The 62,140-nt window shown below is 43.4% G+C and overlaps 2 protein-coding genes across 6 annotated transcripts in view; one reads left to right on the top strand and one right to left on the bottom strand.

Annotated features, from left to right (window-relative positions):
* The first annotated feature begins 4,989 nt into the window (after positions 1-4,989).
* On the top strand, positions 4,990-44,656 carry igf2bp3 (insulin-like growth factor 2 mRNA binding protein 3). Of its 5 annotated transcripts, none has more exons than XM_020505116.2 (17): positions 4,990-5,094; positions 8,857-8,917; positions 15,105-15,153; positions 19,591-19,642; positions 19,856-19,919; positions 20,524-20,805; positions 21,588-21,722; positions 34,222-34,344; positions 36,974-37,109; positions 37,471-37,602; positions 37,846-37,914; positions 39,387-39,512; positions 39,613-39,651; positions 39,873-39,947; positions 40,232-40,363; positions 40,558-40,671; positions 41,414-44,656. In XM_020505116.2, exons 3-17 carry the CDS (start codon positions 15,142-15,144, stop codon positions 41,522-41,524), a joined length of 1,602 nt encoding a protein of 533 aa, XP_020360705.1. In that variant the 5' UTR covers positions 4,990-5,094; positions 8,857-8,917; positions 15,105-15,141; the 3' UTR covers positions 41,525-44,656. The 5 variants fall into 5 exon arrangements, with proteins under 5 accessions (XP_020360705.1, XP_031651077.1, XP_020360702.1 ...); XM_020505113.2 differs by lacking the exon at positions 4,990-5,094 and adding an exon at positions 7,146-7,900; XM_031795217.1 differs by lacking the exon at positions 37,846-37,914.
* A 5,459-nt stretch (positions 44,657-50,115) lies between these two features.
* The window catches only part of LOC109908517 (protein QNR-71-like), a 25,855-nt gene continuing 13,830 nt past the window's right edge, over positions 50,116-62,140 (bottom strand). Inside the window, exons 9-10 of the mRNA XM_031794972.1 lie at positions 51,779-52,011; positions 50,116-51,650 (exon numbers count right to left, since the gene is read on the bottom strand). Coding sequence (XP_031650832.1) covers positions 51,497-51,650; positions 51,779-52,011 — 387 coding nt within the window. The 3' untranslated portion in view covers positions 50,116-51,496. The remainder of the gene's footprint in view (positions 51,651-51,778; positions 52,012-62,140) is intronic.

The following is a 62,140-nucleotide window of genomic DNA, read 5'->3' as shown; positions in this document are numbered from 1 at the left end:
TATCTTTTTAAGTGGGAGAACTTGCACAATTGGTGGCTGACTAAATACTTTTTTGCCCCACTGTACCTGCTGGAGTGCGTGCTACGAGTGGGTTCTGCTATGGTGACCAGTGAGCTGAGATAAGGTGGGGCTTTACCTAGCAGAGACTTGTAGATAACCTGTAGCCAGTGGGTTTGGCGACGAGTATGAAGCGAGGGCCAACCAACGAGAGTGTACAGGTCGCAATGGTGGGTAGTGTATGGGGCTTTGGTGACAAAACAGATGGCACTGTGATAGACTGCATCCAGTTTGTTGAGTAGAGTGTTGGAGGCATTTTTATTGATGACATCACCAAAGTCGAGGATCGGTAGGATGGTCAGTTTTACGAGGGTATGTTTGGCAGCATGAGTGAAGGAGGCTTTGTTGCGGTATAGGAAACCAATTCTAGATTTGATTTTGGATTGGAGATGCTTAATGTGAGTCTGGAAGGAGATTTTACAGTCTAACCAGACAACAGAAATAATCTGTTGTCCACATAACTGAAAATAGAGCAGTAATTTCCATTTTTTTCTGTCTTCAACCCTCAAGAGGGCACAACTACAGGAAGTTCAGATTGAAATTGCCTGGTGTGAAACAGATAATTTCTCTGTCATGTAGAATAGACCACAGGGATTGTGTTTCAGCTCAGCTCTATGAATTGCATTTCTATCTGCCACGCTGAATAATCCAATCAGACAGAGAGTGACACACCTTGTCTGAGAAAATGCTCAACAGAATGGGTGTGATCCACACAGTCAATTGTGTGATCAGTTGGGGGGACCATCAATCTAATTAACACACATATTGGTTGGAGAGGAGGAAGGGTAAAGAAGATGTGCAAATGAAGGGCATTTGTGATTCAGGCAGGCTAGTTGACTGATCAGAACAGTGATAGAGGGGTGGGGTGGAAACCACAACGTTTATCTGGAGTATCGGGAGACCTTGAAACTAATGATACAGGAGCCCACTGAAGTGGGTAATGGCTACCATCACACCACTGACGACACTGTGGTTACTATAGGGTCAGGAACATAAACATTAGAAAATAATGCTATAGTTTGTTTTAAGAGCAAATTATTTTTAATCCAAGATACAGTTACAAGGGAAAATATTAATAAACTGACCAGCCCTACTAGTTTATGTTGACCAATAGAGTTTCATCTTCCCCTTGCAAGGGGAATGGCTACAGGGAATTAGGTAATATTTTGAGGCTATCTTTGAAAATAAATAGTTGAATTACAGTAGAGTTGCACATGCTTGAAAGAGGGTAAACACATGTCATAAGACCACTTTCACCTTTCTTTGACCGCCTTTATCAGCACCACCATCTGCTGGTGAATAGTAATGCAAACATGGTTGAAAATTCAATATAGGGGACAAATGCAGACAGAAGAGTAAGTTTTACCTGCAGGATGGTAAGGCTTTCACTGGATGAGATTGGGGAAACATCATAGCCAATAAAATCATATCCAAACACTGGTGAATCAAACATGCTGAGCTTAAACCAATAAAACAAAGTTGTTTCAGGAAATATAAAAGTTACTTTAACATGAGTGGAAACCAAATGAGTGGCCCTTGAGGTTGAACCCCAATAACTGCACGGCTATCTCTGCTATATGTCTGCAATGAGAAACAGTGGAGCAAGGATAACCTCTGCCAGAGACGGAAGATGAAAGTCAATGAAGTAGACCAGACCCAGCTGCTATTGCATTGGTGTCTATAGGAGACACCCAGTTAAGTAGGCTGGAACTGACCATTTTTTTCCAATGGCAAACAGCCTGAGTGAACTATCTATATTTATCCTCTGCCTCACAGTCAAGATGAGTTGATAGGCTATTCCCTGACCTCATGGTCAGAGGCATAAATTAGGTCTCAAAGAGCAGCGATAATCCCTATATAGTGCATTCCTAATGAGTAGTTCTGTCCGGTTCCAAAACTACCCAAGCTCCTACCGCTTCTGTGTTTTCAAATTTGAAAGGTGTAAGCAACATGGTGAAAGCAATCTAATACATTCTCTGCCATATTGCTTAAACCCATCTGTCTCTTTCAGATCTTTAAACACCAAAGAACTAGGTACTTTTACTCAGCGTTATTATTCAGTATGATTATGTAGTACCTAAATTAATCAGACAATATCCATTTTCCAATTACCAAAGGCCAATTCAAGATTTTCCTCTTGTAGGACAATAAACGTGATTCTGATTCTGGGTGCAAATTTCACACCATGTCAGTTTAAAACATGATGTACATTCTAGAATATAGAACAGACATGATCCACTATCATGCAATACGTAAGTTTTTACACTCTATTCATCACACTACTATCTTCAACATTCTGAATGTTGCACTCTGCTAAATTTCCACTTATTGTTAATAAAAAAGAATTACCAGCGTGCAGGCCAGGATTGGTTATATTGGCGAGATGTGTTTCAATATGTTTGCTTTTCAAACTTAGCATGCAGAGGCTTGGTCTGAACTTCAGAAAACTATCTCTCTGAAGTGTTTTGTGTTATCTTCTTATAAATGAATGTGTGTGTTATATTAGTACATTTTACAAGAGGCACTAGGTACAGTTGTTTAATACAACACCAATAAATAACTGTTTCAAAATACACCAAAATCAAACATTGATCACAAATGAATTATATGTCAATTCCAAAATTAACTGGAAATGAGTGAATAAATTAACATAGCCTATTGTAATATATAAGTAATGTATGCTTGGAAGTGTTCAGATTAAGTGACTTGAAGTGTAGTTTGCATCAGAGCTTAGGTCAGTTCCATGTCACCTTAAGTCCACTCAAGAACTCATTTGATATCATTTAATTAATAAACAATATTTAGATTCATTTTCAACTCATGAGGTTACTTGAATAGAAATTAAATGAATATGCATAATATTCTCTGAGGGTTTCGTTCATAAATGTGTTTTCTGTATTGAACTGTAGTAAAGAAAATCTACCATGAAATGACGATATACTGCAACTTGATACTAGAAATCATTTCTATCAAGAAAATTAGCTGACATATAAATCAAATCAGTTGATTTGTTGTTTCATGTAATATTGTACAGTGTCTGAAATACTATTTTCTGGACAGGTTTCTAACAACAAGTTAACTGCTGTTATCAAACAAATATTGAATTCTTATAACATTCCTAAAAGTCCCATTTCCTAAGCTATTTGTAAGTTTATGACAATAAACATTGGTGAACATCTTCACCAGCTATACTATGCTTCACTAATTGAAAAGATCACACTTACATTCACATAAAATAGGCCTAGATCCAGAGACTGGCAAAAAGGGTCTTGAACAACAATTTGAATGGATAGAATCCAAAGCAAAAATGTCTTCAACATTAAACGTTTGATAAAGAACTATATAAAGGGCACAAACAGTGTTCTGAACTTAAATGTTCATTTATTTCATTTTGTCATTCACTTAGAACCTTTCGTTATCAATAATATATATTGTTTTTAGAATGATCATTGAAGTAGACCTAGACAGAACACCGCCATTTTCTGTGCAGAAGACATTAGTGAAAGTCTATAGGGTGACCTCACAGGGGAAAAGACCAAATCTATTTCGAAAAAACGTTAAAATGTAAGGCACATTTAATGCAATTGAAGTGTAATCTATGAATGCTGGTCGAAATAAGTTATTTATCCGTACCATATCGATTACATAAATCTTTGGAGAAAAGTTCTCACACACGTTTTTTCAATATTCAGTACAACATGGCGTTCACGACAAGAATGCACCATACATTCTAGCTTAAGCAGTCAGCCAATGGAATGCATTGAGACTTACAAGAGATGATTCGAGATATTCGACTGAAGTATAAATAAATAGAAACGGTTCCCCTTTTTCACTAAAAGACGGGAACGAATGAGACATTTGTCCTCCACATCACGACACAGAAATACATAGCCTATTGTTTAAACTTAAACATTGCGTCATTATGGAATTAAATATAATCGTATTTGGTCTTAAAATCTCACCGATGGTCCCCGTGTGCTTTCCATTCTTAAAAATCTCAAATCATTCCATGCAAGACGCAGTCTTTGGTATATGAATCTTTCTTTATTTATGCCTGTTTATAGCCCTAAGGAATAAAGTTTTCCTCAAAGAATGTGGGCGGGGTCTTTTTCTGTACATTCTTCACGGATATATTCACCACTTGCAGTTTCTGAGTTCATTGTACAAGCCTGGAATGGTAGCGAAGAGAAGGACTGCGTACATTGGTTGGATGTAAACAAAGTATAGAATCTAAGTCACACTGATAGTCCAATATTTTATCTATATGAACACATAGTATATTTCACATTTCCAGAAAAGTGTCTTATATAAACATTGTGTTATTTCACAACAAACAGAATTAGAGTTGGGCTCATTGAATAAATCGACTAAATTGTGCGGGTTTACTGAACGAATAGGCTAGACTATTGAACTAAACGAATTAATTACACGGTTGTTTATTGTTTATTGAAAGGCAAGTAGACTTTTATGGTGAGGAAAAGATGACATCCTTATTTTTACCATTTAATACATTACAGGTGAATGTGCGAAGCAGACGAACATGTAGGCCTAATAGAGGTGTTTGAAACCATCTAATTTACCTCTTTTACCTTTTTCTTTTATATAAGATTTCTCATTGACCAACACAAATAATGGGACTGTTCTTGTGGAGTAGCCTAAAATGTATCTAGTCGCATCTTAATTATTTCGTTAGATTAGGAACGTGCTATTACCTTTTTCCATTAACGGTGAAAAATAAAATAATTCGCGCGCTGATTCATATAGAACAGCCGTACAGAAGAGCCAATGAATGAACACGCTGAGCTCGATCCAGCGAGAGTAGTAGAGAGCGAGAATGAGCTCTCTGATTGGTCAGTCTTTCCAACCAATAGGAGCGCACTCTATGTTTGGCCAGCATAGAGTATGTCAATTTAAGGTGCTGCCAGTGCCAAAGCGGAGGGCCTACCGTTTTAGGCTTTGGCAATTCCAGTTCGCTTCTTTTTGCCTAACATGAACATGTCCATGAAACTCAATTGTTCTTATGTTGTCTAGAAACGAGTAAGTAACTTTTCCTGCAGTTATACATTTGAAGAAGGTATTTTAGCAGTATGCCATGACGTGTTGGCAATGCCTACACACGATTTAAAAGTTGAATAAACTATATGCATGCACAAATGGTATAGATATGGGTTAAATGATGGGCTATCCTGCTCTGGTATGTGTGTGTAAGACACTATTCAACAGTGGCCATCCATGTGTTTCAAATTAAATTTAATGGATTACACTTTCATTCTATTATTATTCCATTCAAATTTCTTCATACCTTTTATTTTCACCATAAAATGAAAGTCCATGCTTTTGATGAATGTTAACACTAATTGAATCTAGAACACAAATGGAGAATAAACTTGTTTCAGAACGTTTTTAGGAAGGAATAGAAGTCTATCCATTGTAGCACCATTCAGAGCAACGAGGCGCATAGGCAGTGGTGGCACATTGTAGGCTTGTGTGTAACATGGATCACTTCGATTCAATTAACTTAACTAAATAACGTTGTATTGCTACTTTTGTTGGCGCCTTTGAACTCTCCGGGGACCAATGAAGTAACGAATTAACGAAGTATGGCTATCAGAATAGATAAGGGGCTGAGATCATCCCTAGGCTATGCTAAACGTAGCATACTAATTTAGTAAAACTGCTTGGGAATGAGTCCATGTTTGAACTGTGTTGTGAATTTAATCTACCCGAAACTACAATAAATTTACACAATACATATTGACAAGTTTAATTGTCTAAAGATATGTGCTAGGCCTAGCCAGGCTGCACTTGAATGAAACTTGCTTGCTTGTTACATTTGTCGCCAGTTCGGTAGGGTCACTTCTCTATGAAGATACCCCTCCCTCGCTGTACGTTGCCTATATCAGAGAGGAAGAGGCGAAGCGAGAGGATTTACTCCTCCTAAAATCTGTCCACATGAGAAGTCCCTTTTTGTTTGGAGGTCTATGAGAGTGAGTGTCGAATTACGTAAAGCTTATTTGATCAAATTGAAGTTTCGTAATGTTTAGGCTGTTACAAATGTACTGATATAAGTGGACGCAAATGTACTGATATAAGTGGACGCACATGGCATTGTCAACTTTAAGAAAAATAACTTAGTTGTGCCTTTTGTTCACACCTGTGTTTGCCCTCTTATTGGCTAGAATGGTCCCACCTGATCTCGCCTGCTTTCAATCATTGAGCACATGTGTTTCCATTGTTAGAGCGGTCACTCTACTATCTTGTCAATATATAATGGCCATCGTTGCCTATATACCCACGCCAAAAATGTAATAACAGGTTCACCATATGCAGTAATAGCAGAGACTGAAGAGGAAGCGAGACACCCACTCGCTGTTTTTTTTCTGGTTCAATGAATGTCAATTAATTAACTAAGTAGACCAGACCCAATTGCCATTGAATTGGTGTCTATGGGAGACACACCCGGTCAAGTAGACTGGAACGGACGGTTTCTTTTCTATGGTAAAAAGCTTGAGTGAACTATCTTCATTTATTCACCATCTTGGTAGTAGCAAGCTGAATATTTCTAGTTCTTCTATAGGTTTCTTCTCCAGAGAAGTGTTTTCGAAAACAAGCTATCTTGCCCCAGACACCTTTATTCCCCTCTCTGCCATTTCGTGTGGACATGGACAGATCAGGCATGTCACTGTATCGTAGAGCAGTGAACCACTTCAATCTTCGTAGAGAAGATGGATGCCGTCATGTGGATGGTAGGAAACGTGTCATTCCCATGTTGACCGGGCCATGGGCCTAGTAGTTGTGGACGCATTCTAGACTTTCATTGATTCAATCCAATGTGTTTCACATGCATACATTGTAACAACATCGTACGATATAATTTATGAATGGCACCTCCCCCAAGATACTTGTTCCATACAGTAGGCCGACACCCACCACAGGCTCCCATGCGTGCGCGCAAGCCCCCGCAACACTGCTGTTCCCCTGCTATGGGCGTGCGTGAGCCCACTGCCGTTTTACTATTTCGACCAGCGACCAATGGGAAGCGAGCGTTTACAGAGAAAGGCACACAAATGTGATTCTAGTAAAAGATACACTGGGTTCTCACGGAATCCCTTAACGCACGTAGCTCGCCAGGTTTTCCCCCAACACCAATCCACTCTTACCCTCTCCATGGTCCCCACCCCGGATTCCCGTGACATTTTTCCAATACAACACTTAATTGAGCAACTGAGATTCTTCACGTGCGTGGTTGATTTGTAGTTTGAACACGTGGCTCATTCAAATTAGCCGGAATATCCGTTTTTTTCTTACCTCTTCTCTTTCTTGGTTTTATTCAGAGGCGGGTGCGAACCTTAACGTGTGACATTCTCTAGGCCAAGGGGTTTTGATGAAGACAAAAAAGTAGTTTCTTCCTTTTCACCCAGCCATCGTTTTGGAGAGAAGGGATAAATAATTAAGATTTTTTTTTTGTACGCAATAGAGGGGCGAGGAAGCGCGAACACCGACGAGGTAGCCCGTCAAATATATCTGTGGCTAGAACGACCGGGGGAAGCACGCCACCGCCACTCCGTTTAGTAGTAAGGCGATTTTGGCGACTCCAAACACTGCACACCCGATATATTAAATAACGGTTAACCTTCTGCGTAAAGGTTGTCAATTTCAGCGCAGAACATGAACAAGCTGTACATTGGAAACGTGAGTGAAGAGGCGAGTGCGGAGGACTTGGAAACTATATTTGAGCAGTGGAAGATTCCGCACAGTGGTCCGTTTCTCGTCAAAACTGGTTATGCGTTCGTGGATTGCCCCGATGAAAAGATTGCAATGAAGGCCATTGACATTCTTTCAGGTGAGACATTTTAAAAAGCCGTTCGAGCGGTGCGTAAAAGGGTGCTTTAATTGTGGAAATTGCTACGGGTTTGCTTTAACCTCTTTAGATGGATACACCTCCGTCCAATTGGGCTCCATGCATCCAGGCTGGTCTTGCCTCTCACTTGGCACCTGACACCGTATAAGGAAAGTCCATGTCTTGGATTAATTCAGAGTGTTACCATTAATTTAATCTAGTACAAAAACGGTGAAGAAACTTGTTTCTGAACGAACGAAGGAAGAGAACGCCTATCCATTGTAGCGCCATTCAGAGCAATGGGGCGCACAGGCATTGGCCGCTCAATGTAGGCTTGTGTGTAACATGGATCACTTAGGTTAAATTAACTAAATATAACTGTTGTATTGCTACTTTTGTCGCCGCCTTTGAACTTGCACGTTCTCCGAAAACGAACCAAGTAACAAAGTTGCAATGGAAGTATGGCCTAACTTGTTAAATTGTAGCACACAACAGTGCATTTGCGTATACTGACACACCAGGTGGTTTCATTGTGTATTGGTAAAATGTAGGCCAACGAAATGTAAGACCATTGCCAAACTACGTTATATGTAACATTTAGAAACTACAACTGTACGAAATGTGAGAGGAAACATTGGTATTCTGCAGGCCACATTCTAGAAATAAATTAACATTTTACGAAATGTAATCGTATTTAGCTCAGGTGTCGTGGACTTGTCACAGTTACCATATTTAACATGTTTTAAATTGACATTCACGTTGATATTAAGTTAGTGAACATTTGTTATTTTTATGGTCATACAATTGTGCCACCGATTTCATTTGAAAGAAATTACGTGCAAGGACTTTTTGGACATTTAACTAGGCTAGTTGAGGCCTACTTTTGGCTGCCTGTGAGAACAGTTGAAGAGCAATAAAATAATTGTGAACTAAAATTGCTCTTATTCTCCTCACTATAGGTAAAGTTGACCTACATGGAAAACTCCTAGAGGTGGAACACTCTGTCCCTAAACGTCAAAGGTAAATTCTGATTATAATCTCCTAATGTCCAAATTGTTAATTTATGCTGCTGCTGTCCTCAATTGTACTTATTTCCATTACCCTTTTATGGAAACATGTTAACGTTATTTGATTGAGGTCGTCTGATTGTGTCTTTTGATTGTGTAGTCAGTGGGTTTGGAGCGTCAGCAGGAAGTGAAGGGGCGGAATGTCTGTTCTTTTGTGGAAAAAGCTTAAATTAATAGGCTGAGTGTGTAGGGTTTGAGTTATAAGGGCATGAGGGATGTCACCTCGTCACGCCTATGGCAACCTAAAATGATGACACTTAAAAAATATATATTTTACACCATACCCATCTGTGGAAGAGGTTAGGCTTTTTAGTGCACATCTCCAGTGTTGTAGGGCTATTTATGCAGCAATGGCCTACTGGGCCTCCTTAGATGTGGATGTGTGTGCTGAGGGGTAGGCACTCAGGAGTCGTCCATTTGAGAAGGATCTGCCCGTCATTCTCTGCCTGCCCCACGCTTCCGCCCTCATTCGCTCGAATATTGAGGTTGTGCACGAGATGGACTCCCAAACGCGATAGGAATGGGCGGTTTGGGTCCCAGTCAAGGGGGGAAAAAACGGTCTGATAAAAAAAATAACACGTAGCTCCATGTACACAGTCGAACGGATTATACTGTGCTGAATTACGTGGAAGCGGGACAAGAAATGCAACAATTCGGCGTAGCGTGTAGGATTTCCGCCACTTAACACATTTTGGCCATTTATTAAACTTCTTAGATTTCAATTACAATCATTTGAAATTAGTAATTAAATTAGTGTAATTTGGAGGAAGAGGATTTGGCGCCAAATTGCACTTTAATGAGTTGTAAATTAATATGCATTTTAATTAGTTAGTGGGCAATATGCAGTCCATAATGGCTACTGCTGGGTTGGTATGGAATTAGAATGAAGCATGTGATAACCATGTTTAAAAAATGAACAATGGAAGTGAGGTTTGAGTGAATTGATTTTTATAATTGCCAATATGATCACTTAGGCCTGCTAAAATCAAATAATAGGTTTTATTGACGTTCTGCACAAAATGGCTGAACATATTTGACATTCTATAATTTATTATAGTGGACATATTTATTTGCCTGGTTTGAAATCACCATGCATTGAATTGTCGAGGTTAGGCCTATTGATGTTGGACAAGGGCCTTCACCTGAATGCATTGAATGCCTTTAGCATGCTCGTTATTGGCATGGAATCATCATGGCGGTATTAAAAATAAAATTCAAATCAAATCACTCTAGTCAATTTGCTGACCTTTCTCTTCCCAAAGTGGTGCTAGTTATTTTTTGCTAAATTATTAGTCTTTGATGTGTGTAGGTTTACACACACTGGCACATTTTTTTCTTATTTTTTTAGTAGTAGGTCTTACATTTCACCGTAAGCCTCCACCTACAAAAAACAGTGAGTGGGGGGGACATAAAGGTGATGTCCCCTTTTTGCCACATGAAAGGTTATAGGTGCAACTGGGAACAGAATCCTGTCCATTACACACACTGGGGTGTCCACTGGGGCCAGTCTTTACATTCCAGCCTGCTGAGTATCAGCTGGAGGCTCGGCCATCACCACGACTTAACCTTTGAACTGGTGGGGGAAGTGTGAGCAGGGAGGCAGAGGCTCCCAGAGTCCTCCACGGGGTGGGGGGGTGGGGTGCAGATGGTGGGAGAGGGCTGGGCTTTGGTTCAAGTGTTCCATTTGCATTATAGTACTACTTCTGCATTCATCTTTGGCCTACATATTGTAAAAACGGTAGCTTGATCATGACGAGTTGAAAAGGGAGAAATTATTGTCGGGCCTGCGACATGTAGGCTATAGGTATATTTTGGCTATTTATAATTGCCGCACTAATTGCATATTTATTGAGTCTAAATGTTTAACTCATAGCTGCACTAGTGAGTGCCCCCCCAAATCTGTATAAAATATGGTTTGAGAGGTGGTCCAAGTGTGCCAATCGGTGTAATTTTGTATGTAAGCACTCTAAAGGAGTGTGTGTGTGTGTGGCGGTCAAAGTTTGTGCTTGAACTCTGGTGTGTGGGGGATGGGGGTGAAATCAGGCAGGTCGAGGGCCGAGGAGGAAGCTGCTGGAAGTTTGCTTGATGCATCAGGGTTATTACATTTAAACTCAGTCTGGCTTTTGATGATGATTCAACTTGAACCTAGTTTACTATTAGTCTTGGGACCTTTTTTATATTTATTTTTTTACACCAGACAAAAAAATCTGAAGTTGTTTGGCACAATCTTTTTTACACGTTCTAAAATTGCAATATTCTCCTCACCAAATGGGGAGGGGGTAGGTCAAGAAATCCTGAACATCGTCATTTAAACAAAAAATACACCCACGCTCTTCCTTTAACAGCCCAAAAAAACTTGTAGTTGTAAAAGCAAAGCTTGCTTCTGTGGCCATTCTAACCCATAACTGTGGCTTTGTGAAGAGAAGTACCTCCCAGCTCTTATTAAAGAATTTGGGGCCAGGGGGTCATTGTGGGGCCTAACCTGTAAAGAAGGGATTTTGGATGGAAGCACGGGGTTGCCTGAAATTCTCAATGTGGCCCCTTGTCCCATCTAGCTTGCGGTAATAGATGTCTCAACTCGCTCACTGGTAGTGTGGACTTATTTTGCTAGAGAACCGTTGGATAGCATGCTGTAGGGAGATTTAAGCTGTTAGCTTTGTTACGTGTGGAAGATTTCACAGATTTACATTTCTAAATGTCTTGAGTGAACCAATTTTGTGTGTTTTTAAGCTATCAACTTATACATTAGAGCAATATTTGCTGCAAAAAAGACTCTGCTATGTGAGGCTCTATATAAGAGTGCGGTGGAAAGTGAGTAGCTTTGAGTTCAGTCATTCAGAACCCCTGCATACTGAAGTCAATGTGTGTGGATGGATGGGTGTTGAACACAGCCCTGGGAGTGTGTGTGCTGACATGGATGGGTTTTTAGTCTGGATGTCAGTGTTTCTGTTGAGTATTGTAGGATGATAAGATGGGTTCTGGGGGGGGGGGGGGGGGGGGTGTAGTGACGTGAATGAGCATGAATGTGGTGCAGTCTCATGTTGCTCGACATGAGATTACTCCTATGGGCTTTACACACTACGGTGGTGCAGAGGCCCATAGATCTCAGCTGGGATGTGATCATTCGGAGGGGGATGGAGCCGTTGAATGTGTAGAATGTTAGTTGAATTTAAAAGTAAATAAGGAACCTTGGCCGCTCTGTCACATGATAAGCCAACCCAGCCCTCATGGTCCCCCTCCATTATCCCCTCCCCCTACATATTTCTGTCAGTGGACTTTGTGTCCATGGCAACGGGAGCCCCACCCCCACAGGGCAGAGAAGGGCCCTTGTTACCCTTCCCTGTATCAGGGCTACTTCCCCTACAACACCCCCCTTCCTAATTCTAAGGCAGGGACCGGGGAATGCACCCCACCCCCTCTCCTCCCTCTTCTCCATACCCTGGCCGACTTCCTCCATGTGTGGAGCTATAGGTTAATCTGTCTGGAAGTGCTTGGTGCATTTTGCACGGTGTTCCCGCTGCATTGCAGAGCGAAACACACAGGGAGAAAGGGGGCCGGATCAGCCAGGAATGGCACAGTAGACCGGAAAGGGCTGGAATTCCTCTCGGAAGCTCTTTGGGATTGTTTTTATTTTATTCACCATTTTAGAATGTATTAATATTCATATGGTCCAAATAAATTAATACAATTCATTTGAGGCCGAGATGTCGTGAACATGTTGAAAGGTCCTCCAGATCGAGTGTAGGTGTCATTGAACTTTCCCCTACTGTGTTTTCACTGAAGCCTAGTGCTGCATGCATGGAAGCTCACACCTAACCTGCAGATGTGTTTGTTGAGGTATCAGACTTTTTTATTTTTAATTATATGCTCCAATGTTAAGCGTGCTTTCTCTCTGGGTCATGTGTATAGAATGAGCGACATGTGCATTGCTGGCCTTGGTGTGAGCTGGACCATGTGTGGGTGGTGGGCTGAGAAAAAACATATATTTAAGGATGCTCTTTGGCACCTGAGACCAACCAGCCTGTTCAAAATGCAGACACTTGTCTCACTGATTGGCCTTTCCTAATTTGGGAGAACGTCTGTCCTCCTCCATGACCCGGAAACGGATAAGTGGTCAAGGAGAGTGTCAATTCGTTAGTAGGCAAACAAGAGACGGTCCTCTCCTCTATAGCCTCCTTTTGGCTAGAAAGCAGAAGTGTATCTTACCCGAGTCCTTCATGGAAGTTTTTTTAAATCTGCTACACCCTCTTTTTAATCAGATGTTTACTCAAAGGAGAAAAGCAATGAAACTTTAAAAACAATACGCCACTATCCTTTTATCTATAAAATGTCTTGCACAACTAGCAATTTTTTTTTTTTTATCACTTTCTACATTTATTTTGGGATTCCACCCTGTAAACGTCCTTTGCCTGGCGAGGTGTGTTTTGAAGGATTCATTTTGCACAATTTATGCATTTTTGTCCACTTTCCGTCTCCTCAACAGGCCAGAGAGGACGCAGAAGTTGAGCGAATCGAATGGCGGAAAAGGCCATTGACTTGCACAGCATAAATGGCTGCCAGTTAATTTTCAGCTCTTGAAGTTGAAGAGCTTGTGCTCAATTTGAATGTAAAATCATTGTATTTCAAATGTATAGTCTATTTAACAGGAAGGTTGATGGGCCGCAATGCTTTAGTCCTGACCCCAAAAACACAATGTTTCCACTTCAACTGAAGGCTTCGTCAGGTCAAACTGTTTCTAACATCTCCTGTAAAATCATCCCACATCTTCATTTCCCGGTCAACATTGTGCTTTAACCCACTGACTGCTCCTAGTGGAAGGGGTTAGTTGTGTTTTGTGGTGTAGATTATCTCTCGTGCAGATGTTTGTTGGGGAAGTTTCCAGAAAGTGTTCGGAGTGTGTTCGATAGACTCTGTGTGTGTGTGTGTGTGTAGGGGTCATAGTTTGCACTGGATCTCCCAGCTGCATGTACATTGTGTGTGTGTGTAAATAGGCAGCGGACTTTGGAGCAGCCTGGCCACTTTTCCCACATTGATATAATCTCCCAGGTCTAAACCAACACCTTAATGGAACATGTCACAAGTACACCAAATTAGTCTTGAAGTGTGTATGTCCACAGACTAGTTAGTGTGTTACGATTCACAAGTCCAACCAAGCATCTGAGTTCTTAAAATATTTGGGTCCTTGATATTCACAATGTTTCATTGTGGATCCGAAAGTCTTCAAAATGTGAAAACAATTGGCTCTATGGAGTTTGAAATGCAGGGCATTCTGGATGCCAAGGCTTTGGCCAGACTGATCCCTGGAGAAGGGACACCAAATTAGAACGGATTCATTTTGGTCATGCGTGTGCTCCTCTTTTCCACCGGCCCATCAAAAGTTAAACTCTGTTCTTTTTGTGCGTGGATGGAAATTGTATGGATATGGACCGTCAGCGTACGACTCTCATTCAGAAGGCATAGGAAATACGGATACATTCAACAGGCCAGTTTGGCTGTGCCTTTAATCAGAGTTTTACAGTGCAGTAATTGGTAGCAGTGAGTCTGTGCTGCTGTTGCCTGATGTCAGCGCTCCTTCCACTCTGAAACCCCGTCATCTGTTCACTCTGCTAAGATACCACAAGTGGAGGTTCCCTCTTCCCTGGCCATGGCATCCCTTCCTTTTCTGCGCTCACTCTTCCTTTAGGCTCCCCTCTGCCTTTCACCTTTTCTCTCTTCTCGATCTCGGTCCTTCTCCTATTTCCTTTCTGTTCCTCGCTCTTCCCCCCTCTCCCTTTTCTCACCTCTGTCCTGTGTCTTCCTTTACCTTCCTCCCTACCCCTCCTTGCCATGCGCTCCCTCTGTCCCAATCCGTCTCATATATTTTAATTTTCAAACAAGATCATACCATTTTCTCCACATCGAGCTACCCGTCCAACAATGGAACTGCTCCCCTCCCTCTGGTGCACACCCGCTGGTTTTGGGAGTGGTATTAAACATTAGTCATGCCCACAGCATGTACACCTCTCCTCTCAGAGCACAGGGTGATGGAAGGAGGCACCTACTAGCCTGCTGGCCTTTTCCAATGGGACACCTTGTCCTTTAGCCCAACCAACTGATGCTAACTGTCTCGCTTTATCTCCTCTTTCTCTCCCATCATGCAGGAGCTGTAAGCTGCAGATCAGGAACATCCCGCCTCATATGCAGTGGGAGGTAAGTGTTAATTGGTCCATTGGTAAAGCTTTGGCTCTCTCACTATACTTCAATAGGAACAAACTTTTTTTTTTTTTTTTTTTTTTAATGCCTTGAAACAGGAAGCCTTTTTACTGGGTGTAAACAAGTCCACTGAACAGGTTCTTTGCCACCTTTGGGTCCTTTTTTAGTTTTGTATCCGCTAGTTAGTTCTTAAGAACAGAGGCTGATATTGCAGGTCTCTGTTTTCTCCTGGCCGTCTCATTAGGCTATGTTAGTTAGGGTGCGCCTCAAATGGCCCTTTATAGTGCACTACTTTTGAAGAGTTACATAGGGTGCCATTTAGGACACATATTTATACTGAACAAAAATATAATCGTAACATGTAAAAGTGTTGGTTTCATGAGTTGAAATAAAAGATCCCAGAAATGTTCCATATGCACAAAGCTTATTTCTCTGAAATTGTGAGAAATCCCTGTTAGGGAGCTTCTTTTTTTTTTTTGCCAAGATAATCTATTCACCTGACAGGTGTGGCATATCAAGAAGCTATTTAAACAGCACGATCATTACACAGGTGCACCTTGTGCTGGGGACAATAGAAGGCCACTCTAAAATGTGCAGTTTTGTCACAACACAATGCCACAGATGTCTGAAGTTTTGAGGGAACGTGCAATTGACATGCTGACTGCAGGAATGTCCAACAGAGCTGTTAACGGATTTGAATGTTCATCGCTCTACCATAAGCCGCCGCCAACATCATTTTAGGGAATTTAGCAGTACGTCCAGCTGGCCTCACAACCGCAGACCACGTGTAACCACGCCAGCCCAGGACCTACACATCCGGCTTCCCCTGCGGGATCGTCTGCTTGGCTGGGCCTGGCTCCCCAGTGGGTGGGCCTATGCCCAGTCATGTGAAATACATAGATTAGAGCCTAATGAGTTTATTTCAATTGACTGATTTTCTTACATGAACTAACTCGGAAAAAACTTTGAAATGGTTGCATCTTGCATTTTATATTTTTGTTCAGTATAGTCTACCGTTAGTCCCCTTAAAAATCGACTGCTAAATGACTATTTCGGTCAGAACAACTCATTAAGGGAGTGAGCGAGTACCTTCATAAAGCAAGCACAGGACAGGCTTTAAAGCTCAAATCTGTTTCATTGCTAGAGACATGTTGGTTGTTATGTATGTAATCAATGGAGCTGTGATAGTCGGTGTTACTCCAGAGGATTGCCTTTTAGGCCAGTGACCTACTAGTGAACTGCAGCCCATGACATACCTGATAATGTCAGGAGAAAGGTCCCTACAGATGCTGTGCTGCCCTTTATATGCCATCTTCTTCTGGAAGAGACATGAATAGCCATGCAAGCATGTACAGTATTCACAAATCAACAGGATCGAATGTTGATCAATTACAAATGCATGAATATCCCAAAAGTATTGGTGGGATACTATTATATAAGCGCAGTCAGTGAACATGAACTCATTGTTTTAACATATAGGATTGATAGGTACACTAGACAGGGTAGAGGTACGGGGGGCAGGGGATGTTTGAGGGGAATGCAAAGTAGATGGAAGGCTGCGACATTAAAGGGCACTTACAACAACAACAGGAATGTACTCTGCCGGACATGGGAACAATCCAGATCTGGCGTAATTGTATTACATGGCCACCACTTGCACCCCATTCATTTTCAATGTGTCGATTGGATAATATAAGATGACCTGCAATAGTACCTTCAGAATGGGATTTAAACTAGCCTTCAATTGTCTTGTTTGGAGAGCACACAAAAAAAAATATGGCAAGCCGGCACATTCATAGTGAGTCATATCAGTTATTGACCTCGTAATCCTTGATCCTTTCTGCTTGCAATCTAAATAAGAGAAAGGGAAAGGACATACCTAGTCAGTTGAACAACTGAAATGTCTTCGGCATTTAACCTAACCCCTCTAAGGAGTGGGCCTGTGTCACGGGCAAAATCTACTTTAGCAAAGGGCTGTTTCCTGTCTCAATTTGACCAATTGGAATATAGTTGATGTACAAAGGCTATTCTAACTTTCAAAAGTCAGTGTATAGGCTAAAGTATGACTGATTTCAAAACAAAAAAAAGACTGAACCTTTTGTGGTTGGTAGCATGTATATAGCATGTTGGCTAGCTGATGGCTTTTGGACCAGAGGGGGTTAGGGTGCAGGTTAGATTTTTCTGTCACGAATCTTGTTCTGGAGGCAGCTCTGTATATAGTGGTCACTGGCTGAGACAGCCACAAACTCAATCAGATGTTATCCTTAACCTCACTGCTAACCCAAATGCTGATCTAACCTTTAAATTAAGCCCAAAAAGCTAATTGTAGTTATGTACATATTTTGACTTCGCAGCTGGCCTTTCTAAGGGGAAATTGCTCTGTTCTGCCTCCAGGACAAGAATCATGACAATGAACGTCAACCTACGGTTGTGGTAGGGTTGGAATGGAGGGGGGACACCGAACAAAGTCTTTGATGTAAAGGAGACCTTGTATCTTATTAGGGAGATAACGTGTGCCTCAGCACAAAGCCATGCAGGCAGAGAACAATGGTAGCATGTTCGCTAGGCTAGCTCTAGCCTGCTTTGGGTGGGTGGGCCTGCTCTGTTTCGCCTACATGTGCCACGGACAGACACTCACAAAATGTGTAGCATTACTCCTGTTCCGCCCCTCCCCCAAATCCAACCACCGCTTCCTGCAGGAATGCACTCCACCCTTTCCTGAATGGCCTGGATTCTCATTGGCTGGACCCTGGCGACAGACAGATGTGGCAGCCAGTGAGCATGGAGCTGCTACTCCCCACTGGGAATGTTGTATCAGTGCTAGGAACAGCCAATGGAAGGACTTTGAGATGGCTCAGGGGCGGGTGGGAAGGGGGATATGTGGGTTGGGAGAAAAAGAGGACCAGGAGGGAAGCTGATTGGTCAGAAAGGGGGGTTGAGCTCTTGTGGGTGTGGATTCCAGTAAGCCTGGGCATGATTGGATGTCCTCAGTCTGTATGCTGCGTTTGGATGCCTCGCCCTCTCGTTCCCTCCCTCATGACTGCACTTGGAAGAGGAGAACATTTTATCTCGTTGTAGAATTCAAATCCTGTTCTTGCCAGATTTGGGCAGGTTGCCAGATTTGGTTTGGCTCTGACATTGATTTTGGCACTCTAATAAAAAGCAAATCAATCCCCCCCAACTTTCTCTATGTACTCACAAGTGAATAAAGATCAGTTGTTCAGCTTGATAATGTGGGGAAATCAAATATCATGAACACAATTTAGGACGTTCTTTCTCCTGTTTGAGAATGTAATTGAATGGCCTTGCATCTGAGGAAGTAGTACTGATCTAGGATCAGGTACCTCCTGTCCATGTAATCGTATTCATTGTGATCTAAAGGTTACACTGATCCTAAATCAGCGCTCCTATTGAGATCCTTGATGCGTACAGCCCCAGGTCTCTGGTTGAGTGGTATTGATGGGCCAGTTAGTTGAATCACAGGACCAATGACACCAGGCGTTGAACAGTTTAGTTGCAAAGTTTGGTAACAGAATGACACCAACTGCCATTCTGTTAACTAACTTTGCATCTGCACTCTAAGTAAATGTTTTTGTAAAATGCTTGTTAAAGGTAGTCCTTGGTTGTATGGTTTGTTTACCTTTGCAATGGTTTTTGCTTGACACTTTTTATTCTCTGCATCAATCTGTTACTGTGGAATTGCCCTTTGTGAGTTGCTTTAGGTAAAACCCTCTGGTAAATGATCCTGATGGACCCATGGGCTGTCCATTGGGATGTGGTGTGTTGGAGTGAGATTGTCCCTAGACACGGATATTGGGTCACTTTATTTCCCCCCACTAATGGTTAAGATTAGGATTGGGGAATCTGACCCTAGATCTGTACCTATGGAAAAGTTCACCCCAGGGTGTGTGTTGGTCAACACCCAGCAGGTGATCACTAACGGTGGTGATTCAACCTGTAGAAGTTAACTGAAATTGACGGCCGATGTTCTGGTCAGAGATGATAGGACGGCTGTCCATTGCTTTGCTGTTTCCTGGCCACTTGTACATCAAGTTGCCTCACGCTACAAAAAACGGAGAGGCTCCTGCCCTATTGGCTGTTCTGGCTCGGACAAGAGCGACAGGTAGCCTGCCGTTTACAGCGTTGTCAGTAAGTGAAAGGTCGCTGGATCAAATACCCCCAGCCAACAAGGTGAAAAATCTGTGCCCTTGAGCAAGGCACTTACCCTAATTTGCTCCTTGGGCGCCGTACCATTGGCTGACACTGTAAAACAACACATTTCGCTGCACCTATCCGGTGTATGTAGCCATCTCTTATTTACTTTCTGAACTGTACTCACCAGAAAGCCAGTTTGGGCCTCTGTGATGGTGTGAAAAAGACACTAACAAATCTCTGCTCTGGTTCTAATCACTCTTTCCTGTGGTTCTGGGTCAGGTTCTGGATGGCATGTTGGCCCAATATGGCACAGTGGAGAACTGTGAGCAAGGTACGCGCACATGTAAACGCACACACAACACGTACGTGCGTACGCACACACACACACACACTCCTTAGCGTGTCTGTTTGTCTTCTGTCTCTGCAGTGTGTGTGTGAGCGCATGTGACTAGTAGGTATTTGTTCATGTCGGAATGTTTAGTGTATAAAGTTGTATCGCCTTGTGTGTTTTTGGGTGTTGAGTCTATGCTTTCTCTCCTTACAGTAAATACAGACACAGACACTGCAGTGGTCAACGTCAGATATGGTGCTAAGGACCAGGCTAGACAGTAAGCACACACACCTACTTACCTACCCTCCTTTTCTTTGTCATTCTGCAAGTGCTGTCAAACTAAATTTGTATGAGTGGTTTACACTATTTCCCCACACTGCATTTGTATTGATTCCCTTTTTGTTAGTTCACCTGATTCCTCAACCTCTAAAGCAGTCATGCCTAATTAGTTGCTGATATAGGAGTAATGTGCTGGCTGAGAGATGCTAGCTCACTGCTGCCCTCTGGTGTGTGTGGAACGCCGGCCTTTCCTGATAAGGTGGGCGTGGCCGGTGTATGAAAATGAATAAGACCCTTCAGAGCAGTTCACAGAACAGTCAGTCCTGGCCTTGTAGAGCAAGTTTTGTTCCAGCCCTGCAATAATACACCTGATTCTTGTAATGCCTTAATCAAGATCTTGTTTCAGTAGTGGTATAGAGAGAAAATAAAATCTCAAACTTGCGTCAGTGTCTACAGGGGTCAAGCACTTGCGTCAGTATCTACAGGGGTCAAGCACTTGTGTCAGTATCTACAGGGGTCAAGCAAGTTTCTCCTTTTCTGTGACTGAAAGCTTTCTATTATTAATGCTGTGACTGACTGCTGTTTCTTTGTGTGATTGCCAGGGCGATGGAGAAGCTGAATGGCTTCCTGATGGAGAACTTTGCCCTGAAGGTGTCGTACATCCCAGACGAGATGGCCACCGCTGACGCCCCACCTCTGGGAGGGGGTAGGAGGGGCTTTGTCCCCCGTGGCCCTCCCCGCTCAGGTTCTCCGGGCATGGGGGCGCGCCCCAAACTGCAGTCGGAAGTTCCCTTACGGATACTCGTCCCAACGCAGTTTGTAGGAGCCATCATCGGCAAGGAGGGAGCCACCATTCGCAACATCACCAAACAGACACACTCAAAGTAGGACTACGTCCCTGATCATTTACACAGTATACACCCAACAGTATGCTGGGGTGCGTTCCGCAGGACACAATGTTGTGCAATGTTCAGATAGAAATACAGCATGTAGGTCAAACACCCCTCTTTTACATGTAGAATTACGTTGGCACTATTCAATACGTTTCTATCTGCAACTTTCCACAATATTTGGCTACTGAACTTGGCCCTGATTTATGACCATATGTAAATACATGTTATGATTCCCTTGGCTTGGCAATATAAAGCTGACTCTCACAGAAATAATCATACTCTATTGATTTAGGCTCAGCCTACCAATTGATGTGACCCTCAAGGCATCTCAAGTTGAAAAATATGGACTTTAACAGTTTCACCCGTCTTCAGTGATTCTGTGGGATTAAGCCAGTAGGAAGGGTGGACGCTGGGATTGAACCCCAATCTCTGGTAGGGAATAGTATGACACCAGCTGGTATCGTAACGGGCAGACGGGCTGTGCACACTCTAGCTGTTTAGAAGGTGACAAAAAGAATGCGTTTCTTCCCTTCTAAACTTGGGCTCCCGAGTGACGCAGCAGTCTAAGGCACCTCATGTCAGTGCAACAGGCGTCACTGCAGTCCCTGGTTCGAATCCAGGCTGTATCACATCCGGCCGTAATTGGGAGTCCCATAGGGCGATGTACATTTGGCCCAGCGTCATCTGGGTTTGGCTGAGGTAGGCCGTCATTGTAAATAAGAATCTGTTAACTGACTTGCCTAGTTCCTCATCTTTTCCTTGCACCTCACCAGGATCGACATCCACAGGAAGGAGAATGCGGGAGCGGCAGAGAAACCCATCACGGTCCACTCCACCCCAGAGGGCTGCTCCAACGCCTGCAGAACCATCATGGAGATCATGCAAAAGGAGGCCCTCGACACCAAGTTGTGAGTTCACACATGCATAGACACGTGACAGCCTTTTAATTACTTTGGCGATATGAAACAATCATAATTCGGTGCATTCGGAAAGTATTCAGACTCCTTAACTTTATCCACATTCTGTTTCTTTAGTCTTAATCTAAAACTGTTTTTTTTAAATACAAAAAATGACTTATTATTCTACACGCACTACCCCATATTGACAAAGCGAAAACGGGTATTCAGACCCTTTTCTATGTGACTCAACATTTTTGGTATTTTATTAGGATCCCCCATTAGCTGTAAAGGCAGCAGCTACTCCTGGGGTTCACACAAAACATGACATTATACAGAACATTAATAGACAAGAACAGCCTGAGGACAGAACTGCATATGTTTTTTTTAAAGGCACATGTAGCCTACATATCAATACGTACAAACTATCTAGGTCAAATAGGGGAGAGGAGTTGTGACGTGAGATGGTGCTTTATCTGGGGTTTAAAAAATAACGTTTGTTTATTTGAGCTATGAAATGGAACAGAGTTCCATGCAAAAATGACTCTATATATAATACTGTACTCTGTTGAAATTGTTCTGAAAAGACCCCTGGTGGCATGTCTGGATGGGGTAAGTGTGTGTCAGAGCAAGATGACAATGCAAACAATTTGGGATTTCTAAAAAGTGATGCAGTCAGGCTCTCCTCAAATCTTAGCCAAGAGAGACTGACATGCATGGTGTTTATCAGCCTTAATACAATGAAGAGCAAGACGGTGTCGCTCTGTTCTGGGCCAGCTGTAGTGTAACTAGATCTTTCCTTGCAGCACTCTACCACACGACTGGACAAGTATCAAGACGATACAAAACCAGAGCCGTCTGAGCTTTTTGAAGTGTGGTGTCAAAAAGGCAGAGCATGTCTTTATTATGGACAGACCTCTCCCCATCTTTACAACCATTGAATCTGTGTGTTTTGACAATGACCGTTTACAATATAAGGTAACGCCAAGTAATTTAGTCTCTTCAACTTGTTCAACAGCCACACCATTCATTACCAGATTCAGCTGAGGTCTAGAACTTAAAGTATGATTTGTACCAAATCCAATGTCTTAGTTTTAGAGATGTTCAGGACCAGTTTATTACTGGCCACCCATTCCAAAACTGACCAGCTCTTGTGTTTGCTGATGCGTATATGGTTGAAGCACACATGGACACGCATGCTTTGTTTATTGCCAATGGTGAAAAGAGTTGAGGGCCGAGAGAGCTGCCCGGCGGTACTGTTGCGGAATATTCTAATCAATATTATAAAATCTAACAGTACAGCTCCCACAATCTTCATATTATCAATTTCTTTCAACCAATCAGTCATTTGACAGTGCAGTACATGTTGAGTTCCCTTATTATAAGCATGCTGAAAGTCTGTTCATTTGTTTCCAGAGAAATAGCATTGAACTCGGCAAAAAACTATATGTATATATGTATATGTGTGTGTATATATTTGTATGAACATAAGATTCAACATCTGAGACATGAACTGAACAAGTTCCACAGACGTTTGACTAGCAGAAATGGAACAATGTGTCCCTGAACAAAGGGAGGGTCAAAATCAAAAGTCAGTCAGTATCTGGTTTGGCCACCAGCTGCATTAAGTACTGCAGTGCATCTCCTCCTCATGGACTGCACCAGATTTACCAGTTCTTGCTGTAGATGTTACCCCACTCTACCACCAAGGAATCTGCAAGTTCCCGGACATTTCTGGGGAGAATGGCCCTAGCCCTTACCCTCTGATCCAACAGGTCCCAGACGTGCTCAATGGGATTGAGATCCGGGCTCTTCGCTGGTCATGGCAGAACACTGACATTCCTGTCTTGCAGGAAATCACGCGCAGTATGGCTGGTGGCATTGTCATGCTGGCGGGTCATGTCAGGATGAGCCTGCAGGAGGGTACCACATGAGGGAGGATGTCTTCCCTGTAATGCACAGCGTTGAGATTGCCTGCAATGACGACAAGCTCAGTGTGATGATGCTGTGACACACCGCCCCAGACCATGATGACCATCCACCTCCAAATCGATCCCGTTCCAGAGTTCAGGCCTCGGTGTAACTCTCATTCCTTCGATAATAAACTCAAATCTGACCATCACCCCTGGTGAGACAAAACCGCTACTCGTCGGTGAAGAGCACTTTTTGCCAGTCCTGTCTGGTCCAGAGACTGGGCTTGTGCCCATAGGCGAAGTTGTTCCCAGTGATGTCTGGTGTGGACCTGCCTTACAACAGGCCTACAAGCCCTCAGTCCAGCCTCTCAGCCTATTGCGGACAGTCTGAGCACTGATGGAGGTATTGTATGTTTCTGGTGTAACTTGGGCAGTTGTTGCCATCCTGTACCTGTCCTGCAGGTGTGATGTTTGGATGTACCAATCCTGTGCAGTTGTTACACGTGGTCTGCCACTGAGAAGATGATCAGCTGTCTGTCTCCCTGTTGCACTGTCTTAGGTGTCTCACAGTACGGACATTGCAATTTATTGCCTGGCCACATCTGCAGTCCTCATGCCTCCTTGCAGCATGACTAAGGCACATTCCCGCAGATGAGCAGGGACCCTGGGCATCTTTCTTTTGGTGTTTTCCAGAGTCAATAGAAAGGCCTCTTTAGTGTAGTAAGTTTTCATAACTGACCTTAATTGCCTACTGTCTGTAAGCTGTTAGTGTCTTAATGACTGTTCCACAGGTGCATGTTTATGGTTAATTGAACAAGCATGGGAAACTGTGTTTAAACCTTACAATGAAGCTCTGAAGTTATTTTGATTTTCACGAATTCTTTGGAAGATGGGGTCTTGAAAAGGAGATGTTTCTTTCTTTTTTGCAGAGTTTATTTGGTCTAAACATTTTTTTCTAACCGTTTGCTAAGAGCTGGCAGGAAGCTTTATAGGTCTGCTGTTAGAACAAGTAAACGCCGCTTTACCACTCTAGGATAACTGGATTTACTTTGGCTTCCCTCCAGGCCTGAGGACAAAGACTTTCCTCTAGGCTCAGATTAAAGATATGACCAGAGTGGCTATAGTCAGTTACCATTCTCAGTAGCTTTCTGTCTCAGTTGTCAATGCCAGGAGGTTTGTTATTATTGATAATTTTTCCAACTCTCCCACACTAACTTCACAAAATTCAAACTTTCAATGATTTTCTTTCATTCTTTTTTTAATGCATGAATACGATGGCTCACTGTTCGTTGGCATTTCCTGCCTAAGTTTGCCCACTTTGCCAATGAAGTAATCATTAAAATAATAGGCAACATCAAATGGTTTTAATGAATAAGCCATCTGTTTTGATGCGATGGAGTTGAATTTGTCTTTTTGCACATTTAATTTAAAGTAGGCAAGTTTTTTTTTCTTCTCCATTATATCATTTATCTTGGCTTCATAATATTTTTGTTTTGTTAGTTACATATCTCAATATGCAGCCAGACTTATTAGCCACTCCTTTTGCCCCTTCTCTTTCAACCATAGTTTTTAAATTCCTAGTCAATCCATGGAGCCTTATTGAGCTCTGGTGCATCCTGTTTCCATTGATCATCCCTGATGATTCTACAACTTGGAGTCCACCTGTGGTAAATTCAATTGATTGGACATGATTTGGAAAGACTCACACCTGTCTATATAAGGTCCCACTGTTGCCTGTGTACATCAGAGCAAAAACCACGCCATGATGTCGAAGGAATTGTTCGTAGAGCTCCGATACAGGATTGTGTAGAAGCACAGATCTGAGAAAGGGTACCAAAAAATGTCTGCAGCTTTGAATGTCCCCAAGAGCATAGTGGCCTTCATCATTCTTAAATGGATCACTCCACCAATCAGGCCCTTATGGTAGTGTGGCCAGACGGAAGCCTCTCTTCAGTAAAAGGCACATGACAGCCTTCTAGGAGTTTGCCAAAAGGAACCTTTAGAGTCTCGCTGGTCTGATGAAACCAAGATTGAAGTCGTTGCCCTGAATGCCAAGCGTCACATCTGGAGGAAACCTGGCACCATCCCTACGGTGAAACATGGTGGTGGCAGCATCATGCCGTGGGGATGTTTTTCCAGTGGCAGGGACTGTGAGGCTTGTCAGGGCCGAGGGATAGATGAACAGTGCAAAGTATAGAGAGCCTTAATGAAAATCTGCTCCAGAGCTCTCAGGACCTCAGACTGGGGGATAAGTTCACCTTCCAACAGGAAAGGACCCGAAGCACACAGCCAAGACGATGCAGGAGTGGCTTCGGGACAAGTCTCAATGTCCTTGAGTGGCCCAGCCAGAGCCCGGACTTGAACCCAATTGAACATCTCTGGAAAGACCTGAAAATAGCTGTGCAGCAACGCTCACATCCAACCCTACAGAGCATGAGGCTCTGCAGAGAAGAATGGGAGAAACTCCCCAAATACAGGTGTGCCAAGAAGACTGTAATCGCTGCCAAATGTGCTTCAATAATGTACTGAGTAAAGGGTGTGAATACTTATGTAAATGCAACCAGAGGGAAAAGAACTCCCTTGGCCTCCATTTGGCAAATCTGACCATAATTCTATCCTCCCTGCTTACAAGCAAAAATTAAAGCAGGAAGCACCACTGACTAGATCAATAAAAAAAGTGGTCAGATGAAGCAGATTCTAAGCTAAAGGACTTTTTTTGTTTTGTTGCTAGCACAGACGTATGTTCCGGGGTTCCTCCAATGGCATTGAGGAGTACACCATATCAGTCATTGGCTTCATCAATAAGTGCATCGATGACGTCGTCCCCACAGTGACCGTACATACCCCAACAAGAAACCATGGATCACAGGCAGCGTCCGTGCTGAGCTAAAGGCTAGAGCTGCCGCTTTCAAGGTGTGGAACTTTAACCCGGGAATTTATAAGGAATGCTGCTATGCCCACCGAACCATCAAACTGGCAAAACGTGAATACTGGACTAAGATTGAGTCGTACTACACCGGCTTTGACGCTCGTCGGATGTGGCAGGGCCTGCAGACCATTAGACAACAAAGGGAAGCACAGCTGAGAGCTGCTCAGTGACACAAGCCTACAGGCAAATAAAACAAACATGCATGTGAGCACAAGTCGTATCGGAAGACGGGGATCACGCTCTCCGCAGCCAATGGAAGACCTTTAAACAAGTCAACATTCGCAGGGCCCAGAGGGACGTGTACTGCGAGCATGCGCTGACCAACTAGCAAGTGTTCACTGACATTTTCAACCTCTCCCTGTCAGAGTCTGTAATACCAACCTATTTTAAGCAGACCACCGTAGTGCCCAAGAACACCAAGGTAACCTGCCTAAATGACTACCGACCCATAGCACTCACGTCTGTAGCCATTAAGTGCTTTGAAAGGCTGGTCATGGCTCACATCAACACCATCATCCCAAAAACCCTAGACACACTCCAATTTGCAAACCGCCCCAACAGATCCACAGATGCGGTCTCTATTGCGGTCCACACTGCCCTTTCCCACCTGGACAGAAGGAACACCTATGTGAGAATGCTATTCATTGAATACAGCACAGCATTCAACACCATAGTGCCCTCAAAGCTTATTGATGAGCTAAGGGTCCTGGGACTACACACCTCCCTCTGCAACTGGATCCTGGACTTCCTGATGGGCCGCCCCCCAGGTGGTAAGAGTAGGTAACACATCCGCCACGCTGATCCTCAACAGGGGCCCCTCTGGGGTGCATGCTCAGCCCCCTCCTGTACTTCCTCTTCACTCATGACTGCACGACTCCAACACCATTACATTTGCAGTTGAGACAGCAGTGGTAGGCCTGCTCACCGACAACAACCTCTCCCTCAACATGATCAAGACTAAGGAGATGATTGGGGACTACAGGAAAAAGAGGACCGAGCACGCCCCCATTCTCATAGACTGGGCTGCAGTGGAGTAGGTTGAGAGCTTCAAGTTCCTTGGTGTTCACATCACCAACAAATGTGGTCCAAACACACCAAGACATTGGTGAACAAAACCTATTCCCCCTCAGGAGACTGAAGATTTGGCATGGGTCCTGAGATCCTTAAGGTTCTACAGCTGCAACATCGAGAGCATCCTGATTGGTTGCCTCACTGCCTGGTATGGCAACTGCTCGGCCTCTGACCACAAGGCACTACAGAGGGTAGTGCGTACGGCCCAGTACATCACTGGGGCCAAGCTTCCTGCCATCCAGGACCTCTATACCAGGCGGTATCAGGAAGGCCCTGAAAATTGCTAGACACCAGCTATCCTAGTTATGGACTGTTTTCTCTGCTACCACACGGCAAGCGGCCCCGAAGTGCCAAGTCTAGGTCCCAAGAGGCTTCTAAACAGCTTCTACCCCCAAGCCAGAAGACTCTAGAACATCTAGTCAAATTGCTACCCAGACTATTCACACTGCCCCCCCCCCCCCCACCACCACCACTGCCACTCTCTTCTGTCATCTATGCATAGTCACATTGACTCTTTACCGGCATCCCCCCTGTATGTTATTTTTACTGCTTCTCTTTAATTATTTGTTACTTATCTTATTCTTATCTGTATTTTTTTAAACTGCACTGTCGGTTAGGGGCTCGTAAGTAAGCATTTCACTGTTGTATTTGGTGCATGTGACTACTAAAATTTGATTTGAATGTATTGCTTTGTAAAAAAAAAAAAATATCAACACCTGTTTTTAGCTTTTTCATTGAGGGGAATTTACAATAATAAATAACTTAGATAAAAGCTATAATCTTAACAAAATGTGGAGAAAGTCAAAGGTTCTGACTACTTTCCCCACTATGTCAAAAATATCAAATTCCGGTTGATGCTTCAAAACCTACTTCATAAGAGTTCTTGGTAGAATAGATGGATGCAGTTCAATGCATGATTAATATACAATACCAGTGAAACGTTTAAACTACTCATTCAAAGCTTTTTCTTTATTTTTTTAAAACTAATTTCTACATTGTAGAATAATAGTGAAGACAAACTATTAAATAACACACATGGATTCACCTAGTACCCAAAAAAGTGTTAAATGAAAATATATTTTATATTTGAGATTCTTCAAAGAAGCCACCTTTTGCCCCAATGACGGCTGTGCACATTCTTGACCTTCTCTTAACCAGCTTCACCTGGAATGCTTTTCCAACATTCTTGAAGGAGTTCACACATGCTGAGCACTTGTTGGCTGATTTTCCTTCACTGCAGTCCAAACCATCTCAATTGGGTTGAGGTCGGGTGAACTGATGCAGCACTCAATCACTCTCCTCCTTGGTCAAATAGCCCTTACAGCCTGGAGGTCTGCTGGGTCATTGTCCTGTTTAAAAACAAATCATGGTCCCAGTAAGCACAAACCAGATAGGATGGCGTATCGCTGCAGAATGCTGTGGGAGCCATGCTGGTTAAGTGTGCCTTGAATATTTTTTAGATCGGACTGTGTTACCAGCAAAGCACCATCACACCACCACCTCCATGCTTCACCAAGGGAACCACACATGCCGAGATTATCCTTTCACCTACTCTGCATCTCACAAAGACACGGCGGTTGGAAAATCTAATTTGGACTCCACCGGTCTAATGTCCATTGCGTGTAACTTGGCCCAAGCATGTCTCTTCTTATTGGTGTCCTTTAGTAGTGGTTTCATTGCAGCAATTTGACCATGTAGACCTGATTCATAGAGTTGAACTCTGAAGCATTTTTTGGGGCTTGTAACTAATGAACTTATCCTCTGCAGCAGAGGTAACTCTGGGTCTTTCTTTCCTGTGGCAGTCCTCCGGAGAACCAGTTTCATCATAGTGCTTGATGGTTTTTCCGACTTGAAACAACTTTAAAAGATCTTGAAGTTTTCTGCATTGACTGACCATGTCTTAAAGTAATCAAATCAATGTTTGTCACGTGCGCTGAATACAACAGTGAAGTGCTTACTTACAGGCTCTAACCAATAGTGCAAAAAAGGTATTAGGTGAACAATGGGTAAGTAAAGAAATAAAGACCGTAAAAAACAATAGCGAGGCTACAGACACCGGTTAGTCAGTCTGGCTGAGGTAGTATAACCATATCTACATGTACAAAGTGACTGCATATATTTTGAACAGAGAGGAGGAGGGGGTGGTGGGTGGCGGGACACAATGCAGATAGCCTGGTTAAACAATGTACGGGGACACTGGTTGGTCAGGCCAATTGAGGTGCAAATAGTCCGGGTAGCCATTGAATGACCTGTTCAGGAGTCTTATGGCTTGGGGGTAAAAACTGTTGAAGCCTTTTTGTCCTAGACTTGGTACTCCGGTACAGCTTGCAATGCTGTAGTATAGTGAACAGTTTGACTGGGGTGGCTGGGGTCTTTGACCATTTTTAGGGCCTTCCTCTGACACTGCCTGGGGTAGAGGTTCTGGATGGCAGGCAGCTTGGCCCCAGTGATGTACTGGGCCTTATGCACTACCCTCTGTAGTGCCTTGCGGCCAGAGGCAGAGCAATTGCCGTACCAGGCAGTGCGTACCAGGCAGGATGCTCTCGATGTTGCAGCTGTAGAGCCTTTTGAGGATCTCAGGATCCATGCCAAATCCTTTTAGTTTCCTGAGGGGGAATAGGCTTTGTTGTGCCCTCTTCACGACTGTCTTGGTGTGTTTGGTCCAATCTAGTTTCTCGGTTACGTTGAGATGTTTTTCTGGCACAACCCAGCCAAGGCTCTGACCACCTCCCTATAGGCTGTCTCGTCGTTGTCGGGTGATCGGGCCTACCACTGTTGTGTCGTCTGCAAACTTAATGATGGTGTTGGAGTTCTGCCTGGCCATGCAGTCGTGGGTGAACGGGGAGTAGAGTGGAGGGGACTGAGCACGCACCCCTGGGGGGGCTCCAGTGTTGAGGATCAGTGTGGCAGATGTGTTGCTACCTAACCTCACCACCTGGGGGTGGCCCGTCAGGAAGTCCAGGATCCAGTTGCAGAGGGAGGTGTTTCATCCCAGGGTCCTTAGCTTAGTGATTAGCTTTGAGGGTACTATGGTGTTGAATGCTGAGCTGTAGTCAATGAATAGCATTCTCACATAGGTGTTCCTTTTGTACAGGTGGGAAAGGGCAGTGTGGAGTGCAATAGCGATTGTATGATATGTTTGGGCGGTATGCAAATTGGAAGTGGGTCTAGGGTTTCTGTGATAATGGTGTTGATGTGAGCCATTACCAGCCTTTCAAAGCACTTCATGGCTACTGCCGTGAGTGCTACCGGTCTGTAGTCATTTAGGCAGGTTGCCTTTGTTCTTCGGCACAGGGACTATGGTGGTCTGCTTGAAACATGTTGGTATTACAGACTTAATCAGGGATATGTTGAAAATGTCAGTGAAGACACCTGCCAGTTTGTCAGCACATGCCCGGAGCACACGTCCTAGTAATCCGTCTGGCCCCGCAGCCTTGTGTGTGTTGACCTGTTTAAAGGTCTTAAGTCTGCTACGGAGAGCGTGATCACACAGTTGTCCGCAACAGCTGATGCTCTCATGCATGCCTCAGTTGTGCTTACCTCAAAGCGAGCATAGAAGTGATTTAGCTTGTCCGGTAGGCTCGTGTCACTGGGCAGCTCGTGGCTGTGCTTCCCTTTGGTCTGTAATTGTTTGCAAGCCCTGACACATGACGAGCGTCGCAGACTGTGTAGTATGATTCAATCTTAGCCCTGTATTGACACTTTACCTGTTTGATGATGGTTTGTCGCAGGGCATAGCGGGATTTCTTGTAAGCTTCCGGGTTAGAGTCCCGCACCTTGAAAGCGGCAGCTCTACCCTTTAGCTCAGTGTGAATGTTGTCTGTAATTCATGGTTTCTGGTTGGGGTATGTATGTACAGTCACTGGGGATGATGTCCTCGATGCACTTATTGATAAAGCCAATGACTGATGTGGTGTACTCCTCAATGCCATCGGAAGAATCCCGGAAAATGTTTGTCTGTGCTAGCAAAACAGTCCTGTAGCTTAGCATCTGCTTCATCTGACCACTTTTTTTATAGACAGAGTCACTCTGTGAAATGTTGTTTCTCTTTGCTTATTTGAGCTGTTCTTGCCATTAATATGGATTTACCCTATCTGGTAAAGGACCATTTTCTGTATACCACCCCTACCTTGTCACAACACTGCCGATTTGGCTCAAGCACATTAAAATGAACATTTAACAAGGCACACCTGTTAATTGAAATGCATTCCAGGTGACTACCTCATGAAGCTGGCTGAGAGAATGCCAGGAGTGTTCAATCTTGTCAAAGAGTGGCTACTTTGAAGATTCACAAATATAACATTTTGTTTTACACATTTTAGTTACTACATGATTCCATATGTTATTTCATAGTTTTGACTTAACTATTCTAATACAATGAAAATCAACTGTGGAACAAGTAAACTTTTGACTGGTACTGTTATTCACCAATAAAGGTTTGGTAGTCCAATGTTTAGCTATCAGGTTGTAAATCAAAGCTGGCCTGGTACATTGCTTGCTTCCCCCATTCGGGATGCACTGTTTCAATGACTCAATATTTTGGACAAAATCTGACATTGGTAACTAACACGGAACCCAAACCGGCTGCGCGTGTGCGCCATCGTGCATACATTTATTTTGTCCCCCTACACCAAAAGCGATCACGACACGCAGGTTAAAATATCTAAACTAACTCTGAACCAATTACATTAACTTGGGGACAGGTCGAAAAGCATGTATGGAAATTTAGTTAGTTAGCTAGCAAGTGCAAACGTTAATTTGTCCTATTTAGCTAGCTTGCTAAATAGGGGGGGGGGGAAGAGGCAGGACTTGGCAGCGCAGCGCGAATTATTTTGGTTAATTCATTTTGGCCCGCTACCATACCGCCAGCATTGCGCTGCATTGCACTGCACTGCACTACAAGTCACAGCAAGCACTGCCAACCTGTTGCACACCAATGGGCATTGCGTTGCCACACACAACCCTCTTCCCAGACACACACAAGCCAGCCAGAGCACTAACCGATTCTTCTACCGGACCAAATGTTTAAATGTGTTGTAGGTTAAATGTCCATGACGAGGTTCTGTGCCAAAGGGTACTGTAGCCTGCAGAAAATGCAGCCAGAACAATTTCATATTGGTTGCTGACACTTTGAAAGATAAAGGATTCACATGCGAGTTTAAATGACTACTAAAGGACAATAGGACACACAAGCGAGTATAAATTAGTCAACAGTTGAGTCATATACTTCATGAAATTACAGCCTGATTCGCTCGCATCGGCAACTTCATTTGCCCTGCTTTCGTGTGTCCGGTTTCTAGCATGCAGCGGAGGTAAGGTGTACAGATGCAAGCCACCGTCCTTGCTAGGCTATTAAAATGTTGCTACCTGGCTTCAGTGGCTACAGGAAGGGATCCAGGTGTCAATTGGGTTGCTAGTAAGACATCTGAATCACTTTGCTATCTACAGTAGCTATGCTGACCCTGAACGACTTATCCAGAGTTAGCAGTGGTCAATCAAATATATTCGTGTTGATCAAGTGGGAGAGCTGTCAAGTTCCCATTCAGTTGTCAAACCGTGGGACAATTTGCATGCATTGCCAGGGAAGCTGCAGTAGGACAGGGAAGGTCAATGCCAGGACTACGTTTTTGGCCACAAGGTCCAAGCTGCTTGATAAGGACTCCATGAGAGTGCTAGCTACTGCCTTCATTCTATGCCATTTTGACTACGCAAGTACTTCCTGGTTTGGGGGTTTATCTAAGCTGAAGCTCCAGATACAGCTGCTTTCAGGAACTCAACTAGCTGCCTGTTCGAGGCCAGGGTGTCCCAGATTAGACTGGGTTTGGTTTACAGAATTATTTATGGTTCCGCGCCCAGATATCTGATTACTTCCCCATGTTAGGGATGCACACAATCACAGCACCAGATCAGGTGTTGCTGATATGTGCTTATACAGGTTCAGGAGTAATGCTGGGAAAGGTACTGTCTTGTATACTGGAACCTCAGAGTTGCCTCTGCCCATAAAAAAATGTCCTCTTTGGGCAGCTTTAAAAATAAAAACACCTGGTCTGAGGGAGAGACTACATTTTCATTGTTTGATCAATAGGACTGAAGTTCCCAAATGTAAGAGGACTCGTGATATCGTAAAAAAAAAAAAATCTGTGTATTTTGTGGGTTTTGGCGAATGTGTTCTAATCTAAAGTCACGCTGTTGCTACTGCCTGTAAACACACAGTCCAGTTTAAAGTGAAGGATGGCAGGCTTATTTGCATATAGGCCTACTGTGGATTGGCTGTGGCCTACCAGTCTACATAGACTCCGGTCCTGGACAAGACTGATGGTTTTATTTACTGCAGTGTCTATTCATTGTCTAACCGCAGGGCTGCTTTCCCTCTATATTGCTATGGAATTTTCACAAATGCCTTGCTGTCATTCCCAAACATTCTATGAATTTATGAAAATGTGAATGACAATTTGCTCACTTGTCAGAATGTTAACCAAGTATATGATCAGATTTGAATAAGATTTCATGTTGCTAAAACGTCAGTTCCACTTAATTATTCTTCCACTTGAACAATTGACTCCTGTTGTCTTTCTCTCGATCTCCTCTCTATCAACAGTACTGAGGAGATTCCACTGAAGATTCTGGCTCACAACAACTTTGTGGGCCGACTGATCGGGAAGGAAGGACGTAACCTAAAAAAAATTGAAGTGGACACAGAGACCAAGATCACCATCTCCCCGTAAGATGACCACACGTCCCAGAATCAGAATTTCTAATTTCTCGGACTACTGAAATAATAATGGCGGGTTTAGCATGTAAATCTTGGTGCGGCAAACTCAACCAATTTTGGTTGTTGATGCATGCAAGCGAATCCACAACACTAAACAATTCATTAATTGCACTATAACATGACAAACAGTGCCCACAAACTGTTAGGGCCTACATAAAGCTGTCCCAACAGCAGAGCTTTCCTTTCAGCATCATGGAGGGAATCCTTAACATCGCTACACCTGGCTATCTGCGGAGCCTTGTCTGGCAGCAAAGCAGTTCATTCAGCCTCATTTACTGCCTTTACAAAAAAAAATATATATATATATATCTCTCCATAGCTGATATGGCAGACTTGCTTAAATTATTATAGTGTCTGCTGACTCCTTGTGGAGTTATGTAACGCCATAACTGCATTCTCCTTTAATAACGAATGCTGACATGAGTTGACTTTTGAACCATACACAAACATTACATTTGTGCTCAGTAAATTATGATTATTCTTATTAACACTTAGCTTTTAAGTAGGCTATAAGCAAGTGCAAGCAAACGAGCTGCGATGAGGGAGATCTTCCTTCAGCACTTTCAAAATGGACAGACAGAGATTCAGGTGTTCGTTCAGATAAGGCCTCCATCTTGCTGAATTTAACTTTACCTAGCTTACTGTTTTTAAGTATTTTATTAGGCCTATGTGGTCCAAAGGACAATACAATCACAAGGATCCACTTTTATAGACAGCGCATTGTACAAAACAAATAACCCTCGCAATATCAACTGGAATTACATGGGTCTATTACTGAACTCACTGGCAAACATGGTTACAGACCCAACAACATTATAGTATTTCCCCCCTCGTTTAGAAAAGCACATGAGCCTTTTATAATACACAAAGAAATGTATAATTCCAACATTGACAAATAAATTAGATGCTAATGAGACCTATATAACAATTGTGATGGACAAAGTATGGCATTAGGGAACGATGAGTGGATAAGAGTCAAGTTGTAATTTTGACACTATGAGCAAGCTAAGGACTACAATAAGCCTATGCCTATTTGTTACGCTCCTTTGAAATGGACAGCGACAATTCAGAACATGGGGTGTTCTTACAATATTCTCCCTGTACACAGTCAGAAAATAATGGGGTTATGTAAGTAGACAAAGCTTTTACAATTGTAAACTAAGACATTTCTGTAAAACTGGCCAAGGCTATATGTGCACCACCAAGTCAAAACCGTGTAGGCTAAGTTCTGAGGTGGAGAGGACCAAATTCTTAGGGTGAGACACATGGGCTACTAACAGCTTACTACACACTATTCTTAGTGTTGCTTATCTACAGTATACGTATCTCCCTGGCATTACGTAATTTATGCGGCAACATACAAGACACCTTTTTGGACTCACCGTTGTGCAGTGCGCAGCAGTCCGTGTGTGGGGGGGGGTTGAATCATGATTTCAGTGTTCTTCAGGTTGGAAAGTCGGACCTCTAGAACGAGACCCGAGTTCCCACTTGGAATTCTGTGTTTGATGACCGTTCAAAATGTATTTTCCCAGTCGGAGCTACCCCCCCAGGGTTCCCAGTTGTCCTGATCACACCGAAGTCTGAGATTTCTGAGTTCCCAGTTTTGAACACGGCAGAAGTCAATCTGGTTTGACAGCATGGCTAATATATTCAACCTTTTCTGGCCCATGGTGTTGCATGTGGATGTTTATCCTTTTAAACTTTGAGAAGAGACCATTTCGGACAGTTAAAATCCTTAGACATAGCAAGGAAGGGAAGCAAAATAGTGATTGCTTTGTGACGCTGGCAGTTAGCTGCTGATTCCTTCCAAACCATTCATTGTTGAATTTGTGATTTCTGACTTGCTGTGTAATGTTTATGGCCAATGAGCACCGATTTTATAATTTCTCTTCATATGACAAGGATTCATGATGATGACTGCTTGGTTAGCTAAGATTTTGAAAGTATGACGTTGACCTGATCAGTCCAATCAAAGCTATGGTAGACATGATTTGATGTCATTTTATCTGTGACCAATGGCCTTGAGCCTTATTGGATAGCCACTTCTAATGTAAGTCTAGGGCTGCACCCAAGGGGGCTTGAACTGCCTAGAGTCTGTAGATTCTGCGGCGACGTAGTATCCCCATGAGTGACACAACACTGAGCCAATTACAGAGCAACGAGGGAACATGACCAAATCCTATGCACTGTATTTTCGGCGGCTGCCCCTCCACAGAGAGCATTAAGCTAGGCATTTTGGAGCTGCCTTAAGATACCATGATTGTATGCAGATTTATTAACTCAAGGATCTTTTTTTTTTACATTGTTTGCAAACTATGACACTGACCTACCTGCCCTGAATGACAGGTCGCCATTGAAACACCATTAACTGATGCACACAAGCCATTGTCATCAAAATGACTGGATGCCACACACGTACATTTTAGTCTTGTCAAATTCACCTCTAAAATAATCCCACTAACACACCAATTACAAAATCCTCATGTCTCTAAGGTATAACGAACACAAGGTCAGTCTCCCATCACAATACACGCATCCACTAGAGATCAAGGTGGTAATGGCTGTCCTTCTCCTTCAGTCTCCAGGACCTGACCCTGTACAACCCTGAGAGGACCATCACAGTGAAGGGTTCTATCGAGGCCTGCTCCCGTGCCGAGGAGGAAGTCATGAAGAAGGTCAGGGAGTCGTATGAGAACGACGTGGCCGCTATGAATGTAGGTCCTTGTTCTCACGCTTTGAACGGCACGCTGTGTTGGTGGAACCAAAGAATCCATAGTGTCCCTACAGTGTTCTACTTTTGTGCACTATATAGGGTGCCGTTTGGAACACAACCTGGGAGATTTGTTTCTTATCACTGAAATGACAGTGAAGGTATAGAAACGTGATGTTTAACTGCTTGCTGCGGACCTGCGTGTGCCGTCCCTCAGCCTTTAAATGTATTCGAGCGGTTTCCCTGAGATCGGTTTTTGTTCTAGTTCCTTTTGTCTGGTAGTAAATCTCTCTTCCTCTGTCCATCTCTCTCTCTGTCGCTCTCTCTTCCTCTGTCCATCTCTCTCTCTCTCTGTCTATCCCCAGCTCCAGTCTAACCTGATTCCAGGACTCAACCTGAATGCTTTGGGTTTGTTCCCTGGTGGTGCTCCAGGTATGGGCCCCTCCATGGGACACAACGTCCCACCTCCCGGTGCCCAGGGTGGCTATTCATTCGGGGTGAGTGTCTGGACCTTTCCCCACCCCGCCTACCTCCCTGGGTCTACTCCACAGGGCCTCTTGGTGACGCTTAAAGATGGCCCCTCCTTACTGGAACTTTCTGCAAGAAGAAACCTAAAACAGACCAAACTCTGACTGAAGCCATTTTGGATCTTTCAGTGACCCTGTCTGTGTTCCTCTCTCCTTAGTGCAGCCATTTGGGGGCACGACAGTGACTTGGTTTCGTGTTATTCTCTCCTATAGAGCAGCTCCTTCGGGGGTGAAGGGCCATTTTGGGCGTCTGTGCTGTCGGGGAGCAGCCAGCCCGTCTCTGTAAGTCTCCCTTCCCACAGTGCTTTGCACGGCTTCTGGCTGCTCGCTGCCGGATAGGGTAACGAGGTAGGGTTCGCAGTCAAATTTGACCTCTAGGGAGGGCACAACACGTTTAAGTTCATTCGTAGGGCCCTCAAGTCTTCAGCTGACAAAAGAGCAGTTATTTAACACCTTTGCGTGTTTAGAAGGTTACAAATGGGCGCAAATGTTTTCAAGCGGACACCTGTCTATTGAACAGTTTAATCTGGAACTGCCTCTTGAAAAAGTTTGTTCCCATCTGGAGGCTTCTGAATGTGACCCATGATTTGGATGACTGAAGTGTAATGATTTGACGACATCCTCTAGATTAAAACCAGCAGTCCCAGCAGCTCTGTCCCACATGTCACCTTATTCCCTATATAGTGCACTACTTTCAACCAGAGCCATGTGTGCACTAAATGTATAATATTAATACTTCCTGCCCCCTCATCTGAAAGATCTCACCCACTTTTCTCTAAGCCATGTGAAGTGAGCAGACAGTTTGCTACAGCTTCTCTTCAATACAGTCTGTTCTACAGTGTCTTTTTGGAAGCGCTGAGGAGTGACTGAGCAGAGCCAAGCATTCACTCACTTCCATCTGAAAGGGATTATCAGTGCTACATCCATATACTGTGTGGATTAGTTAGATGTGCTCAGTTGCTGCAGAGAAATGGAGAACCCTCTGGGATTGCTGTGTTTACCTGAACTAGGCACTGGCTGCTACAGATTTGTGCATCTTTCTAGAGTCGGGGTGGTTGTCTTATGCCCGGGGTGCGTCCCAATAGTCTGTCATTCCTCCTGAAATGTGCACTCGATCACTACTTCCCACAAATTTAAAAGCATTGAATTGGTATTGTCATGGGCAGGAGGGAATTTCCATATCAGTCTTTTTCTTTCTAATTCATAACAGGAAGTGAACAAATTCTCACTTGGTGAGAAAGGAGAGAGAATTGGGACACACTCCATTGGAAGTTGCGATTTGCTTAGTTGTGTTCAACCTCTTCATTACTGTATGTTTAGTTCTTTCATGGTTATGCAGTGCTATTGTGATTCTCTATGCTACTGAGGGGATTTGAATTGGCCTAGATTTGACTGGTAAATATGAGGTACAACTTTGTTAATAAAGCACTTAGGAAACTTCCCATCAGCTCTGCTTCTAGTCTCCCTGACTGTGTCCCAAATGGCACCCCAATCCCTGTATAGTGCACTACTTTTGACCAGGGCTTATAGGGCTATAGTCAAAAGTAGTGCACTAAATACGGAATAGGGTTCCATTTGGGATGCGAGCCACTGTGAGATCCTTCTTCCTGTGCCGCTGCATCTGTTGCTTGGTCACTATCTGGGCTGCTATCGCGGTTTGCCAGGCCTGATTGTGGTATCCCTGCGGTCAGAATTGCTCTGTTGTGGTCTGACTGGGATCTCATTACTGTCTTGTGGCCTCTACTGTTCCACAGGGCCAGGGGCAGCCGGAGTCGGAGACGGTCCATCTGTTCATCCCGGCGCTGGCGGTCGGAGCGATCATCGGAAAACAGGGTCAACACATCAAGCAGCTGTCGCGCTACGCCGGAGCCTCCATCAAGGTGAGGGACTTAACTCACAGGAGGGTTTGAGATGCGTCTCTATAACTTAAAGTAGCTTCTCGTCTTATTTGTTCTCCTTCACCCATCCCCTCCATTTCAGATCAGTGCAGATGAAGTCACTGTCGTAGATGCAAACCAGGTATTTTATTTTTGTTTCAAACATTCAGATGAGTTTGTCTTGTCGCTTATACCATCAATCGTCTCAGAAGTGCAAATTGGGTTCAGATTGGGATTGGGTGGCGCCTCCTTCAGGCTGTTATGATGTGTCCCTGATGGGGTGAAGTGAAGCAGTGAACAGTAATTAGAGCAAGTAAAATGTGTGTGCAGATGTGTTAACACGTGTCATTTTCCTCCCGTCAGGTAGCCCCTCCAGAAGGTATGGACACCAAGCAGAGGATGGTGATCATTGCTGGTCCACCAGAGGCCCAGTTCAAGGTAGGAGCCCTCAGGACTGTGCTCTCCAGCCATGCTATTTCTGTCCAATGCCCACCGCACCAGAGAAAAGTGTTGTCCTTTTTCCCAAAAACACAGTAGTCTATACAATTGAAAATTAGCTAGCTGGCTAATTCTGGTACAGTTGATAAAATGTTGGTTGATGTCCGTCCCTGTCAAGTAAATAACCTCAAATAAAGCATATATTTACAGTTCGATAAAGATGCTTCAATCAAGGGTTGTGTAATTTCCTCTGACTCCAGTGTGTGATGTTTGCCCTGTTCCAGGCTCAGGGTCGTATCTTTGGGAAGCTAAAGGAGGAGAACTTCTTTGGGCCGAAGGAGGAGGTGAAGCTAGAGGCTCACATAAAGGTGCCCTCTTTCGCTGCTGGACGTGTCATCGGCAAGGGAGGCAAAACGGTACGCAGAGGCCGATCTGTGTGTGTGATCAATGTGCTATTGCAAAATGTATAAGTTCTGCTGCAGAATAATTGAAAACACCACTTATTACTTTGGCCATAATATAAAATACTTATTAATTTGTTAATTTCTCGCTCGCTCGCACTCTCACTTACTGTTTCTCGCTTTCCTTCCGTCTCTCCCTCCCCCCTCAGGTGAATGAGTTGCAGAACTTGACCAGTGCTGAGGTGGTGGTCCCCAGAGACCAGACGCCTGACGAGAACGACCAGGTCATTGTCAAAATCACTGGACACTTCTATGCAAGCCAGGTATGTTATACTAATCAAACTTTAAAGTGCAATTAAATTGCAACTCACTTTACAGTAAAACAATAACAAATTAAGTAGATCAAAAATAAACATGAGGAAATTAAATAACGGAGCGTAAAACTAATTCAAATGTATGTCTGGAATAATTTCACTACAGTACTAATACTGTTGCCCAATTCCATATCTACCCCTCTGCACTTCATGTGGTTCTGAAGGGATCAGATGGGAGGAGCTATGATTACGGGATGTTCCTCCCCCTCTGCCACTGGGCAAGGCGGTGTCTTTTATCTGACGGGGAGAGAGAATGAGTCCATATTCATCCCAGTCAGCTCTGATTAGTGAGCCAAAAGGCTGGTTCATGCTATAGGCACAGTATGAATGAAGCTGTGTAAAGGTTGTGGACTGTAGGGTGAATGGGGGTGTAAAATGTATACCATGTCTGCTTGCTATGTAAGGATTGTCCACCATACTGCTTCACTTCTTTGTAGCATTAATCAATGGCTGCATCTGAAGGGGCACCCTATTCCTTATATAGGGCACTACTTTTGACCAGGACCCTGTGTATTTATAAGTAATAGGGTGCCATTCTGTAATAAAGGAAATGGGGTGCTATTTCAGTTGCAGCCGTTAACTTTGCTGCTTGATGAATTCTTAATTCTACTCATCACCTTAGACTCAATGGATGTGTGCATGTCATTGTCAGATGACGTGTCCTGACCTCCGCCCTCTTACCCCTCCCCAGCTGGCCCAGAGGAAGATCCAGGAGATCTTGTCCCAGGTGAGACGGCAACAGCAGCCCAAACCCTCACCCCGCGGGGAGGGACCACCCCTCCCCCGCCCTTCCCGGAAGTAGAGGGGGGCATCCAGGTGGCCCAGGGGGGGCCAGTGACAGAACCGCCCCCGAAGACAGCGCAGAGACCGGAGGGGAAACACAGGCAGGGACAAGGCGCTCATCTCAGGGGATAAGGGTCATGGGTACCCAACTGTACACCTCTACTCTCGACGACCTCCTCGACCTTACACGCCCAGCCCCACTCACGACGACCCCCTCGACCTTACACGCCCACCCCCACTTTCGACGACCTCCTCGACCTTACACCCCCATCCCCCCTCTCGACGATCTCCTTGACCGACACTAACCCCCCCGGGCTGACACCACAGCGTGGATAAGAGACCTTACACCCCCCCCCCCCCGCCAACCCATCGCCACACCTGTCTGCATCTCTGTGAGAATGTACTTGAGGGTTCCAACGTTGTCACTCACCCTCACCTCGGTCCTGATTGGTTCCTTATTTGTTTTAATGTTGTTTTTTTGGTACACTAGAAAACACAAAGAAGAAATAATAATGAACTCCCTCCTGTCACCTCCCTGGTGTGGTAACACACTCAACCACCTCACATGTTGATGACGGCTGTTAATTTTGTTTTTACCTTTTTATTTTAACTATTTTTTTTGCCCTGGATGAAGTGTTTGTTTAGTTGGTTGAAACGTTCTCTCCTGAGTTTTCTTTGGAAAGAAAAAGGCATTGCTCTGAGTCCTTGTAGGATGGAGAAAGGTTAGGGGGAGGGGTTTAGATGGAGGGGCGGGGCTCGGGGTAATACTCTGGTGTTTGATTGGACAGGGTGGTGGTCTAACAGGGCACCCCTGTCCTGCTATTGGTAGTGGCATTTTATAAATTCGGATGCATTTTATAGATATATAAAATATATTTAGAGGTGAGGATAACACTGTCATTAACACTTAAGGGACGTGTTGAATGGTGTTGGCCAGGAAAACCAATTTAATATGCATTGTACTGAACTACCTCAGGATCTCTAGTACCTCAAGAAGATGAAGAGAAAAAGAAAATTATATATATGAAAAAAATGTTCCTTTCTTTTTTATTTTGCTTTGTGGTATTTTGTATACTTTATAAAGCTAATAGTTATTGAACATTTTTATTTTTTTAAGAAAATTTAAAATTTGGTCAGCTGCCAACTGACCTTGCCTTCAACTCTAGCGCTCTCCGGCGGCAGCGGCAACGTGTACAATGTGTCTGTCGACGGTGGCCCTGTTCATAAAGTCTCTGTACATAGAGCCCAGGGCAGAGTTGGCACCAAACTGTTGGCTGCTGACGGGAGTATCGAGAGAAGAAATTGCCTCAGTTTTCCTGAGGTGTATCCACCATCTAATGAAAACTACAAACAACGAATATATTAGAGTAATGCTGAATAATGCCAACCGTACATATTGCAGCAATGCCGTTTAGTTTTGGGATTCTGACATTCTTATTGTTGACGGTACGTTACATTTTTCACACAATGATTTTTCCTTTTGCCTTCCTGGAAGTGCAATGGGTAGCACACAAATGGAGGGGCCTGAACACTGAGTTCCATCTCTCTCTCTCTCTCTCTGTAGCCGCCATAGAAATGGACATGTTAGAGCAGCACTGTCTGTTCTGTTGTATTTCTTTTACCTGCTTAGGCCTTACCTGCTTTATTACATCATCCTAGTCTCAAATGGCACCCCATTTCCCTTATAGTGCTCCAAGTTGTATACTACATGGGGAAATAGGGTGCCATTTGGAAGTCATCCCAGGTTTGTGACAGGCTGAAGTGCAGTCCACAGCCTGACTAGGGTTTTTTCATAGAGGAAGCTTGGCCATGTGCGGTGGCCCCAGTAGCCGCAGTTGGTCTACGTTAGTGTCATTCACTGCATGGTGAAAGTAAGGGGAGTCACACTGATGGATGCTTATTTTGCTATAGAAGCTACGTTAACTAAAGGTTGAGTTTTGTTTAACCAGCAGCTGTAATCTTGATTTGAAGTGAGTTTCAATTGTTATTCATCACAAAAATCCAAGATGCACACAAGAAAATGTACTAAATTGACCTTGATTGGGATGGGAAAGATAAGAAAAAAAATAGTTTAAAAAAAACCGATAACAAAATACCCAAGTTTTTCCTTTTGATTTCATGCAGAATGTAAATATGTTTTGATTGTGGTAAAAGTGCTCGTGTGTATCCATGCTTCCACAGTAGAACGCTGTCTACCTCAGCTGAGGGGGGTTTGTGGTGGCACGCGCCCTCACCCCGCCTAGCGCCCACGCGCTCGCTGCGATACCTCAGTCCCCCCAGGAACACTTCTCTGCATGGACTCGTGCGTGCTCACGCGGTTCAACCTCGCGCTGATGTCCACGAGGGGCATAAGTGACAAATATTATTCCCCCTCCCTTTCTCCACCCATTTTTTTTTTATCTACCTCTTTAGATACATTTGAATTAGAGGCAAACTTCTATTTGTTAGATTTAGGGTTATTCTCCCACTGTCCCCTTTCTGATTTCCAAGATATTAATGAAAATAAATAAATCATGTACTCTTTAGAATTTGAACGAATAATGGAAAAGTTATCAGCTGTTTCCTTTGCCAGTGTTTATATATATATATATATATATATATATATATATATATATATATATATATATATATATATATATATATATATATACACACTCTTCTAGCTTAATTGATTGTAAATCCTCAAGATTTTGCTTTTCTTTTTGATGGTGTGGCTTCCATGTATTGAACTTTCTTGCCTGGGTTTTTCGTGGGGGAAAAAAAGGTCAAATTCACCGGTTTGAAGTTTTTGGATTCAATGACTGGACAATAAGTAACAAACAAATGTTTAAAAAAAGGACCTGCCTTAGTTTCTGGTTTGAGACTAAAAATAAATACTCAGCCAGTCTTCTTTCTTACCTTTTTATGTCTTTACGGATGCTACTGGCCTGCTGATTTGATAACGATTTGTTCGGTTAGCATTTCCTGGATGTGTAATGTGGAAAATCATGTTTGTGTGGGAAAGAGGGACTGGGTTTGGGAGTCCATTTTTGGAAAAGTGTTCTGGTTTAAGCATGATGCCCCCCTCCCTGCGACCATGCTTCTGCCCCTTCACCCCCCTCACAGCTCAACTTGTCAAATGCCTCTGAATAAATCAAAAAATGAAATTGGCTCCCACGTCTTTCACTCGTCTTTTTTTCCCTCATGGTTTTTCAATCTACTGTAAGATGCCACAAAATGTAACTTAACATTTGTTAAAGGGGAAGTTCAGGATTCTACAACTTGATGCTAGTTGCTTCCTCAGCCTGAAAGAACACTATATACAAAAGTTAAATTAGTGGATTCTGCTATTTCTGCCACACCAAACTTGGCAGAATAGCCCATACTGAAGAGCACAGTGACTTCCAACATGGCACCTTCATAGGATACAACCTTTTCAACAAGTCGGTTCTTCACACTTCTGCCCTGCCTGAGCTGACCCGGTCAGCTGTAAGTGCTGTTATTGTAAAGTGGAAACCTCTAGGCGCAACAACGGCTCAGCTGCGAAGTGTTAGTCCACACAAGCTCCCATAATTCTGTCTTCTGTTGCAACACTCAATACAGCGTTTCAAACTGGCTCTGGAAGCAACATCAGCACAATAACTGTTCTTCGGGAGCTTCATGAAATGGGTTTTCATGGCCTAGCAGCCGCACACAAGTCTAAGATCCCCATGCGCAATGCAAAGCGTAGACTGGAGGGGTGTAAAGCTCGCCGCCATTGGACTCTGAAGCAGTAGAAAAGCCTTCTCTGGAGTGATGAATCACATTTGACGGACGAATCTGGGTTTGGCGGATGCCAGGAGTAAGCAGCATGACAACGCCCCTGTGAACAAAGCGAGGTTCATACAAAAAATTTTTGTAGAGTTCGGAGTGGAAGAACTTGACTAGTCTGCACAGAGCCCTGACCTCAATCCAATCGAACACCTTTGGGATGAATTGGAATGCTGACTGAGCCAGGCCTAATCGCCCAACATCAGTCATCGACCTCACTAATGCGCTTGTGGATGTGTAGCTCCTCCCCACCCTAAAAGTGTAAGTAGCGAAAAGGGTGCCATTAGGGAAACAATCATAGTCTGTCTCTTGTACATCAGCCGGTCCTTCCTCAGAGGGACACAAGAGAATGTAAAGCTTAACGGATGCATCCTGTCTGAGTGTTTCTCATTAACCCTTACCAGTGGCTCTGCTCCACCTGTTTAACAAATAAATAGAAGTTAGCCTGTTTTGCATGTTATTTTGCCATTAATACATATCACATCAGTTTGCAAACAAAGTTAAAAAAACTATAATTGAGTTAATAAAGCGGAATACAAACATTCTTCTTTTGCTTTCTGGAGTAAGGCAGCTCCAAAATGCAAGAGTTTCAGCCTAGCTCAGTGCTTTCTGTGGTGGTGGGGCAGCCAGTGGAAAATACGGAGGGTAGGGGTTAATGTACTCTAGTTGCGCCATGATTGGTGCAGTGTTCTGTCACTCATGGGGAAAATACTTTGCTGCAAAATCTATGGGGAGAGCTTGAAAATGCAAGCCCTCTGGGGCTGCAATAGATTAACATTAAAGTGCCCATCCAATAAGGCTCAAGGTCATAGGTCACATAAAATGATGTCAAATCACGTTATATCTACCATAGCTCTGATTGAACTGATGTCAACATACTTTCAAAATTTTAGGGTTAGCTAGCAGTCATCATGAATCAAGTCGACAATCTACTGGCAAATCCTTTTCAATCCTTGTCATATGAAGAGAAATTATAGATAAAACGTATCGGTGGTCATTGGACATAAACATTACACAACAAGTGTTGGGCGGCAGGGTAGCTTAGTGGTTAGAGCGTTGGACTAGTAACCGCAAGGTTGCAAGTTCAAACCTCTGAGCTGACAAGGTACAAATCTGTTGTTCTGCCCCTGAACAGGCAGTTAACCCACTGTTTCTAGGCCATCATTGAAAATAAGAATTTGTTCTTAACTGACTTGGCTAGTTCAATAAATGTAAAATAAAAAGTGGAAAAGTGCAGATTCAACCATGAGTGGTTTGGAAGGAATTGGTATCGAAGTGCAAGCATTACAAAGCAAGACTGCTATTCAGTGGAGTGGGTGTGAAGTCTGTGTTTACGGGTCTCTTCCCAGATTAAAAGGATAAACATTGAGTCCAGCATTACTTCTGCTGTGTTCAAAACAACTGGACACTCAGAACTGAGATTTTTTTTTTTAAACGAGCTCCAACTGGGAAAATACATTTTAAATGATCATCCAATTCGGAATTCCGAATCGGGAACTCTGACCGCTTTCTAGAGCTCCGACCTGAAGATCACTGACATCACGATTAGACCTTGTTTTTTTCTGAGTTCCCAGTTGTCTTAAAAGCACCATAAATCCAGAGAATGCCAGACTTTGATGACAAAATTTGCCCATGAAGGATGGCCACACCACCTTCCTGTTCAAGTGAGCACAACAAAACAAGGTGAGTCCAAAAATGTCTTGTATTCTGCTGCATAAATGACGTAATACAACAGGAAGATATGTTTATTGTAGCTAAGAAAGTAATACTAAGTGTATGTTTTGTAGTAAGTTGTTAGTAGCCCATGTGCCTCACCCTAATAATTTGGTCCCATAACTAAGCCTATTGTTCTGACTTGGTGGTGCACATTTAGCCTATAAAGCCTGTTTTAGAGAAATATCATTGAATTTTGTAAGAGCTTTCATTGTCTGCTTATATGCCCCCTTCATTTATCCTACGGTTCTGACTTGGTGTACAGGGAGAATACTGTAAAACGGCCCATGTTCTGAATTCTCTCACTGTACATTGCAGAAGTGCTGAAGAGCTCGCTCATTAATTTTATTTATTTTATTTTACCTTTATTTAACCAGGTAGGCAAGTTGAGAACAAGTTCTCATTTACAATTGCGACCTGGCCAAGATAAAGCAAAGCAGTTCGACAGATACAACGACACAGAGTTACACATGGAGTAAAACAAACATACAGTCAATAATACAGTATAAACAAGTCTATATACAATGTGAGCAAATGAGGTGAGAAGGGAGGTAAAGGCAAAAAAGGCCATGATGGTAAAGTAAATACAATATAGCAAGTAAAACACTGGAATGGTACTTTTTCAATGGAAGAATGTGCAAAGTAGAAATAAAAATAATGGGGTGCAAAGGAGCAAAATAAATTAATAAATGAAAATTAAATACAGTTGGGAAAGAGGTAGTTGTTTGGGCTAAATTATAGGTGGGCTATGTACAGGTGCAGTAATCTGTGAGCTGCTCTGACAGTTGGTGCTTAAAGCTAGTGAGGGAGATAAGTGTTTCCAGTTTCAGAGATTTTTGTAGTTCGTTCCAGTCATTGGCAGCAGAGAACTGGAAGGGGAGGCGGCCAAAGAAAGAATTGGTTTTGGGGGTGACTAGAGCGATATACCTGCTGGAGCGTGTGCTACAGGTGGGAGATGCTATGGTGATCAGCGAGCTGAGATAAGGGGGGACTTTACCTAGCAGGGTCTTGTAGATGACATGGAGCCAGTGGGTTTGGCGACGAGTATGAAGCGAGGGCCAGCCAACGAGAGCGTACAGGTCGCAATGGTGGGTAGTATATGGGGCTTTGGTGATAAAACGGATTGCACTGTGATAGACTGCATCCAATTTGTTGAGTAGGGTATTGGAGGCTATTTTGTAAATGCCATCGCCAAAGTCGAGGATTGGTAGGATGGTCAGTTTTACAAGGGTATGTTTGGCAGCATGAGTGAAGGATGCTTTGTTGCAAAATAGGAAGCCAATTCTAGATTTAACTTTGGATTGGAGATGTTTGATATGGGTCTGGAAGGAGAGTTTACAGTCTAACCAGACACCTAAGTATTTGTAGTTGTCCACGTATTCTAAGTCAGAGCCGTCCAGAGTAGTGATGTTGGACAGGCGGGTAGGTGCAGGTAGCGATCGGTTGAAGAGCATGCATTTAGTTTTACTTGTATTTAAGAGCAATTGGAGGCCACGGAAGGAGAGTTGTATGGCATTGAAGCTTGCCTGGAGGGTTGTTAACACAGTGTCCAAAGAAGGGCCGGAAGTATACAGAATGGTGTCGTCTGCATAGAGGTGGATCAGGGACTCACCAGCAGCAAGAGCGACCTCATTGATGTATACAGAGAAGAGAGTCGGTCCAAGAATTGAACCCTGTGGCACCCCCATAGAGACTGCCAGAGGTCCGGACAGCAGACCCTCCGATTTGACACACTGAACTCTATCAGAGAAGTAGTTGGTGAACCAGGCGAGGCAATAATTTGAGAAACCAAGGCTGTCGAGTCTGCCGATGAGGATGTGGTGATTGACAGAGTCGAAAGCCTTGGCCAGATCAATGAATACGGCTGCACAGTAATGTTTCTTATCGATGGCGGTTAAGATATCGTTTAGGACCTTGAGCGTGGCTGAGGTGCACCCATGACCAGCTCTGAAACCAGATTGCATAGCAGAGAAGGTATGGTGATATTCGAAATGGTCGGTAATCTGTTTGTTGACTTGGCTTTCGAAGACCTTAGAAAGGCACGGTAGGATAGATATAGGTCTGTAGCAGTTTGGGTCAAGAGTGTCCCCCCCTTTGAAGAGGGGGATGACCGCAGCTGCTTTCCAATCTTTGGGAATCTCAGACGACACGAAAGAGAGGTTGAACAGGCTAGTAATAGGGGTGGCAACAATTTCTGCAGATAATTTTAGAAAGAAAGGGTCCAGATTGTCTAGCCCGGCTGATTTGTAGGGGTCCAGATTTTACAGCTCTTTCAGAACATCAGCTGAATGGATTTGGGAGAGGGAGAAATCCAGCCGGATAACTCCTTCGGGTAGATAACGTCGGCAGTCCAGTTGTGAAGGCCCGGTGGGGCTCCGCGTAGGCAGTAAAACGGGTCCGGATAGGTGACTGCAGCCCAGGAGTGATTGATGGAACTCAGGAGTGATTGACGGAGCTGGCTAGCTCCGGAATAATTGATGTGTGCTCCGGAATCGACGAAGGCCGATAGTCACACGGATAGCAGCTAGCTAGCTGTGAGATCCGGGTATGAATGTCTAGAGAGCAGTCGAAATCCAGGGACATGGAGAGAAAAATTGGTCCGGTATGTTCCGTTCCAAGCCGCGCTGCGCCGTACAGAACTGGCGATAGATTTTCGAGCTAAAGGATAGCTGATGACCACAAACCGTGGTTAGCTGAAAACTAACGATTTGCCAGTAAAGGAGCTTCTGGTTAGCTTCTGGATTAGCTTCTGGCTAGTTTCAGGCTAGGTTCTTGGGAGTTTCTGGCTAGCTTCTTGTAGGATTACAGATTTGAGGTAAATAATACTTTTTTATAAATATACATTGGTGAGGCGGGTTGCAGAAGAGTGTTTTGAAGATGAGTTGATGGAAAATAAAAATAAAATGTATGTGAAAAAAGTTGTAAATATATATATACAGGACACAAGACGAGGACAAAAGACGTCCGAACTGCTATGCCACCTTAATCGAAATCACGGATTGCCTCTTACCCGCTCGTCCCCTTTGCCATAGTTTCTACATCTCAATTGTCAGTAGAAACCATATTTGTTTAAGTTAGTCAGCCATATCAGCTATGTTTTTTTAAAGGCAGTAAATGAGGCTGAATGAACTGTTTCCCTGCCAGACAATGCTCCGCTGATAGCTAGCTGTAGCAGTGGTAAGATGTTGGAACTGCAATTGGGAGTGTTGTATCATATCTGGTGTCCACATACTTTTGGTAATGTGTCTATGGAGCATGCTGAACTGGAATCTGTAGTTCGGTTCTCTAAAGCCAGTACAAACTCCAGCTAACTTTAGCCTCAACTGTGTTCAGTTACTGCAACAGTGTAGTGTCAAAAATCCAACTTTAAATGATATTTAAATCCGGTTACTTGTTTCATCACTTGTAACCCCCCCTACTCCCAAGACACATGCAGATCGTTAGGCTACAGACATTACCAGTATATTCACAAACAGTGGTTAGTTCACAATCTTCATTTGAATCTTTCCAGAACAAAATTACATTTTTAGATTGGTTTGAAATTATGGCTTTTATAATAACTAAATGACTACAATTCAGTACATTCGTGCAACAAATGTAAATGATATGCACATTAGAGAATGGGCAGTGGGATGTACAGTTAAAGCTAATATTTGAACATTTTCTAAAAGTAACACATTGTTAGGCTTGTGAAAGTCTACAAAGATATTTACTAAATTTTATTTCCAAAACCATTAGACCCGTTTAACTTTAAAGCAGTTCCATTTGGCCCAGTTCCATTTTAGTTCCTAGCCCCATTTCTCTTTGGAGTTCACAGATCTGAAAAGACTAGGGGAAGAAGCTAGGGATTGAAATGGGGAAGGACCTTACTATCACGCTCACACCAGGGGTGTATTCATTACAGAAACTGTTTACAGTTTAAGAACCAAATGGAAGCAAACAGATCAAAACGAGTGTCTATTGGACAAATTCAGGTAGGTCCAGCACCGTTTCGTTCTGTTTAAGAAATGCTTTGCAACAGAATCGTTGGAATGAATACACCCCAGCACTGCCTTAAACACTGCCCCGCCCCAACTTCAAAACACTGAGCTTTATTGCAAATTTTTCTTAACTCTTGCCATTTGCCACATACTTGTGCTTTTCTACTACAAAGTGAACTAAACAGAAAATATATTCATATTTTTCAGCACATCTTACCTATTAACAGTATTACTTTGACAAACTAAAATGTAAAGAAGTTCTCTTGGTTATTGATATATATATATATATATAATCTTTGTGATGCATATATAAAATGTGCTAAATGTATCATTTGTTACTAAAGAACCTCTAAGTAAAAACACTTGCTCCTGTTCAGGATTATATAACATTACAGAACATTCAGATAGAAATGTATGGTGTAGAACAGATACTCAATATCCTAACTGACAGACGAGTGTAAGTTCTATTTGTTTTATTTCTCTTCCCTTCTGTAGTACCGACGGTGGGTCTACACGGGGCGTCTGTCCGTCAGCAGGCGGCGACTCTCCTCGTTGGTGGGGAATATGATCTCCCTCAGCCGGCCCATACGACCCCCGATCTCAACATGGACACTGGCATCCTCCACCAGGGACCTCGTCACAGGTCTGTAGACCTTATAGCGCCTAGGGGAGAAAGGGAGGGGAGGGAGGGAAAGAAGGACAGAGAAATGGCAGAGAGGGAGGAGAGAGATCATGAGTAAGGGAAGCTTGGTGATAGACGTGAGTGTGTGGAACACTGTGGCTTGACTTACTTGTAGACTATGAAGGCGATGAAGGCAAAGATGGCTACCAGGATAGCACTGGAGGAGAGGACAACCTCTGCAGCACGAGGAGCTTTAGACACTACAAAAGGGAGGGTGGTAAGAAAAAAAAGGAGAAATGGACAGTGATAGAGAGTTGGATCGAGGAGAGGAAGGGAAATAAGTAGAAAGGAGTGCAAAGAGATGTAGGTATGAGACCAGGAGAGAAGGAAAGTACTTTCGTATCAGGTGCAAACTTAGCACAAGCACTATTAAACAAAACCTAGACAGACTCCTTTGGGTCGAAATGCCCCAAAGGAGACTGTTTTACCTATTTTATCATGGAGAGAGAAATCCTGACAAAGGAGGATGATATAGCCAACCCCATAAGGAGGAGGAGCTCTACCACACTCTCATACAGGAAATTCAGCCAAACCACTTGAGGTCAGTACAGGGAGTATGTGCCCTCTGGCGTATATACAGTGGGGAGAACAAGTATTTGATAACCTGCAAAATCGTCAGTGTTTCCTACTTACAAAGCATGTAGAGGTCTGTAGTTTTTATCATAGGTACACTTCAACTGTGAGAGAGGGAATCTAAAACAAGAATCGAGAAAATGACTATGATTTTTAAGTAATTAAGTTGCATGACATAAGTATTTGATATATCAGAAAAGCAGAACTTTATATTCGGTACAGAAACCTTTGTTTGCAATTACAGAGTTTAAACATTTCCTGCAGTCCTTGACCAGGTTTGCACACACTGCAGCAGGGATTTTGGCCCACTCCTCCATACAGACCTTCTCCAGATCCTTCACGTTTCGGGGCTGTCGCTGGGCAATATGGACTTTCAGCTCCCTCCAAAGATGTTCTATTGGGTTCAGGACTGGAGACTGTCTAGGCCACTCCAGGACCTTGAGATGCTTCTTACAGAACCACTCCTTAGTAGCCCTGGCTGTGTGTTTCGGGTCGTTGTCATGCTGGAAGACCTAGCCACGACCCATCTTCAATGCTCTTACTGAGGGAAGGAGGTTGTTGGCCAAGATCTCGCGATACATGGCCCCATCCATCCTCCCCTCAATACGGTGCAGTCGTCCTGTCCCCTTTGCAGAAAAGCATCCCCAAAGAATGATGTTTCCACCTCCATGCTTCACGGTTGGGATTGTGTTCTTGGGGATGTACTCATCCTTCTTCCTCCAAACACGGCGAGTGGAGTTTAGACCAAAAAGCTCTATTTTTGTCTCATCAGACCACATGACCTTCTCACATTCCTCCTCTGGATCATCCAGATAGTCATTGGCAAACTTCAGACGGGCCTGGACATGCGCTGGCTTGAGCAGGGGGACCTTGCGTGCGCTGCAGGATTTTAATCCATGGCGACGTAGTGTGTTAAAGGTTTTCTTTGAGATTGTGGTCCAAGCTCTCTTCAGGTCATTGACCAGGTCCTGCCGTGTAGTTCTGGGCTGATCCCTCACCTTCCTCATGATCATTAATGCCCCACGAGGTGATATATTGCATGGAGCCCCAGACCGAGGGTGACTGACCGTCATCTTGAACTTCTTCCATTTTTGAATAATTGCGCCAACAGTTGTTGCCTTCTCACCAAGCTGCTTGCCTATTGTCCTGTAGCCCATCCCAGCCTTGTGCAGGTCTACAATTTTATCCCTGATGTCCTTACACAGCTCTCTGGTCTTGGCCATTGTGGAGAGGTTGGAGTCTGTTTTATTGATTGAGTGTGTGGACAGGTGTCTTTTATACCGGTAACGAGTTCAAACAGGTGCATTTAATACAGGTAATGAGTGGAGAACAGGAGGGCTTCTTAAAGAAAAACTAACAGGTCTGTGAGAGACGGAATTCTTACTGGTTGGTCGGTGATCAAATACTTATGTCATGCAATAAAATGCAAATTAATTACTTAAAAATCATACAATGTGATTTTCTGGATTTTTGTTTTAGGTTCCATCTCTCACAGTTGAAGTGTACGTATGATAAAAATTACAGACCTCTACAGGCTTTGAGAGTAGGAAACACTGCCGATTTTGCAGGTTATCAAATATTTGTTCTCCCCCACTGTATGTTCTCAGTAAGGAAGCAAGAGCAACGTTTTTGTTCAGAGGAATAACAGTCAAAGGAAAATATGTTGTGTTCAAAGAGAATCATTTGTTCAGTTTGAAGTCACGCATGGCTGACCAGAACTCCATTCAAGTCAACATTAAAGAACTACCTGAATCAGCAGATGATAGTGTTATGACTGAGTTTCTGGCTAAAGCTGGATGTAAGGTGATGTGGAGAGTGATGAGGCGCATGATAAGATACAAGGGTCAATTTACAAACTGCTCCAATGGAGATGGTTTTGTATATGTTGAAGCAGCACCCATCATTCCTATAACACAGTCTGTAAGGATGGGCCCTCACTAAATATTTTATGATGAACAAGGTCCTGTGTGTAGACAGGACTGGCTGACACAATCCCACACTAGAGGGGGTCAGGAGATTGTAGAGTACAGTCCTACTACACTGGACAACTTAATGACACAATCCCACACTAGAGGGGGTCAGGAGATGGTAGAGTACAGTCCTACTACACTGGACAACTTAATGACACAATCCCACACTAGAGGGGGTCAGGAGATGGTAGAGTACAGTCCTACTACACTGGACAACTTAATGACACAATCCCACACTAGAGGGGGTCAGGAGATGGTACAGTACAGTCCTACTACACTGGACAACTTAATGACACAATCCCACACTAGAGGGGGTCAGGAGATGGTAGAGTACAGTCCTACTACACTGGATAACTTAATGACACAATCCCACACTAGAGGGGGTCAGGAGATGGTAGAGTACAGTCCTACTACACTGGACAACATAAGGTGCATAGAGGAAACTTTTTCACACTATGTGCAGGAGAACAATCCTGTCCCCATGAGTAGGGCAGACATATCACATATCTCAGCTGAAATGACTGAACGTGAGACTGAGGTTGAAGACGGTAATTCTTCAGCTCCCAACAATAAAGACGGAGTGAATGAAACATTGGAGTTGGTACCTGGTGAGCTAGAGTCTGCAACAGTGACCTCTCATTCCAAGAAAAAGAATAAGAGGAAAAATGCTCAAAATGAAGCTGGGAAGGCCTCCCGGGTGGCGCAGTGGTTAAGGGTGCTGTACCAGCTGTGCCATCTGAGACTCTGGGTTCGCGCCCAGGCTCTGTCGTAACCGGCCGCGACCGGGAGGTCCGTGGGGTGACGCACAATTGGCCTAGCGTCGTCCGGGTCGACTCCTGTGGCGGGCCGGGCGCAGTGCGCGCTAACCAAGGTTGCCAGGTGCCCCGCGTTTCCTCCGACACATTGTTGCGGCTGGCTTCCGGGTTGGATACGTGCTGTGTTAAGAAGCAGTGCGGCTTGGTTGGGTTGTGTATCGGAGGACGCATGACTTTCAACCTTCGTCTCTCCCGAGCCCGTATGGGAGTTGTAGTGATGAGACAAGATACTAAAACAATTGGATACCATGAAATTGGGGAGAAAAGGGGGTAAAATTTAAAATTAAGCTGGGAAAGTGGCTACTGAGACCAGTGAATATCATAACCCAATAGAAAACCTGTAGGTTAATAGGGGACCCCGAAGGTGGTGCAATTCTCTGGGGAAAACAAAAGTAGGCAGCCAAACATCGATGCTGGCCTTCATTCAAACAAACCGGAATCAACATACACCAAAGCGGCCCGGGGTACCAAGCTCCCCATCAGAGTCTGGAGTTAGGTCGCCCGCAGAAAAAAATATGGAGGATGTAATTCTGGGAGAAGTGGAGAAAAGTCCCCCTAATTAGCCGTCCCCCTAATTAGCCAACTTTAAACATCAACTATCTGAGCAGCAAACCGATCGCTGCAGCTGTACATAGTCCATCTGTAAATAGCCCTCTCAATTTACCTACCTCATCCCCATACTGTTTTTATTTTATTTACTTGTCTGCTCTTTTGCACACAAGTATCTCTACTTGCACATCATCATCTGCTCATTTATCACTCCAGTGTTAATCTGCTATATTGTAATTACTCGCTCCTATGGCCTATTTATTACCTACCTCCTCATGCCTTTTGCACACACTGTATATAGACTTTCTTTTCTCTACTGTGTCATTGACTTGTTTGTGTTATTGGCTTGTTTATTGTTTACTCCATGTGTAACTGTTGTTGTCTGTGTCACACTGCTTTGCTTTATCATGGCCAGGTCGCAGTTGAAAATGAGAACTTGTTCTCAACTAGCCTACCTGGATAAATAAAGGTGTTCTCAACTAGCCTACCTGGATAAATAAAGGTGTTCTCAACTAGCCTACCTGGATAAATAAAGGTGTTCTCAACTAGCCTACCTGGATAAATAAAGGTGTTCTCAACTAGCCTACCTGGATAAATAAAGGTGTTCTCAACTAGCCTACCTGGATAAATAAAGGTGTTCTCAACTAGCCTACCTGGATAAATAAAGGTGTTCTCAACTAGCCTACCTGGATAAATAAAGGTGTTCTCAACTAGCCTACCTGGATAAATAAAGGTGTTCTCAACTAGCCTACCTGGTTAAATAAAGGTGTTCTCAACTAGCCTACCTGGATAAATAAAGGTGTTCTCAACTAGCCTACCTGGATAAATAAAGGTGTTCTCAACTAGCCTACCTGGATAAATAAAGGTGTTCTCAACTAGTCTACCTGGATAAATAAAGGTGTTCTCAACTAGCCTACCTGGATAAATAAAGGTGTTCTCAACTAGCCTACCTGGATAAATAAAGGTGTTCTCAACTAGCCTACCTGGATAAATAAAGGTGTTCTCAACTAGCCTACCTGGATAAATAAAGGTGTTCTCAACTAGCCTACCTGGATAAATAAAGGTGTTCTCAACTAGCCTACCTGGATAAATAAAGGTGTTCTCAACTAGCCTACCTGGATAAATAAAGGTGTTCTCAACTAGCCTACCTGGATAAATAAAGGTGTTCTCAACTAGCCTACCTGGATAAATAAAGGTGTTCTCAACTAGCCTACCTGGATAAATAAAGGTGTTCTCAACTAGCCTACCTGGATAAATAAAGGTGTTCTCAACTAGCCTACCTGGATAAATAAAGGTGTTCTCAACTAGTCTACCTGGTTAAATAAAGGTGTTCTCAACTAGCCTACCTGGATAAATAAAGGTGTTCTCAACTAGCCTACCTGGATAAATAAAGGTGTTCTCAACTAGCCTACCTGGATAAATAAAGGTGTTCTCAACTAGCCTACCTGGATAAATAAAGGTGTTCTCAACTAGCCTACCTGGATAAATAAAGGTGAAATAAAAAATAAATAAAAACATTTCTAAGAGTGAACAGGTAGAACATTTATTGAACGACTAATCTAGATTGTTTCTGTTTCTCTGAGACATGGCTGAAAACATCTTCTATTTCTGCCTTTAATGTTCCTGGATATTCCATATTCAGGAGGGACAGGGGAGAGGGCAGAGAGGGTGGATTGCTTATGTACATGAAAGATAACTTTAAGACTCCCGGGTGGCGCAGTGGTCTAAGGCACTGCATCGCCAGAGATTCTGGGTTCGAGCCCAGGCTCTGTCGCAGCCAACCGCGACCGAGAGGTCCATGGGGCATCGCACAACTGGCCCAGCGTCGTCCGGGTTAGGGAGGGTTTGGGCGGCAGGAATATCCTTGTCTCATCGCGCACTAGCGACTCCTGTGGCGGGCCGGGCAGGTCACTAGGTGTACGGTGTTTCCTCCGACACATTGGGGCGGCTGGCTTCCGGGTTGGATGTGCGTTGTGTCAAGAGGCAGTGCGGCTAGGTTGGGTTGTGTTTCGGAGGAAGCATGGCTCTCGACCTTCGCCTCTCCCGAGTCCGTACAGGAGTTGAGCAATGAGACAAGACTGTAACTACTACCAATTGGATACCACGAAATTGGGGAGAAAAAAAGGGGTAAAAAATAAATGAATAAATAATAATTTAAAAAAGAAAACATTAAATGCAATCGTATCATATGGAAACATGCCAATGACATTGAATGTATGGAGCTGAATGTCATCCTCTCCCCTCATATACAGTGTGGCAAAAAGTATTTAGTCAGCCACCAATTGTGCAAGTTCTCCCACTTAAAAAGATGAGAGGCCTGTAATTTTCCTCATAGGTACACTTCAACCATGACAGACAAAATGAGAAGGAAAAAAATCCAGAAAATCACATTGTAGGATTTTTAATGCATTTATTTGCAAATTATGGTGGAAAATAAGTATTTGGTCAATAACAAAAGTTTCTCAATATTTTGTTATATACCCTTTGTTGGCAATGACAGAGGTCAAATGTTTTCTGTAAGTCTTCACAAGGTTTTCACACACTGTTGCTGGTATTTTGGCCCATTCCTCCATGCAGATCTCCTCTAGAGCAGTGATGTTTTGGGGCTGTTGCTGGGCAACACGGACTTTCAACTCCCTCCAAAGATTTTCTATGGGGTTGAGATCTGGAGACTGGCTAGGCCACTACAGGACCTTGAAATGCTTCTTACGAAGCCACTCCTTCGTTGCCCGGGCGGTGTGTTTGGGATCATTATCATGTTGAAAGACCCAGCCATGTTTCATCTTCAATGCCCTTGCTGATGGAAGGAGGTTTTCACTCAAAATCTCACGATACATGGCCCCATTCATTCTTTCCTTTACACGGATCAGTCGTCCTGGTCCCTTTGCATAAAAACAGCCCCAAAGCATGATGTTTCCACCCCCATGCTTCACCGTAGGCATGGTGTTCTTTGGATGCAACTCAGCATTCTTTGTCCTCCAAAGTTTTTACCAAAAAGTGATATTTTGGTTTCATCTGACCATATGACATTCTCCCAATCTTCTTCTGGATCATCCAAATGCTCTCTAGCAAACTTCAGACGGGCCTGGACATGTACTGGCTTAAGCAGGGGGACACGTCTGGCACTGCAGGATTTGAGTCCCTGGCGGCGTAGTGTGTTACTGATGGTATGTTTTGTTACTTTGGTCTCAGCTCTCTGCAGGTCATTCACTAGGTCCCCCCGTGTGGTTCTGGGATTTTTGCTCACTGTTCTTGTGATCATTTTGACCCCACGGGGTGAGATCTTGCATGGAGTCCCAGATCGAGGGAGATTATCAGTGGTCTTGTATGTCTTCCATTTCCTAATAATTGCTCCCACAGTTGATTTCTTCAAACCAAGCTGCTTGCCTATTGCAGATTCAGTCTTCCCAGCCTGGTGCAGGTCTACAATTTTGTTTCTGGTGTCCTTTGACAGCTCTTTGGTCTTGGCCATAGTGGAGTGTGTGAGTGAGTTTGGAGTGTGACTGTTTGAGCTTGTGGACAGGTGTCTTTTATACTGATAACAAGTTCAAACAGGTGCCATTAATACAGGTAACGAGTGGAGGACAGAGGAGCCTCTTAAAGAAGTTACAGGTCTGTGAGAGCCAGAAATCGTGCCTGCTTGTAGATGACCAAATACTTATTTTCCACCATAATTTGCAAATAAATTCATTAAAAATCCTACAATGCGATTTTTTTTCTCATTTTGTCTGTCATGGTTGAAGTGTACCTATGATGAAAATTACAGGCCTCTCTCATTTTTTTTAAGTGGGAGAACTTGCACAATTGGTGGCTGACTAAATACTTTTTTGCCCCACTGTATATATATATATATATATCTCACTATTATTGGATCATATCGCCACCAACATCTGATATCTTGTTTAATGACCATCTAAATGCAATGCTTAAAGAATGAGATCATAAGAAGGAGATCATCTTCATGGGAAATTTCAATATAAACTGCGAAAACAAAACTTGCAGGAAGAAACTCAGAAATCACAGATTATTTCAACCCTTCTCAATCAAATAATACAAGGTCCAACCAGAGTGACACAGTCATCCCAGACTCAAATGTATCTGGTGTTTACTAACAGAACTGATCGAATAACTAAGTCCAGTAACTTACTAACTGGCATATCTGACCACAATGTTACATTGGTGGTTAGAAAGCTCACTATAAAAAGAGATTTAAGAACCGTATTGCACTGCACTGAGGCTAGGTAACACTGTCACCACCGATAAATCCACGATAATCGATCATTTCAATAAGCATTTCTCTACGTCTGGCCTTGCCTTCCTCCTGGCTACCCCTACCAACACCCCGCACCCCCCGCAGCTACTTGCCCAAGCCTTCCCAGCTTCTCCTTCACCCAAATCCAGATCGCAGATGCTCTGAAAGAGCTGCAAAACCTGGACCCGTACAAATCAGTTGGGCGAGACAATCTGGACCCTCTCTTTTTAAAATTATCCGCCGCCATTGTTGCAACCCCTATTACCAGTCTGTTCAACCTCTCTTTCGTATCGTCAGATCACTAAAGATTGGAAAGCTGCCCTCTTCAAAGGGGGTGACACTCTAGACCCAAACTGTTACAGACCTATATCCATCCTGCCCTGCCTTTCTAAAGTCTTTGAAAGCCAAGATAACAAACAGACCACTGACCATTTCGAATCCCACCGTACCATCTCCGCTGTGCAATCCGGTTTCCGAGCTGGTCACGGGTGCACCTCAGCCACGCTCAAGGTACTAAACGATATCATAACCGCCATCGATAAAAGACAGTACTGTGCAGCCGTCTTCATCGACCTGGCCAAGGCTTTCGACTCTGTTAATCATTCTTATCGGCAGACTCAACAGCCTTTGTTTCTTAAATGACTGCCTCGCCTGGTTCACCAACTACTACTCAGGCAGAGTTCAGTGTGTCAAATCGGAGGGCCGGTTATTCGGACCTCTGGCAGGCTCTATGGGGGTACCACAGGGTTCAATTCTCGGGCCGACTCTTTTCTCTGTATATATCAACGATGCCGCCCTTCTTTGGACACTGTGTTAACTAACCTCCAAACGAGCTTCAATGCCATACAACACTCCAACGCTCATCTATCACTACAGTGTTAATTTGCTAAACTGTAATTACTTCGCCACTATGGCCTATTTATTGCCTTCTCACGCCATTTGCACACACTGTATATAGACTATTTTTTCCCCCCTATTGTGTTATTGACTGTACGCTTGTTTGTTACATGTGTAACTCTGTGTTGTTTGTGTCGCACTGCTTTGCTTTATCTTGGCCAGGTCGCAGTTGTAAATGAGAACTTGTTCTCAACTAGCTTACCTGGTTAAATAAAAGGTGAAATAAGAAATACATTTGAAAAATATTAACGTGCAACAGTAAGATAAAAAAATCCAGAAAAGTGAGCAGAGTAACTACGATGCAGCTATAAATCAAATTGACTGGTCTGATCTGTTAAGCAATGAATGCCCAGAGTTTGGATACAGAACATTTCTGTCAGCTATTGACAAAGTGGATAACTCTTTTACTAGGAAATCCAAGAAGCCAAGAAGGAAAACCTCTCTACCATGGCTCAATGAGGACCTCTGGAGGCAGATGAGAGAATGGGATTGTTCCTTGAAAAAAGCATAGACGTCTGGTAAGAATGATGACACGTACATTTGCATCACTGAGAAATAAGGTGGTTAGGAATATAAAAAATGCAAAAGCAGAGTTCTTTCTTAGAGTGATCAATGAAGCAAAAGGTAATGGCAAAGTGATTTGGGAAAATCTCAACAAACTAACAGGGAGAGGGGCTGCAAAGTTCAAAAATCATCCTGAATTAAAGGTTAATGGGATTCTAATTCAAGACTCCAATTTCATATCCACCATCTTCAACAATTGTTTTTGTTAACTGTCAGGGAACTGGCTCAAAGATTCTCAACCAAGACCACAGTTCTCACTCCCATAGAAGATAATAAACCAATATTCAGAATTCCTGAAATCTCAGCATCAGCAGTGGACAGTATTATTAGCTTCTTGAGCTCTAGAACAAAATATGTATTTGGTCTAGACACTGTATTACTAAAGGGAACAAATATTCTCTGATTGCCCCTATTGTACATCTAGTTAATCTGTCTATCAAATGTGGGTTCTTCCCCAACGCTTGGAAGTCTGCTGCAGTGATACCTGTGTCATGACGTTGCTCTGTTGGTGAGGTTTATGACCTCCACAAATACCTTTCCTCTCTGCAGATTGGACTCTTGGAAAGCCCTTTGTTAACATAGAGAGAGTCTGGTAACATCAAACGGTTGGGGAATGGAACCATATTTCGGTAATCCAACCAGTTGACAATATATGTTGGTACTTAAAGAATATGATGTCAGATCAGTTGTAGTCTGAGACATTATTACTGATGATAGGATGACAAGTCTACACACACTAGTTATCAGATTCACCTGGAATTGTTGTGCAATTTAAATGTTTAAATATGAAACTCTTTGTGAAAAGATTAAATGTAATTTTAGCTTCTAAATGAAATAATTGTTTTCATAAG

The sequence above is a fragment of the Oncorhynchus kisutch genome, linkage group LG17, assembly GCF_002021735.2.
Source record: "Oncorhynchus kisutch isolate 150728-3 linkage group LG17, Okis_V2, whole genome shotgun sequence".
NCBI classification, from domain to species: domain Eukaryota; kingdom Metazoa; phylum Chordata; class Actinopteri; order Salmoniformes; family Salmonidae; genus Oncorhynchus; species Oncorhynchus kisutch.
Note: the sequence above shows the minus strand (reverse complement) of the source record. Positions and strands in the feature narration are given on the sequence as shown.

What these genes read in the sequence shown, in the direction of transcription:
- igf2bp3 (XM_020505113.2), top strand. Translation starts at nt 7,726, where the DNA reads ATGAACAAGCTGTACATTGGAAACGTGAGTGAAGAGGCGAGTGCGGAG. An exon ending in GGCCATTGACATTCTTTCAG is followed by an intron (nt 7,901 to 8,856) that starts GTGAGACATTTT and finishes TCCTCACTATAG; the next exon opens with GTAAAGTTGACCTACATGGA. An exon ending in ACGACGTGGCCGCTATGAAT is followed by an intron (nt 37,110 to 37,470) that starts GTAGGTCCTTGT and finishes GTCTATCCCCAG; the next exon opens with CTCCAGTCTAACCTGATTCC.